This window comes from Lithobates pipiens, unplaced genomic scaffold (genome assembly GCF_037356315.1).
Source record: "Lithobates pipiens isolate NorthernLeopardFrog02 unplaced genomic scaffold, aLitPip1_a1.2 Scaffold_28, whole genome shotgun sequence".
Classification (NCBI taxonomy): Eukaryota; Metazoa; Chordata; class Amphibia; order Anura; family Ranidae; genus Lithobates; species Lithobates pipiens.
Window position 1 is genome coordinate 229,263,471 of NW_027507789.1, and position 71,648 is coordinate 229,335,118.

At 50.8% G+C, this 71,648-nt stretch overlaps 1 protein-coding gene across 1 annotated transcript; it reads left to right on the forward strand.

Moving 5' to 3' along the window:
* The first annotated feature begins 2,129 nt into the window (after nt 1-2,129).
* GNA13 (G protein subunit alpha 13) lies at nt 2,130-50,385 on the forward strand. Its single transcript, XM_077460669.1, has 4 exons — nt 2,130-2,440; nt 14,509-14,735; nt 38,931-38,981; nt 45,794-50,385. The coding sequence occupies exons 1-4, from the start codon at nt 2,158-2,160 to the stop codon at nt 46,364-46,366; spliced, it is 1,134 nt and encodes a 377-aa protein (XP_077316795.1). The 5' UTR covers nt 2,130-2,157; the 3' UTR covers nt 46,367-50,385.
* Nucleotides 50,386-71,648: the final 21,263 nt, after the last annotated feature.

Below are 71,648 nucleotides of genomic sequence, written 5' to 3' on the forward strand. Positions count from 1 at the left end.
GTTTGTGTTATAAAAGGGCCAGTGGCCCCTGAATATCACTTCTATGAGGGGGTTTGTGTTATAAAAGGGCCCGTGGCCCCTGAATATAACTTCTATGAGGGGGTTTGCATTATAAAAGGGCCCGTGGCCCCTGAATATCACTTCTATGAGGGGGTTTGTGTTATAAAAGGGCCCGTGGCCCCTGAATATCACTTCTATGAGGGGGTTTGTGTTATAAAAGGGCCCGTGGCCCCTGAATATAACTTCTATGAGGGGGTTTGCATTATAAAAGGGCCTGTGGCCCCTGAGTATCACTTCTATGAGGGGGTTTGTGTTATAAATGGGCCCGTGCCCCCTGAATATCACTTCTATGAGGGCGTTTGCATTATAAAAGGGCCTGTGGCCCCTGAGTATCACTTCTATGAGGGGGTTTGCATTATAAAAGGGCCCGTGGCCCCTGAATATCACTTCTATGAGGGGGTTTGTGTTATAAAAGGGCCTGTGGCCCCTGAGTATCACTTCTATGAGGGGGTTTTCATCATAAAAAGGCCTGTGGCCCCTGCGTATCACTTCTATGAGGGGGTTTGTGTTATAAATGGGCTCGTGACCCCTGAATATCACTTCTATGACAGGGTTTGCATTATAAAAGGGCCCGTGGCCCCTGAATATCACTTCTATGAGGGGGTTTGTGTTATAAAAGGGCCTGTGGCCCCTGAGTATCACTTCTATGAGGGGGTTTGCATTATAAAAGGGCCTGTGGCCCCTGAGTATCACTTCTATGAGGGGGTTTGCATTATAAAAGGGACTGTGGCCCCTGAGTATCACTTCTATGAGGGGGTTTGCATTATAAAAGGGCCCGTGGCCCCTGAATATCACTTCTATGAGGGGGTTTGTGTTATAAAAGGGCCCGTGGCCCCTGAATATAACTTCTATGAGGGGGTTTGCATTATAAAAGGGCCTGTGGCCCCTGAGTATCACTTCTATGAGGGGGTTTGCATTATAAAAGGGCCTGTGGCCCCTGAGTATCACTTCTATGAGGGGGTTTGCATTATAAAAGGGCCCGTGGCCCCTGAATATCACTTCTATGAGGGGGTTTGTGTTATAAAAGGGCCCGTGGCCCTTGAATATAACTTCTATGAGGGGGTTTGCATTATAAAAGGGCCTGTGGCCCCTGAGTATCACTTCTATGAGGGGGGTTTCATCATAAAAGGGCCTGTGGCCCCTGAGTATCACTTCTATGAGGGGGTTTGTGTTATAAATGGGCTCGTGGCCCCTGAATATCACTTCTATGACAGGGTTTGCATTATAAAAGGGCCTGTGGCCACTGAGTATCACTTCTATGAGGGGGTTTGCATTATAAAAGGGCCTGTGGCCCCTGAGTATCACTTCTATGAGGGGGTTTGCATTATAAAAGGGCCTGTGGCCCCTGAGTATCACTTCTATGAGGGGGTTTGCATTATAAAATGGCCTGTGGCCCCTGAGTATCACTTCTATGAAGGGGTTTGTGTTAGAAAAGGGCCTGTGACCCCAGAGTATCACTTCTATGTGGTGATTTGTTAGAAAATGGCCTGTGGCCCCTGAGTACCACTTCTATGAAAGGGGTTTGTGCAATAAAAGGGCCTGTCACCCCTGAGTATCACTTCTATGAAAGGGTTTGTGCAATAAAAGGGCCTGTGGCCCCTGAGTATCACTTCTATGTGGTGATTTGTGTTATAACAGAGCCTGTGGCCCCCTGAGTTTCACTTCTGTGAGGGGGGGGGTTGTGTTATTAAGAGCCTGTGGCCCCTGTGTATCACTTCCATGGCGGTTAGTGTTGTAAAAGCCTGTGGCCCCTGTGTATCACTTCCATGGCGGTTAGTGTTATAAAAGCCTGTGGCCCCTGAATCACAGGCCGCCATTCCCTTTGCTCGCCCTCCCTCAGCTAGGTTTTATAGACCCGGTGACGTCAGAGCTTCCTACGTCCGTCGCGCCGCGCTCAGTGTCTCCATTCAGCGGCCATATTGATGTGGTCGGCTCTATTACCGCTGGTTGGATTTGGTCCCCGACAAGATGGCGCCAGACGGGGACAGTTTCACACTCAGCATACGGGAACGTGCCGGGCGGGGCTGCGCGCTCTTCTGTGCTCGGGGCCGCGCACGCAGTCAGACAGCCTCCTCCCTGGGCTCGGTAGAGAGGAAGATGGCGGACTTCCTGCCGTCCCGCTCCGTGCTGTCCGTCTGTTTCCCGAACTGTGTGCTGAACACCCGGGAGGCCGAGCAGCAGAGGAAGTCCAAGGAGATAGACCGGACCATTTCCCGGGAGAAGACGTATGTCAAGCGGCTGGTGAAGATCCTCCTCCTCGGGGCCGGGGAGAGCGGCAAGAGCACCTTCCTCAAACAGATGAGGATCATCCATGGCCAGGACTTCGACCTGAGGGCCAAGGAGGAGTTCAGGGCCACCATCTACAGCAACGTCATCAAAGGTGAGACACAGGGGCCCCTGGGGGCCACACCCCATGTGTGTTTATATAGCCCACTCCCAACTCGGGCCCTGTCTACACCCCCCAATAGTGGCCACACCCCCTGTGTACATGGACCACCCTCAACTCAGGAGCCCCTATATAGACCCCCCAATGGTGGCCACACCCCCAGTGTATATACTCAGGAGCCCCTATACATCCATATAGACCCCCCCCCCCCCAATAGTGGCCACACTCCCTGTGTATATAGACCCCTCCCCCAATACTGGGGGATCACACCCCTATGTGTCTATATAGAGCCCCCCAATGGTGGCTACAGCCCCAGTGTATATAGACCACCCCAACTCAGGAGCCCCTATACATCTATATAGACCTCCTCCTCCAATACTGGGGGAATCACACCCCTATGTGTGTCTATAGACCCCCCAATGGTGGCCACACCCCCAGTGTATATAGACCACCCCAACTCAGGAGCCCCTATACATCTATATAGACCCCCCCAATGGTGGCCACACCCCCAGTGTATATAGACCACCCCAACTCAGGAGCCCCTATACATCTATATAGACCCCCCCAATGGTGGCCACACCCCCAGTGTATATAGACCACCCCAACTCAGGAGCCCCTATACATCTATATAGACCCCCCCAATAGTGGCCACACTCCCTGTGTATATAGACCACCCCAACTCAGGAGCCCCTATACATCTATATAGACCACCCCCAACTCAGGAGCCCCTATACATCTATATAGACCGCCTCCTCCAATACTGGGGGAATCACACCCCTATGTGTGTCTATAGACCCCCCAATGGTGGCCACACCCCCAGTGTATATAGACCACCCCAACTCAGGAGCCCCTATACATCTATATAGACCCCCCAATGGTGGCCACACCCCCAGTGTATATAGACCACCCCAACTCAGGAGCCCCTATACATCTATATAGACCCCCCCAATAGTGGCCACACTCCCTGTGTATATAGACCACCCCAACTCAGGAGCCCCTATACATCTATATAGACCCCCCAATAGTGGCCACACTCCCTGTGTATATAGACCACCTCAACTCAGGAGCCCCTATACATCTATATAGACCCCCTCCCCCAATACTCGGGGGTTCACACCCCTATGTGTTTATATGGACAACCCCCAACTCAGGCCCTGTCTGGACCACCCCCAACTCAGGAGCACCTATATGGACCCCCTCCCCAATACCGGGGGGGTCACACCCCTATGGTGTCTATATAGACCACCTCCTCAATACTGGGGGGTCACACCCCTATGTATCTAGACCACCCCCAACTCAGGAGCACCTGTATAGACCCCCAATATTGGGGGTCACACCCCTATGTGTCTATATAGATCCCCCAATACTCACACACCCTGTATGTTTACATAGACCACCCCTAAACTCTGGCCCTATCTGTCTACACCACCCCCTGTGTATATGGACCATCCCCAACTCAGGAGCTCCTATATAGACCCCCTCCCCAATACTGGGGGGTCACACCCCTATGTATCTATACAGACCCCCCAATATTGGGGGTCACACCCCTATGTATCTAGACCCCCCCAATACCGGGAGTCACACCCCATATGTGTTTATATAGACCACCCCCAACTCTGGGCCTTATCTGCCTACACCACCCCCCAATAGTGGCCACACTCCCTGTGTATATAGACCACCCCAACTCAGGAGCCCCTATACATCTATATACACCCCCCCAATAGTGGCCACACTCCCTGTGTATATAGACCACCCCAACTCAGGAGCCCCTATACATCTATATACACCCCCCCCCAATAGTGGCCACACTCCCTGTGTATATAGACCACCCCAACTCAGGAGCCCCTATACATCTATATACACCCCCCCCCCAATAGTGGCCACACTCCCTGTGTATATAGACCACCCCAACTCGGGAGCCCCTATACATCTATATAGACAACCTCCCCCAATACTGGGGGATCACACCCCTATCTGTCTATATAGACCCCCCAATGGTGGCCACACCCCCCGTGTATATAGACTACCCCCAACTCAGGAGCCCCTATACATCTATATAGACCCCCAATGGTGGCCACACCCCCCGTGTATAGAGACCACCCCAACTCAGGAGCCCCTATACATCTATATAGACCCCCTCCCCCAATACTGGGGGGTCACACCCCTATGTCTATATAGACCCCCTCCCCCAATACTCGGGGGTCACACCCCTATGTGTTTATATGGACAACCCCCAACTCAGGCCCTGTCTGGACCACCCCCAACTCAGGAGCACCTATATGGACCCCCCTCCCCAATACCGGGGGGGTCACACCCCTATGTATCTAGACCACCCCCAACTCAGGAGCACCTGTATAGACCCCCAATACTGGGGGGTCACACCCCTATGTGTCTATATAGATCCCCAATACTCGCACACCCGGTATGTGTTTACATAGACCACCCCTAAACTCGGGCCCTATCTGTCTACACCACCCCCTGTGTATATGGACCATCCCCAACTCAGGAGCTCCTATAAAGACCCCCCCCCAATACTGGGGGGTCACACCCCTATGTATCTATACAGACCCACCAATATTGGGGGGTCACACCCCTATGTATCTATACAGACCCACCAATATTGGGGGGTCACACCCCTATGTATCTAGACCCCCCCAATACTGGGAGTCGCACCCCATATGTGTTTATATAGACCACCCCCAACTCTGGGCCTTATCTGCCTACACCACCCCCCCAATAGTGGCCATGCCCCCATGTATATGGATCACCCCCAACAAGGAGCATCTATATAGACCCCCCTCCTCCCCAATACTGGGGGGTCACACCCCTATGTGTCTATATAGACCCCCCTCCCCAATACTGGGGGTCACACCCCTGTCTTTATAGACCCCCCTCCTCCCCAACACCACTGTGTCTATATAGACCCCCCTCCCCAATACTGGGGGGTCACACCCCTGTCTTTATAGACCCCCCTCCTCCCCAACACCACTGTGTCTATATAGACCCCCCTCCCCAATACTGAGGGTCACACCCCTATGTGTCTATATAGACCTCCCCAATACTGGGGGGTCACACCCCTATGTGTCTATATAGACCTCCCCAATACTGGGGGGTCACACCCCTGTGTCTATATAGACCTCCCCAATACTGGGGGGTCACACCCCTATGTGTTTATATAGACCCCCCAATACTGGGGGTGACACCCCTATGTGTCTATATAGACCATCCCTCAACTCAGGAGCCCCTATACATCTATATAGACCCTCTCCCCAATACTGAGGGGGGTCACACCCCAATGTGTATACAGACCCTCCTCCCCAATACGGGGGGGGGGGGGTCACACCGCTATGTGTCTATATAGACCCCCTCCCCAGTACTGGGGGTCACACCCCTGTTTATATAGACTAACCCCTCCCCAATACTGGGGGTCACACCACTATGCATCTATATAGACCCCCTCCCCAATACTGGGGGTCACACCCCTATGTGTCTGTATACACCACCCCAACTTGGACCCTATCTATCTAGACCACCCCCTAATAGTGGCCACACCCCTGTGTATATTGACCACCACCGACTCTGGAGCCCCTATGTAGACCACCCTCCCCAATATTGGGGGGGGGGGGTCTCACGCCTATTTGTCTATATAGACCACCCCAACTCAGGAGCCCCTATACATCTATAGACCCCCTCCCCAATACTGGGGGTCACACCCCTATGCATCTATATAGACCCCCCCTCCCCGATACTGGGGGGTCACACCCTTATGCGTCTATATATACCCCCTCCCTGATACGGGGGGGGGGGTCACACCCATATGGACCCGCTCCCCCATACTGGGGGTCACACCCCTATGCATCTATAGGGACCCCCCTCCCTGATACTGGGGTCACACCCCTATGCATCTATAGGGACCCCCCTCCCTGATACTGGGGGTCACACCCCTATGTGTCTATATGGCCCCCCCTGGGGGGTTCACCCCCTATGTGTCTATATAGACCCCCTCCCCGATACTGGGGGGGCGCTGGTGGGGCAGTGGTACGGGGGGGCTGGTTTACTGTGGTACCAAGTATTGCAGGGGGGTTGTCTATATATCTGTATATGACACTTATGACTAATTTTCATAATGACGTCAGATGATTGTAAGGGATATAATGTTATATTTTTAGAAAATAACACACGTGATACTTACCTGCTCTGTAATGGTTTTGCACAGAGCAACTCCCAAACTCCTCTTCTGGGGTCTGCTGCTCATGGCTCCTCCCTGCCGAGTGCCCCATAGAAAGCAACTTGCTCATGCATGTGCTCGCTCCTGAGCCACCTCTGTGTGTCCATAAGACCTATAGAGGACCCCCCAGAGCCTGGCTCAGCCCTGCTCCTTCCTCACTGGCTGTGATTGACAGCAGTGGGAGCCAATGAGGGAGAGCGCCTGCTCTTGTGCACAGTGCTGGATGGAGAGGGGCTCAAAGATGAGATTTAGTGGGGCTGATTTGAGTGTTTTTTTTTTTTTTTTTTCCCCTCCATGTAAAGCCTCCATATATACCCAGTGCAGTGACTGGCCTCAGGGGATGTACAAATCCTCCTACAGAAGTCATACCTCTTTATCTGCAGTTATCTCTACAGCCCTTCAAAGTGCTAAAATGTATACCGCTTGTCTGAGCTTTCAGAAAGCGGAGATGTTGCACTCTGTAGAGCTCAGTGAGAGCTGATTGGAGGGAAGGGACCACACACACACACCCGAGTCCATCCCTCCTCTGAGGTAGGCAGCAGGTGATTGGACGCCTGCTAACAGGCACTGCCATGATGGATCTGAAATGACGGGCGCTCTTTATTAGAGGCCGGCCAGATATTTGGACTTTTTTAAGTAATCGGCATTGGCCGGTTTTTGTGCAAAAATAGGCCGATTACCTCCCTTCCCCCACACCCCGCTGACGGTTTCACGCCCCCCGCGGCTCTGTCCTCAGTGTGTGAAACCGAATGCAGAGAGAGGAGCTGTTCAGAATTCGGTGTGATGTCCGGTGGGTGGGACCCAGATATCCAACACCAGCCAATAGGATCTGGGTGGGCTGTTACGTGTATGTGGCCCCGCCCACTTTCTTAAGCAGCCCAATCATTGACTGATGTTTGATAGCTGCAGGGCCCCGCCCACCCCTGACATCGTGCTGTGAATTCAGCCGTCAATTCTGACAGCTGGTCTCTGCATTCCGTTATATGTAGTGTAACGGAAACTGACAAATCGGCTCAGTCAAGCCTACCAGTGCGGCCTGCCCCTGCCTGCCAGTGCGGCCTGCCCCTGCCTGCCAGTGCGGCCTGCCCCTGCCTGCCAGTGCGGCCTGCCCCTGCCTGCCAGTGCGGCCTGCCCCTGCCTGCCAGTGCGGCCTGCCCCTGCCACCTGCCAAAAAAAGAGAAATTGGCTTAAGTTATCGGCTACGCAAATCGACCATCGGCAGGCCCGATTTCTAAATATTGTTATCGGCAGAGAAGAAAAACATTAGTCGTCCGCTACATTGTTTGCAAATATTATCAGAACTAATTCAGTCATACAGTTTGTAGTGTACATAGAGGAATATTCCTGAACTTTGTTTAATCTCATAGTTACTATAAAATTTTGTGAATTCATCAATGCGGTGCATGTCATCTCAGCTTGGATTCATTGAATGAGTTTACCAAAAATTTAAGTATTGCAGAATACGCATCCTCATTTTACATAACTAAGCTCCAGTTCATGCTGAATAAACCTAATTATTAACCACTTCCTGCCTGCCGGCCATCATACGATGTCCTTTGACTTTGAGTCGGGATATCTGAATGATGGGTGCAGCTACAGGAATCATTCAGAGATGTATATATATATATTTATTTGTGGCAGCGATTCCCTACACCATAAGAATTATTGGGGGGGGTGGTTGGGGCACCCACAGTTCAATCCAGAAGGTTTATAGGAACCCCATGACAGAAAGCAACTTTCAAAAACGCAAGTGCCCAACACCCTCCGTGCCCCCAGAATGTTGGTTTGTCTCCTGAAGGATAGTGTGCTGATATTACGCGAGGCCTGCACAGCTGCACCCCCTAAAATCCAGCCTGGTGTGATGAATGGTCCCCCCGGTGTGGCGCTTGTCCCTGTTGAGCTCCCCCCCCCCCCCCTGGTGTGATGAGTCCCTGGTATGGCTTCGGTGAGGTGTCTCTAACATGTGCAGGGCCTGGGTCTCGCAGGAAGCGGAGATGGGGACGCGGGGCTGTTTGTGTGGTTTGCGTCATTGCTGCGCTCAGCACACAGGATGTGGTCTCTCCTCGCTCTGTATGTCGCTTTCAGTTCTGGCTGTTTGGTGTTTGTTGTGAATCGAGTTGAGTCACCATGTGACGTCAGGAGTCCCTGTGATTGGATGTCAGGCTGGAGACACACTCATTCACATACAGGGGACCTCCTGAGCTTTATGTCCTGTGCGGAGTGGGCTCTGTGTATCCAAGAGGACCTGTCTGTCTGCTGATTTTATCTCGGGTTGGTGGTCGGCACTCCAGTCTGTGGGGCCTGAGACAACCAATCCTGTTCTGTTATGCCTGAGGTGTGTTCAGTGCTGTAGCTGCAGGAGATGGAAGAAATCCCCCAGAGTTATCACCGATGGAAATAGTTCCCCTTCCCCTCTATGAATCACTGAATGTTAAAGAGGAAATGCAATCCAGAGCACACTGACAGCATGTGAGACCAACATGACACCGGCAGCTTTGTACCGCCTCTCCACCATTTCTCCTCCCCCCTTATTTACATCAAATGTTTAATTGTCTCCTGAATTTACATCCAGAGGGCATGATTAATCTCCTCCCCCCTCGGCGTGCGGTGGTGTGGGGGTCGGTCTCCTCCTACCCCCCTCCCAGGGCTCGGTAGTGTGGGGGTCGGTCTCCTCCTACCCCCCTCCCAGGGCTCGGTGGTGTGGGGGTCGGTCTCCTCCTACCCCCCTCCCAGGGCTCGGTGGTGTGGGGGTCGGTCTCCTCCTACCCCCCTCCCAGGGCTCGGTGGTGTGGGGGTCGGTCTCCTCCTACCCCCCTCCCAGGGCTCGGTGGTGTGGGGGTCGGTCTCCTCCTGCTCCCTCGGTGTCCAGTGGTGTGGGGTCGGTGTCCCTCCTCCTCCCGTCCCCTCGGTGTCCAGTGGTGTGGGGTTGGTGTCCCCCCCCCCCCCTCCTCCTGTCCAGTGGTGTGGGGGTTGGTCTCCTCCTGTTCCTGTCCAGTGGTGTGGGGTCGGTGTCCCCCCCCCCCCCTCCTCCTGTCCAGTGGTGTGGGGTCGGTGTCCCCCCCCCCCCCTCCTCCTGTCCAGTGGTGTGGGGTCGGTGTCCCCCCCCCCCCCTCCTCCTGTCCAGTGGTGTGGGGTCGGTGTCCCCCCCCCCCCCTCCTCCTGTCCAGTGGTGTGGGGTCGGTGTCCCCCCCCCCCCTCCTCCTGTCCAGTGGTGTGGGGTCGGTGTCCCCCCCCCCCCTCCTCCTGTCCAGTGGTGTGGGGTCGGTGTCCCCCCCCCCCCTCCTCCTGTCCAGTGGTGTGGGGTCGGTGTCCCCCCCCCCCCCCCTCCTCCTGTCCAGTGGTGTGGGGTCGGTGTCCCCCCCCCCCCCTCCTCCTGTCCAGTGGTGTGGGGTCGGTGTCCCCCCCCCCCCTCCTCCTGTCCAGTGGTGTGGGGTCGGTGTCCCCCCCCCCCTCCTCCTGTCCAGTGGTGTGGGGTCGGTGTCCCCCCCTCCTCCTCCTGTCCAGTGGTGTGGGGTCGGTGTCCCCCCCTCCTCCTCCTGTCCAGTGGTGTGGGGTCGGTGTTCCCCCCCCCCCCCCTCCTGTCCAGTGGTGTGGGGTCGGTGTCCCCCCCCCCCCCCCCTCCTGTCCAGTGGTGTGGGGTCGGTGTCCCCCCCCCCCCCCCTCCTGTCCAGTGGTGTGGGGTCGGTGTCCCCCCCCCCCCCCCCCCTCCTGTCCAGTGGTGTGGGGTCGGTGTCCCCCCCCCCCCCTCCTGTCCAGTGGTGTGGGGTCGGTGTCCCCCCCCCCCCCCCCTCCTGTCCAGTGGTGTGGGGTCGGTGTCCCCCCCCCCCCCCCCTCCTGTCCAGTGGTGTGGGGTCGGTGTCCCCCCCCCCCCTCCTGTCCAGTGGTGTGGGGTCGGTGTCCCCCCCCCCCCTCCTGTCCAGTGGTGTGGGGTCGGTGTCCCCCCCCCCCCCTCCTCCTGTCCAGTGGTGTGGGGTCGGTGTCCCCCCCCCCCCCCCTCCTCCTGTCCAGTGGTGTGGGGTCGGTGTCCCCCCCCCCCTCCTCCTGTCCAGTGGTGTGGGGTCGGTGTCCCCCCCCCCTCCTCCTGTCCAGTGGTGTGGGGTCGGTGTCCCCCCCCCCCCCCCTCCTCCTGTCCAGTGGTGTGGGGTCGGTGTCCCCCCCCCCCCCCCCCTCCTCCTGTCCAGTGGTGTGGGGTCGGTGTCCCCCCCTCCTCCTGTCCAGTGGTGTGGGGTCGGTCTCCTATCCCTGCCATATTCTCCCCCCCACCCCCCATAATTCTGTCTCTCTAAGAGAATGTGTTGAGAAATAGACTTGTATGTGGATTGTCCGGAATTGGCCAATAACTGATCTCCTGAGCGCGCTCTTCGCTGACTTGGTTGGATTTTGTATTTGTTAGCCTGGGACTGTCTTTTGGTCCTGCCAGTTCTTCTCGGGTCTCATTCAGAATTTATAAAGCTTCTGTGTGTAGGAGGCGGGTGGCATTCTGGGAGTCTGGGTGTCTCGCCATGCCCGGAGTAATCGACTTGTATCTGTGAGGTCACTGCAGGCGTCCCTGAGATCTGCCGTCTATAGTCCCCACAACAGATTACCCTGTGCAGTGTTCCCTCTACCTGTATGTGCTGGGGGTCCTCTGCCTGACTTCACCCCGCCCCCTCCTGTGCCCTGGGGGTCCGCCCCTCCTGTGCCCAGCACCCTGTACTGCAGCCATCAAGGCCCCTCCCCCTGCGCCCTGTCCTGTGCTCTGCTGGCTCTCTTCAGTTGGGTTGCTATCTGTGTTCTCATCAGACATTCTCTAAATGCTTTAACAGTTGAGCATGTAGAGGGTTAATGGTGCAGCCACCCCCGCTCTTTTAATCAGGTCTGAGTGTTTACAAGAGAGCGGCAATCAAATACCGATTACAAGCAGAGAATGTTTCCTGTCTGAAGTCAGATCACAAAAATAGTTCCTGGTGGAGGGAAGACAGCGCAGCGCATCTCTGCTGATCTCCCCACCATGGAGAGTGTGTGTTTACCCCCCCCCCCCCCCCCCCCCCTTCCATATGTACCAATATACCATTCATCTACCCCTTTTGTTGCAGGAATTAAAACCTTTGTATCCTACACAGCCCTTCCCTCGGTGTCCAGCTTGTTGTGTAAAAACACTTCTCCATTACTTCCTGGATGGACTGTGTGAAGTGAAAACTGTTAAGGACACGGAGGAGTTCACCAGCTTACCTGATTAGCACACACGCTTCCCCCCCCCCTCCAGGAGATCACTCCCACACACCTCTGCAGGTGCACTTTTTTTCCAATGCAATCTGTGATTACCATTCTCACTAAATGCACAACCACAGATCGTTCATTTGGCAGAGTGTGCAGGAGCTGAGCGATATGGATGGAGATGTAGTATTGAAGTGTCCTGGGTTCTCTAAAGCTCACCATACAATCTGATTGCACAATGTAGTGCAAGGGCCTGCCTGATTTGGTGCAGAGTGATTGGATAGATTGTGTGTGTGTGTCCTCCTATTGTATAGTCTTGGTAAAGGAGATTGTGTATTCGGATTGTAGACTGTATGGCCACCGTTTTATACAGCTAAAAGTTAACTAGTTGTACTTTTGGTGCCATTAACGGCATAACTAACTCTGAACCAAATGCATGTTTTTCCATGTGGAATGAATGAGCGACAAACGCAGCAGAATGCACAGTGCAACCCCGCAGCGCACCAAAATGTCTCATGAGTTACTTTGCCATGTGTAGGGCAGCCGTTTGAAATGAATAGGCTGATCTATGTGTGTCGCAGGAAAAACGAGCCAAAAAAGTGTGCTGCCAGTACTCTAGGAGTGATGGAGGCCTGAAAGTGAAATTGGTGTATTTTACACAAGAACAATGAGGCTCTGTTAACATCTGTGCGTTTCCAAATGCATGGCAAACTACACGGCAAATGCGCGCTTTGCTTGTTTCAGAAGCATGCTGCAAATGCAACAAAAGAGCACAGAAAAAAAAAAGCCACACTCCGCTCTAGAAAAAAGTTCTGGAGTGTCTTTGGGGTGATTGCGTGTAGGGAAGCCCATTCAGGCATACGGCCTGCCTTATATGCATGGCAAGTGCTCCAAAAAAAGCATGCGGGAATGTGACAGCTGAGTCCCTCCTGAGCTGACCCTCAGTTCAGGTGGCTATACATTGCTTTGGTAAATCTCAAGGAGAGATTGGATAGATAGGTGGGCCTTCCCATTACATTGTACAATCAGGCAGGCCCTTGTATTACATAGATGATGGATGTAAAAGATTGTACAATCAGATTGTTTACAGAACCCAGGACATACTTGTGTTTTTCAATACTATAGCTCTATCCACACAGGCTCTTATCTGATCGCTCAGCTCCTGCACACTCTGCCAAATGATCTATCCTGTGTCTTAACTCCTTCCTGTGTCTTAACATTTTCACATCCAGGAAAACAGTATATTTTTGTTTATATAAAACGAGCTGGATGCTTTGGTAAGGGCTGTTTAGGATAAATAGAAAGGTGTGTGTGTTTTTTTTTTTTTTTTTTTTTATTTTCTCTATAAAAGTACATTCCTTAAAGCATGTTATAAAGCACAGTGCTAATTTGTGTAATTTGGCCCCCTGTAACGCCTAAAATACCTGGCTATGCCCCCCCCCCCCGTAAACTGACCACAGTATATCATGGCTGCTGAGCCCTGACACCATGGTCAGTTTGTGCCTCCGTCATCCGCAGCTCTCCTGTCACTCCTCTGTGCCTGCCCCCTTCCCCCTCTTGCTGCTGAAGTTTCAGTTAGGCCCCTTTCACACATGCGGACAGTAAGTCCGTATTTCATCCATCCGTTTGCTGATGAAATGCGGACATACATGCATCCCTATGGGACAGCGGGTGTGTGCGGATAAACATCCGCAGATACCCGCTATTGTCCGATTCTGCAGACGGAGGAAAATCCTATTTTTCTATCTGTCTGCAGAGCGGATCGGATGAACACGGACAGACGGTCTGTGCTCATACGATCCCCCCATAGATGAGAGCTGACAGGGCGGTCCCTGCACAGTGTGCGGAGATCGCCCTGTCCGCAGCCGGCTCAGCGGGGACAACGGAGCGATCCCCACTGAGCGAGCGGATCATTACTGATCCACCCCGTGTGAAAGGGGCCTTAATGTTTTATACCATTGTACCTGTTTAATACTATGTGCCCCTGTGTCTGTGTTTTATAAAAATAAGCCATGCTCGGTGCGCTGCTCACGTGACCCACCGGTCTCCCTGTATACATTTCAATAAAGCAGTTTGAGGGAGGAGAAGAGGCTGTCGGCTGCTTTATTGAAATGTATACAGGGAAATCTGTGATTGTAACTCCTCCCCAGTGCCGCACCGATCATCCCTGACTGTCCAGGTATCGGATTAAGCATCAGAGCATTTACCTGAATACAAGTACTCGGGAAAATGCTCCGTATCGGCACTGATACTAATGTCTGTATCAGGACAACCCTAGTGGTGATTGTATATTAATACGTAGGGGAGCTGGAATTTAGATTTAAAAAGTAAACTTATTGTTTCACCACTTCAATACTGTAATACAGGGCACTCCCCCATTGCTGTGCTCTGTGCATTGTTGGATGGGGGGTGTTCCCACCCCCATTGCTGTGCTCTGTGCATTGTTGGATGGGGGGTGTTCCCACCCCCATTGCTGTGCTATGTGCATTGTTGGATGCTCTGTGCATTGTTGGATGGGGGGTGTTCCCATCCCCATCGCTGTGCTGAAACAAATATTTTATGAGGGGACACAAGTGGACTTGTCATTTGGTGTATCGGAAGTACTGACCCCCCCCCCCACCCCCTTCTGTCTTTTCAGGTATCCGAGTGCTGGTGGACGCCCGTGAAAAGCTGCACATCCCCTGGGGGAACTTGTCCAATCAGAAACATGGAGAAGTGATGATGGCGTTTGACACGCGCTCAGCCATGGTAGTTCAGGGAATGGTGGAGACGCACATTTTCCTCACACACTTGTCGTGTATAAAGGCATTATGGGCGGATAGCGGCATTCAGCATGCATACGACCGACGCCGAGAATTCCAGCTGGTAAGAAGGTGGTTCTTAACACAGAATTGTGGGGTATTGGTTGGTGTGATCACATGTAGCCCCTGTTGTGTGAATGTGAAGCTTGCACTACAAGAATGCAACTTCATCTCAGGAGGTTCAACCCCCAAATGTTTTAAGAGTTTGTTCATCAATAAGTGAGCTAATGCACTGTGCCCCTCCCCCCCCCCCCCCCCCCCCTCTACATGCAGCTAATGTGATACCCCTCTTTGTCCAGCACTTCAAACCTGCACTACACAGTGCCTGAGGCTGTATAACCGCATAATGTGAGCAAGGGTGAGCCCTCCTGGTCAGCACTGACCACAACGAGAAGTTCTTCCATGAGAGTTCCTAAAAAAGTAATGCCACGAGGATTCTCATTGGTCAGTGGAGTCAGGTGACTCATATTGCACTGTTGCACAGCTTCTGGCACTATGCAATGCCCATTAATCTGGCTGGAGAGGGAGGTGGGAGATGGCTGGTGGAAGGTGCAATGCAGCAGTGAGGATGTGTGAGTTCCATCTTTACAATATTTTGGGAAAAGGTGAACCTGCCCTTTAATGCGCCTGAGTGACCATTTCACCCTGCCCATTGATAATCACCGATTGTAGAGTGTGGAATTGGCTATACGATCTCCCCCCTCCCGTCCGTCCTCATGCTCTGGATTAGGGGAGCCTGTGGTGTTGGTATTGTTATGCATCTCCTGGCACCAGAAGAGTGCGAGATTTTTCGATCCAGAGTTTAGCATCAGGAGGAGGGCTAATCGGTGTCTACTGTGGCACCTGAAGGTGGCATTGTGCCTGGTAAGCACTTTGTGCATAGACCTGTCTGATGGAGGTTGTGCGTTTCTCATTGTGAAGGGATGACCTCCACTCTGAAACATCTTTTGTGACGCTCCAGTGAACTCTCATTGGATGTGCTGAATTATATGTGCGGGCTCTGCGTGGGTGTGTCTTCTGGTGGGCTCTGCCTGGGTGTGTGCGCGTGCGTGGGGGGTGTCCTCCCATGTGTATTTGGAGTTGGGGTTCGCTTGTTCTGGTGATGGATGAATGGGGATGATTTAAGCCTCATCCACACAATGAGATTTTCGGACGGCCGTTGGTCCGTGGTTTTGTGGCATGCTGTTTTCATGTGGAAAGTGAAAGTTACTCACAATAGAATTCTCGTACGACAGAATACAACTTCAGAAGTGACGTCGTGTTGAATAGTTTTTTTGTATCTATTCTTTCGTTTTATGGTGATGCGTAGTCTTGTCGTACAAACGGACATTGCGTTCTCATGTGACACATTTTATAGTCTGCACATCCAGCTTTTGTTGGGCGAAAAAACCCCATAATTGGCTGTTGAAAGCACCGTACTAACGATCCGATAATCAGCGGATTGTCTGTGTACTAGGGGTGCAACGGATCGTTCCTCGGATCAGAGTCACGGATTGGATTATTTTTCGGATCAGCAAATAATTGAATTTGCAAAAACCTGTGAAAATTCCACCACCATATAGTCCCCACTGTAATATCCACAATCTTCCCCCACTGTAATATCCACAATCTCCCCCACTGTAATATTGGCTGAGCATGGCTGGGTATTACCGGGGATGGCTGTGACTGCAATTGTCACAGAGCACCACTGTGGGCACTACAGATGCAGCCCACAGCGCTGCTTCAATCTGATCTCTCCCCTCCACTGTACATATCTGTACACAGAGGGGAGAGGAACCGGCGTCGTCATGAGACCAGTTTGTTTACAAATGATCACTCCATCATTTGACGGAGCAATCGCATTGTAAACGCCGACGGGTGCACCAAGATGGTCGCTGCTTGGAAAGGCCGCGGCTTCGTTCGAAGGCCGAGATCGCAGCGTGTGCCGATCCGAGCGAGGGTGACCCATTCAGATCACGGTGATGATCCATTGCACCCCTAGTGTGTACGGCCTGTAGGCTCTGTACACATATATGCAAATTGGATGCATTTTGAACCACATGACAGGTTTCTTTCTTTCTTTTCTTTCTTTCTTTCTTTCTTTCTTTCTTTCTTTCTTTCTTTTTTCTCTTTCTTTCTTTCTTTCTTTCTTTCTTTCTTTCTTTCTTTCTTTCTTTCTTTCTTTCTTTCTTTCTTTCTTTTCTTTCTTTCTTTCTTTCTTTCTTTCTTTCTTTCTTTCTTTCTTTCTTTTTCGACCCTGCATCTCTCCTCCAGGCTGGAAAGCATGAGATCGCAGGGAAAAAACTATTTACCGATCTCTTACAGCCACGATTTGTGGAGTTATGTCACGTCCGACTGTCATAGAGATGACTGGTCACCGCAAATCTCTATCGTCCTCATCTGGCACGGGCCGATTCTTTCTTCGGGGCCCCGATGGCACGGGAGAACCCGGAGAAGCACCAGAACTGCCGATATGATCGTTCTTATCGCGCACAGAATCGCTGCAAAGAATATCTGAAGCCTCTAGCTGCAGGCATCATTCAGATGTTCCCCCCCCCAAGTCAAGGATGTCCTTTTACTATGGCCGGGTATTGAGGTGGTTTAATGACGGGCCCTTTGTCACTTTAACTGACAATTGCGTGGCACATCACGCTGTACCCCAAAAAAATTTGTTTTTTTTTTTGTTTTTTTCCCCACAAATTGAGCTTTCTTTAGGTTTGTTTTTTTGCTCTTTGAAAGAATTCCCACCCAAAAGAATAAAAAAATAAAAAATCTCCATCAGTTTAGGGTCATTATGTATTCTAGAACATATTTTTTGAAAAAAAATCGCAGTAAGCGCGTATTGGTTTGTGCAAAAGTAATGGCGTCTACAAAATAGGGGATAGATTTATTACATTTTGTACACCGATCGCAGGTCGCCAGCGGACATCGAGTTAGCGGGCACCCTCCCGCCCGCTAGCCTCCCCGCAGGCATGTGCAGGAGAGCCAACCTGCCGAAGTATGTCAGCAAGAGGTTAAAGTAACGCGGTGCTGAATGGCAAAATAATGGCCTGTTATGGGAGGGGGTCCGGAGATGAAGTAGTTAAAGGATAAGTTCACCTTTGGAACATATTACATGTCCCAGGTCCTACCCTCCTCTCCCCCTTCCCGGTGACAGTGGGCGGGGCACTTCGGTGACAGTGGGCGGGGAATCTTCTTCCCACACTTGCTGTCAAAATTTAAAAATAGCATGGCGATATGGGACGCCGTCCACATGGAGATGTTGTGAACTGCAAGACTGATGTACGGCAGACGGTGTGCTGAGTCTGCAGGATCCTGGCATTGCACTCTGCTGATCGCGGGTGCAATGCTTTACAGGCTGCAGAGAAAACAATCAATGTGCAAGTTCCCCTCCCCCCCCCCCCCCCCCCACCATCTACTATAAAAGGTTGTTAATAATAATACAATTATGGCTTTATATAGCGCCAACAGTTTGTGCAGCACTTTAGAAATCAATACAGGAGGGATCAGAGGGCCCTGATCATTAAAGCTTACAATCTAGAAGGGAGGGTCAGGTGGGGACAAAAGGTAATAACTGTGGGGGATGAACTGATAAAATGAAAGTACAGTTGTTAGGTGGGGGTGGGGTAGGCTTCTCCTGAAGAGAAGGGTTTTCAGGGATTGTCTAAAAGCTAATGGAGTAGGAGATAAGCGGAGAGATTAGAGGCAAGCATGGGAGGTGGTGACGAGGGAGCTCGAGAGCAGACGGTCTTGATATTAAAAGGTGAACTTCGCCTTTAACCGCTCCGGACCGCCCACCTTCATTATACATCGGTAGTTGGAAGGAGGCTATTGTCGTTATGGCAGCAGGTAGCTCCCCCAGTATCCTTTTTTCAGTAGGCAGTCCAGTTTAAGATAAGTGGTCTCTGCGGAGGATTCGCCGCAAGATCACTTTTATCAGCGGCAGGAGAGGGCTCCCACCGCGATCCTGTGCCCGCCGCCGCTTACTGGAGCAGTCGGCGGGGGCGATCGCGCCTCACTTGCTGGTTATGGAGACGAGTGAGGGGAAGATGGGGCCCCAGCCGTCTCCATATCATTGTAGGGCGGAAGAGACGTCAAAACGTCACCCCCCACCCACAGCTCTTAAAGGGCCTTTTTTATTTAATTTTTTCCATTAAATTACACTTTTTTTTTTTTTTGTGTATATGAGATGTGAAGTCTTTTTGATCTCATATATGAGGACCTGTCATGCTTTTTTTTCTATTACAAGGGATGTTTACATTCCTTTTAATAGGACTAAAAGTGACTTTTATTTGTGTAAAGGGGGGGGGGGTAAAATATGAAGGCAGAAGCGAAAGCATACGTGACTAGCGCCGCATATGAAAACGTTCAAACCACACATGCAACCTGTAGAAATATTTTAATTTATTTTTTAAATGTATGGAGATTTTTAACCGGTTACCGACTAACGCATGCCGATGTACGTTGGCAGAATGACACGGCCGGCACCTCCATAAGTCGGGTTGCGGCTCCTGCAGACTCTATCGCTGTGGGGACACCTGCCATCGCCTCACGGAGAGGAAGAACGGGGAGATGCCGATACAAACAAGAATCTCCCTGTTCTGCCTAATGACACTGAGCTCTGCTCCCTATGATCGGGGAGCTGAGATCAGTGATGTCACACGTAGCCACGCCCCCCCACTGTTAGAATCACTCCCCAGGACATAACCACTACACTGCCCCCTAGTGGTTAACCCCTTAACTGCCAGTGTCACAGTACACAGGAATCAGTTCATTTGTATAGCACCGATTGCTGCATAAATGACAATGGTTCCAAAAATGTGTTTAAAAAAAACATGTGGCTTGTCCGCCACAATGTCGCAGTCGTGATAAAAATTGATCGCCGCCATTACTAGTAAAGCAAACAAAAAATATTTAAATTCCATAAATCTATCCCCCATTTTGTAAACACTAACTTTTGCGCAAACCAATCAAACGCTTAATGCAATATTTGGGGGGGAAGTATATTATGTATCGGCCTAAACTGAGGAAAGTGTGTGTGTGTGTTTTTTTTTTTTTAAATATATAATCGATCTATCTATCCCCACTAGTGGCCGAAAACGGGTTAAATCCGCCTGCAAAATGCTGCCAGAGTGGCATTTTGCTGGCGGTATCGCAGCGCTGCCCCATTGATTTCAATGGGGAAGCAGCGGTGAGTTCACCGCTCCAAAGAAGCTGCTGGCTGTGAAAGTCCCTGCCCTCGGGCTTTCACACTGCCCTCGGGCTTTCACACTGGAGTGAATGGAGCCACTTTTTTCAGGCGCTATTTTCAGCGCTGTATCGCCTGGAAAAACGCCTACAGTGTGAAAGGCGTCTTAAAGAGAACCTGTCATTTCAGATCCGTCATGGCAGCACCTGTTAGCGGGCGTCCAATCACCTGCTGCCGCCATGTCCCTCACCTTGTTGTGTCACTGATGAAATACCAGCCGTCCACATTAAAGTGAACGGGACTGGGAGGAGGAGGAGGATCGAGTCGATTTAACCACTTCAGCCCCCGGAATGTTTTACCCCCTTTGGTGACCAGGCCATTTTTTGCAGTTCGGCACTGCTTTACTTTTACTGACAATTATACCGACGCTGTACCCAAATAAAATTGATGTCCGTGTTTATTTTATTTTTTTCCCCACAAATAGAGCTTTCTTTTGGTATTTGATCACCTCTGCAGTTTATTTTTTGCACTATAAACAAAAAACTATTTTAAACTTTTTTTTTTTTTTATATTTTTTTTTTTTTTTTTTTATACTCTTAAAGCGGGAGTCCGCCGTTTAAAAAAAAAAAAAAAAAAAGCCAGCAGCTACAAATACTGCAGCTGGTGACTTTTAAAATAATGACACTTACCCGCCCAGCGCGCCCGCGATGTCGGCACCCGAAGCCGATCTCTGGATCGTCTCTCGGGTGCTGCCGCTGCCATCTTGGGTATGGGAATCAGGAAGTGGAGCCTTTCGGCTTCATTTCCCGGTTCCCTATTGCGCATGCGCGAGTCGCACTGCGCAATAAGGATGGTCCCCGCTGTCTCTGGGATCCGTGTGTTTCCCAGCAGACAGCGGGGGACCTACGGAAAGGGGCGTAGATTCTGCAGGAAAGGGGCGTGGCTTCTGCAGAATCTACACCGGAAGTGGGTGCAGATACCTGTACTCTACAGGTACCTGCATCCCCCCCCCCTCCCCCCTGAACAGTGCCAATTGTGGCGCCGGAGGGGGGGAGGGTTCCAATGAGCGGAAGCTCCACTTTAGGGTGGACCTCCGCTTTAAATAATATCCCAATAAAAAAAAAAAAAAACACTTCATCAGTTTAGGCCAATATGTATTCTACATATTTTTGGTAAAAAATAAATTGCAATAAGTGTAATATATATTGATTTGCGTAGGTGTTCTAGCGTCTACAAAATAGGGGATAGATTTTATGGATTTTTTTTTTTTCTACTAGTTGTGGCGGTTATCAGCAACTTTTAGCAGGACCGGGACATTACGGTGGAGCTTACATTGACAGATCCCTGTTCTGGTTCTGTGGCGCAATCGTGGGTGGTCGGTGGACATTGAATTTATTGCACGAAGCGACGGACACCTATAGCAGTTTGCACATTAGAGCTATACGGCGGCTGGCCGGCAAATGGTTAAATCAAGCCTTTTTTTACTATTTATTGAAATAAAGTCCACCCTCCATAAAGAGGACCTGTCACCACCTATTGCTGTCACAGGGGATGTTTACATTCAGTATAGACCCCGGATCTCCCCATAAATAGGACCTGTCACCACCTATTGCTGTCACAGGGGATGTTTACATTCAGTATAGACCCCGGATCTCCCCATAAATAGGACCTGTCACCACCTATTGCTGTCACAGGGGATGTTTACATTCAGTATAGACCCCGGATCTCCCCATAAATAGGACCTGTCACCACCTATTGCTGTCACAGGGGATGTTTACATTTCTTGGGACAGTAATAAAAGTGATCAGAAATGTTTTTTTTTTTATTTATTTTTTTATGACCCCATTTCTTCTCCTCTGTAACTAACGGGTAAACCTTTTAAAATTTTAAAGCTAAATTCCAGTCGTTTCTGTCGGTCAACAGCTACAAAAAATATCTGCTGACTTTAAATACACTCACCTGTCCCATGGCCCCTGCCCCCAAAGCCTCGGTTCTCTCCCCTGGCATCACTAGTGGTGGCACCCAGCTGTGGCAGCTTGTGGCTTCAGTCTGGTGCGAGTCGCGCTGAGCGTTCTGAATGGCTGAGCAATTTTCTGGGACCCGTGACGTATCCCGGCAGATTAGAGGGAGGGGCAGAGGAGAACGTCTGCTCGAGTCGCCTAGGTGGCCTGGCTGGAAGTGGGGTGCTGGGTACCTGTCAAAACCTAGGTACCCCCCAAAATAACATGCCACTTGTGGCATGTCAGGAGTCCTTAAAGCGGAAGTTCCACTTTTGGGTGAAACTACTATAGTTTTGTCACCATTCCATAAATGTGTATAATTTTAATGTGACATGCTGGGTATATATTTACTTGGTGTAACATCCTTCATATTTCCCAAAACAAATTGGGATAATGTGGGAAAAAAAGGTACACACACACACTTATTTTTTTTGGAGGTTCCAAGTCATTTTCTATCACATACTGACTTTAACCGGTAAAGAGGTATCAGAAATAGGCCCGCCCTCTGAAGTGGAGTTCCAGGCCTTTTATGTTTGTTAAAAGTGTAGTTGCTGACTTTTTTTCAATAAACACACTTACCTGTTCCACGGTCCAGCGATGCGGCCGAACGGAGCGTCGCTTCTCTCCGCCGGCACCTCCATTGGCACTCTGGGCAATTGGCCGTGACAGCTTTCGACTTCACGGTTGGGCACGGCGCATGCGCGAGCTGCGCTCCGAGTGGATAGGCGATCTCCTGGGACCGGTCACGTGTCCCAGGGGTTCGCCTAGACCAGGGGTCTCCAAACTCTTATAAACAAAGGGCCAGTTTACAGTCCTTCAGACTTTACGAGGGCCGGACAGCGGTCAGTGAAAAGGTCCCGACGTCACTGGGAAAAAATAATGCCCCGTCGTTTGTTTCATCGGAAGTAATTGGGGCCCCATTGTTGGTGTCATTGAGAGAAACTGCCCCATTTTGGTGACATGGTAACAAAATTGTCCCCCATTGTTGGTGTCATTGTGAGGAATTTTACCTCAATGTTAGTATCGGTTGATGAAATGGTGTCCCGAGGGCCGGATAAAAGCAAGCAAAGGGCCACATCTGGCCTCCGGGCCGCAGTTTGGAGACCACTGGCCTAGAGGGAGGGGCCGCCTAAGGCGAAAGGAGGAGTCTCCTTGGTCCCTGGGCGGAAGTGGGAAAGGAAGCCCTCCTCCAAAAAAAAAAAAAAATGACATGCCAAATGTGGCATGTAAGGGGGTAAGGAGTGCTTAAAGCAAAAGTTCATTTTTTGGGTGGAACTCCGCTTTAAGCAGTGTTTTTGTTGCTCGGGCGCAGCATAGCGGCACTTTTTAAAGCCGTAGTAAACTGCAAAAAAAAAAAACCTCCCTGCAAATGTCGTCATGCACTTCTGCATCGCATAATGAAAGTTACCTGAAAACGAAGCCCTCCAGTGGGGCGCTGACAGGCCTTCCGTCTTCACCCAGCCTTCCTTCTGGGTTCGCAGGCAGCTGCTGTTTGATTGGCGGAGCCATGATGACATCACTCCCAAACATGTGCGGGGAGGTTGAAAAAAGCCACAAGTCCAACCTATGTGTGTGATTATATGTCAGTATTATTGTATATCTCTGTATGTTTTGGTCATTCAGGTGATTATTTAATATTTCTGTGGAAGGGAATTCACATCCTTGCTGCTCTTACAGTAAAGAACCCTCCAAGCTTAAAGGATAACTAAAGTGTTTAAAAAGGTCGTACTTGTCTCCTCCTGTGCAGTTGGTTTTGCACAAAGTGGCCCCGGTCCTCCTCTTCTGGGGTCCCTCAGTGTCACTCCTGGCCCCTCCTCTTAAGTGCCCCATTAAAGAGCCACTCTCCCTCGGGGGCACACTTGCGGGCACGCTCTGTTCTGCTGCATCTATTGCCACAGGCAGCAGGACTCGGCCCCGCCCCCTGGCTCCCGCTTCGTTGGAATTCATGGCAGCGCAGCAATTGGCTCCCACTGCTATCAATCTATCCAATCAGGACCCGAGACGCTGTCTGGAGCTGCTGTGCTCGTCGCTGGAAAGACCGGGTTCAGGTAAGTGGGGGGGGGGGGGGGGTTGTTTGGTATTATATCTAAATATGTGATGTGTGATCACACCAATATGCTGGGAAGCCAGCAGTCAATCGGCGAGGGGGGGGGGTTCCTCACCACACAATGGCATGGCGGGGGAGGGGATAGCTGTACTGACATCTCTTGGGTTAGTGTTGTGATCTCTTGCTGGGGTGATGGAAAATAACCATAGTGTGCAGCCAGGCTTGGTGATCCATCCCATAATTTGATGATAGTGGTTGCCGTGTCATCACTGTCCTGATCTCTGATTGGGCGGCGGTCCAGTGTGTCATGTCACATGTCTGCAGACAATAGGCACACTGTTCATATACAGAAGGCTGAGTGTACACCTGTCCTCCCCATCCTCCGCAATAAAGGGAACCTGTCATGACAGCTGCACCCCCCCCCCCCCCCCCAATTATCTGTCTCCAGGGAACAGCCATAACACCCCTCCAAGGACAATGTCTTCTTCATTGCCAACGGCATCCTCGGGGTGCCCAGCAGACATAAATGCCACCATCTGGGCATCCACTTCAAGCTGAACTCCCCACATACACAGGAGCTGATTTCCTGGCAAAGGATTTGTATTTCTGTCCATCCAGACCTGAGATTTATACAGCTCTGCCACACAATGCAGCCCTATCTGGTACGCCTTATTTTTCTCTGCAGTACTTCAGTAACAGGTCTTCCCTGCCTGTCATCGGACACCGAAAGGAGTTGCAGCAGGTACACCGCTCTGTTATAATCTGCCTGCAGTGTGACTGGTGGGGGGGCCTGGTCTGTCATTTGTACGGGAGATACTGGAAGGTGGGAGGGGCCTGGTCTGTCATTTGTACGCGAGATACTGGAAGGAGGGAGGGGCCTGGTCTGTCATTTGTGCGGGAGATACTGGAAGGTGGGAGGGGCCTGGTCTGTCATTTGTACGGCAGATACTGGAAGGTGGGAGGGGCCTGGTCTGTCATTTGTACGGCAGATACTGGAAGGAGGGAGGGGCCTGGTCTGTCATTTGTACGGGAGATACTGGAAGGAGGGAGGGGCCTGGTCTGTCATTTGTACGGGAGATACTGGAAGGAGGGAGGGGCCTGGTCTGTCATTTGTACGGGAGATACTGGAAGGTGGGAGGGGCCTGGTCTGTCATTTGTGCGGGAGATACTGGAAGGTGGGAGGGGCCTGGTCTGTCATTTGTACGCGAGATACTGGAAGGAGGGAGGGGCCTGGTCTGTCATTTGTACGCGAGATACTGGAAGGAGGGAGGGGCCTGGTCTGTCATTTGTGCGGGAGATACTGGAAGGTGGGAGGGGCCTGGTCTGTCATTTGTACGGCAGATACTGGAAGGTGGGAGGGGCCTGGTCTGTCATTTGTACGGCAGATACTGGAAGGAGGGAGGGGCCTGGTCTGTCATTTGTACGGGAGATACTGGAAGGAGGGAGGGGCCTGGTCTGTCATTTGTACGGGAGATACTGGAAGGAGGGAGGGGCCTGGTCTGTCATTTGTACGGGAGATACTGGAAGGTGGGAGGGGCCTGGTCTGTCATTTGTGCGGGAGATACTGGAAGGTGGGAGGGGCCTGGTCTGTCATTTGTGCGGGAGATACTGGAAGGTGGGAGGGGCCTGGTCTGTCATTTGTGCGGGAGATACTGGAAGGTGGGAGGGGCCTGGTCTGTCATTTGTGCGGGAGATACTGGAAGGTGGGAGGGGCCTGGTCTGTAATTTGTACGGGAGATACTGGAAGGAGGGAGGGGCCTGGTCTGTCATTTGTACGGGAGATACTGGAAGGTGGGAGGGGCCTGGTCTGTCATTTGTACGGGAGATACTGGAAGGTGGGAGGGGCCTGGTCTGTCATTTGTACGGGAGATACTGGAAGGTGGGAGGGGCCTGGTCTGTCATTTGTACGGGAGATACTGGAAGGTGGGAGGGGCCTGGTCTGTCATTTCTTTGTATTGGAGACATTATCCTTTCCCTCTCCTCCTCCTGATCTGGAACCCCCCCCCCCCCCCCAAGCTTTATGTACCATCAGTCCTTTGTGATGTTTGTGTGAACATTGGAGGTGATGTCAATCGCTGTGCTCCTGTCCACTGTTATATAAAAAAACGCATCCTTGGTGTCCCTTTAGATGTGCATGCTCCTCCCTACTAACCCCGCCTGCTCATTACTGACTTGGTTAGTCTCTTAGACTGACAGGCAGAATACAGCTAAAAGCAAGGAGGAGCGTGCTTGTCTAAAGGAAGGGTGGGGGTTGGGGTGCTCTTATTTTTTTCATATAGGAATCAAGAAAAGGGTCCTGTGATCAGGAAATGCACAGCTTTCATTGGGTCTCCAAAAGGGCATTTTATTTATTTTTGGGGTGGATTGGAAGCTGTTCTGTGTACATTACACTTCAGGATCTTTAGCTGTATTTGTAAGTCCAACTCTCCCCACCCCCGAGCTCTATTGTCTGTTTCTACATTGTGCCCTGTGATAAGATGCTGATAAATGTTTGACAAACAATCACCTGACCTCTCAGTCCAGGGACCCCGTGTGTGGCAGAGCTTCAGGGACCCGGCATGTGGTGTCCAGAACATGTGACACTTCTCTGTCACTTCCTGTATATACTAGAGCTTTTTTTTTTTTTTATAATTCTCGATCCAAGATTCGACTCAAGTGTTTGTGTTTTTTTGATGGACCCCATACTAGTCCTGAAGTGCTGTGGACAGGAGTTTTTAGGGGGGGGCCACAGCTTCGATGTCGGCGCAGGTCCTGGTGAAAAAATAAATCTAAAAATAAATTGATTCACTGAAATTTTGCATTGATTTTACCTCTCATGGTGCCCATTATGAGGGGTTCCCACCATCCCTGTGCTGAGTTCCCGGGTCTGTACATCCGCTGTGCCCATTATGAGGGGTTCCCACCATCCCTGTGCTGAGTTCCCGGGTCTGTACACCCGCTGTGCCCATTATGAGGGGTTCCCACCATCCCTGTGCTGAGTTCCCGGGTCTGTACACCCGCTGTGCCCATTATGAGGGGTTCCCACCATCCCTGTGCTGAGTTCCCGGGTCTGTACACCCGCTGTGCCCATTATGAGGGGTTCCCACCATCCCTGTGCTGAGTTCCCGGGTCTGTACACCCGCTGTGCCCATTATGAGGGGTTCCCACCATCAGTGTCCTGAGTTCCCAGGTCTGTACACCTGCTGTGCCCATTATGAGGGGTTCCCACCATCCCTGTGCTGAGTTCCCGGGTCTGTACACCCGCTGTGCCCATTATGAGGGGTTCCCACCATCCCTGTGCTGAGTTCCCGGGTCTGTACACCCGCTGTGCCCATTATGAGGGGTTCCCACCATCAGTGTCCTGAGTTCCCAGGTCTGTACACCCGCTGTGCCCATTATGAAGGGTTCCCACCATCCCTGTGCTGAGTTCCCAGGTCTGTACACCCGCTGTGCCCATTATGAGGGGTTCCCACCATCCCTGTGCTGAGTTCCCAGGTCTGTACACCCGCTGTGCCCATTATGAGGGGTTCCCACCATCCCTGTGCTGAGTTCCCGGGTCTGTACACCCGCTGTGCCCATTATGAGGGGTTCCCACCATCAGTGTCCTGAGTTCCCAGGTCTGTACACCCGCTGTGCCCATTATGAAGGGTTCCCACCATCCCTGTGCTGAGTTCCCAGGTCTGTACACCCGCTGTGCCCATTATGAAGGGTTCCCACCATCCCTGTGCTGAGTTCCCGGGTCTGTACACCCGCTGTGCCCATTATGAGGGGTTCCCACCATCAGTGTCCTGAGTTCCCAGGTCTGTACACCCGCTGTGCCCATTATGAAGGGTTCCCACCATCCCTGTGCTGAGTTCCCGGGTCTGTACACCCGCTGTGCCCATTATGAGGGGTTCTCACCATCCCTGTGCTGAGTTCCTGGGTCTGTACACCCGCTGTGCCCATTATGAGGGGTTCCCACCATCCCTGTGCTGAGTTCCCGGGTCTGTACACCCGCTGTGCCCATTATGAGGGGTTCCCACCATCCCTGTGCTGAGTTCCCGGGTCTGTACACCCGCTGTGCCCATTATGAGGGGTTCCCACCATCCCTGTGCTGAGTTCCCGGGTCTGTACACCCGCTGTGCCCATTATGAGGGGTTCCCACCATCCGTGTCCTGAGTTCCCGGGTCTGTACACCCGCTGTGCCCATTATGAGGGGTTCCCACCATCCCTGTGCTGAGTTCCCGGGTCTGTACACCCGCTGTGCCCATTATGAGGGGTTCCCACCATCCCTGTGCTGAGTTCCTGGGTCTGTACACCCGCTGTGCCCATTATGAAGGGTTCCCACCATCCCTGTGCTGAGTTCCCGGGTCTGTACACCCGCTGTGCCCATTATGAGGGGTTCCCACCATCCCTGTGCTGAGTTCCCGGGTCTGTACACCCGCTGTGCCCATTATGAGGGGTTCCCACCATCCGTGTCCTGAGTTCCCGGGTCTGTACACCCGCTGTGCCCATTATGAGGGGTTCCCACCATCCCTGTGCTGAGTTCCCAGGTCTGTACACCCGCTGTGCCCATTATGAGGGGTTCCCACCATCCGTGTCCTGAGTTCCCGGGTCTGTACACCCGCTGTGCCCATTATGAGGGGGTCCCACCATCCTTGAGACCTTCTTTTATGGACAGTGTAGAATATAGATCAGTATTTTCTTGGAAGTGACAGTTCCGTGTTTGTCCTGTGTAGTGAGGGGTGGGGGAGGGGATTGCATAATCCTCCAGGCACGTCTCCAGTGTGAGAACGGTCGGGACTCGGCTCCTCTCCGTCCTCCCAGCTCCATAAAAGGTCGGTGAGCAGAAAGTGTCTCTTGTTCTAATGAAAGCTCTATTAATAACTCGGTGCTGTCTGTGGGGAAGACGTTCTCCTGCACACAGCTGACTTCCTGTCCTCTGTACACTCAGGACTGTGGTGGCCCCGTGTCGCGGAATTGATGGTCTCATTTATTATCCTCGGACAGGCGGCGTGTGCCAGACTTCCTGCTATTGTCTGGGAGAGGAGTTTCCTTTCAGGTGACGAGGACGGCACGCTGCCCCTCCTCCACTCCCAGCCCTGCTGATGTCATCAGAGGAGACTCCCTTTATAATCTGTGAAATGCACATTTTACCCCCTTCACCTCCAAGGTTTTACCCCTCCCCCATGACCAGGGCATGCCACTGCATTACTTTAAAGTGTCTGTAAACCCATTACAACCACCTTAATGTACAGGCAATCCTCATTATAGCTGCACAGTTTAGGAGATATCCCTGTATTTGTGCTGATTTCATGCGGCCCATGCACACTTAAGCCAACTGAAGCAATGGCAGTACGTGCCGTTGTACTGTGCCATTCGCGCCGGCTCCCGTGTGCATGCGCAGGAGTGACATCATCGCGGCTCCAGCCAGTCACAGCGCAGGAACCGTGATACCCGGAAGCAAGCCCCGGGCGACATGTCGGCGACCTGAGGGAGAGCAGAGGATGGCTGCGGGGGATTCATTCTCGGGTAAGTAATAATGAGCTGATATGCTATGCATAGGAACGCATGCCTGGATCTCGCAGGGCGTGTTTATTTATATTTGTGCCGGAGGGTTTACTTCCTCTAACTGGTGACTGCGCAGTCATGCAACACGCCACCCAAACGTCATTTATATTGTTTTCAGACAAAGCTTGCTTTTGGTGGTATTTGATCACCTCCCTTTTTTTGTGATAAAAAGATTTAGAATCCTTTTTTTTTTTTTTTTTTTTTTTTTTTTTTTTTCTAATAAAACGAAATCTCATCATAAATTTGAAGCCAAAATATATTCTACTCCATGTCTTTGGTAAAATGTGAAAGCCGTGTACCCAGTAGAGGGCAGCGAGGTGTGGGCCGCACTACATGGCAGGCTGTCCTAGTAGTTGCAGAAGTCTGGGGGGGGGGGGGGGGGATTTGATTTTAACCACTTCAGCCCCCCGGACCATTATTTTGCTGGTCAAAGACCAGACCACTTTTTGCGATTCGGCACTGCGTCGCTTTAACTGACAATTGCGCGGTCGTGCGACGTGGCTCCCAAACAAAATGGATGTCCTTTTTTTTTTTTTTTTCCCACAAATAGAACTTTCTTTTGGTGGTATTTGATCACCTCTGCGGTTTTTATTTTTTGCGCTATAAACAAAAATAGAGCGACAATTTTGAAAAAAACACATAATTTTTTACTTTTTGTTATAATATCCCCCAAAAATATATAAAAAAAAAAAAAAACTTTTTTTCCCCTCAGTTTAGGCCAAAACGTATTCTTCTACATATTTTTGGTAAAAAAAAAATCGCAATAAGCGATTGGTTTGTGCAAAAGTTATAGCGTTTACAAAATAGGGGATAGTTTTATGGCATTTTTATAAATAATTTTTTTTTTTTACTAGTAATGGCGGCGATCAGTGATTTTTTTTTATTTTTTTTTCTATTGTGACTGCGACATTGTGGCGAACACATCGGATATTTTTCACACATTTTTGGGACCATTGTCATTTATACCGCAATCATTGCTATATAAATGCAGTGATTCCTGTGTAAATGGCAGTGTAGGGGTTGAGTGTTCCTAGGGGTGTGTTACTAACTGTGGGGGGCTGGGCTTTATTTTAGTGAACACTGATCTCTGCTCCAATCACAGGGAGCAGAGATCAGCATCGCTAGTTGCTAGGCAGAATGGAGAAATGCTGTTTACAATGGCATTTCTCTGCTCAGCCATCCTGTGAGACTATCGCGGGTATGCCCGCAGCGATCCGCGGGACCCACGGCCGGACTCACGGGGGTCCCGGCCGGCAGCGCGCTCGTGATGGCAGGGCGGCAAATTTAAAGGGACGTACAGGTACGCCCATTTGCCTGCCCGTGCCATTCTGCCGATGTACATCGACGTGCGCCGGTCGGGAACCGGTTGAGTCTCTAGTAAAAAAAAAAAAAAAAGGCTTGATTTAACCACTTCAGCCCCAGAAGATTTTACCCCCTGACCAGAACACTTTTTGTGATTCTGCACTGCGTCCCTTTAACTGACAATTGCGCGGTCGTGCGACACGGTTCCCAAACAAAATTTACACACAGCTCTCTTTTGGTATTTGATCACCTTTGCGGGTTTTTTTTTTTTTTTTTTCCCCCGCTATAAACAAAAAAGCAGTATTTTTTACTTTTTGCAATAATATCCCTTAAAAGTGTGTGTGTGTGTGTGTGTGTGTGTATGTATAAATTTTTTTCCTCAGTTTATGCCGATACGTATTCTTCTTCTACATATTTTTTGTAAAAAAAAATTTTGCAATAAGCGTTTGGTTTGCACGAAAGTTATAGCGTCTACAAAATAGGGGATATATTTATGGCATTTTTATTATCAATATTTTTTTATTAGTAATGGCAGCGATCTGCTATTTTTATTGTAAGTACGACTTTACGGCGGACACATCAGACACTTTTGATGCTATTTTGGGACCATTGTCATTTATACAGCGATCAGTGCTATCACAATGCGCCAATTACTGTGTAAATGACGCTAGCAGGGAAGGGGTTAAACACTACGGGCCGATCAAAGGGTTAAGTGTGTCCTAGGGAGTGATTCTAACTGGGGGTGGGCTACACCTCACATGATGGCGATCACTGCTCCCAATGACGGAGCAGTAGATCTGTAATGGGGATCTCCAAACTACGGCCCTCCAGCTGTTGCGGAACTACAAGTCCCATGAGGCATTGTAAAACTCGGACATGACCAGGCATCTCCCCCCATTCTGTGTGTCGGGACAACGGCGGACACGCACTTGCTACCCCCGCAAATTAAAGGGGACGTACGAGTACGCCTATTTACCCACCACTGCCATTTTGCTGACGTATATCGGCGTGCAGCAGTCTGCAAGTGGTTCAACTTGATTTTAGATCAAAACTTTTAGAGTGACTGTCCTCTTTTCTGCAGAGGCGGCTCCTCTAGGTTGGCTGACGGTCCCATTCACTTTAGTGGGACGGCTGGTGATGCGGCAGTGCCACAGCAGGTGATTAGATAACCGCTAACAGGTGCTGCCATGACAGGTGCTCTTTAAAGCTCACACTGCCACATGGAGGGGGTCACAGCAGGGGGTCCGGTACATCCCCCGTTCACCGTTTTTCAGGTCCAATTTCAGCCTGAATTTTGTGCTGAATTTGGCCCTGAAACGGACCAGAAGACGCACAGGATTCCTGTACCTTTGCAGCGGAGCCGCTCCGGAGATGTGGACCGGCTCCATAGAGATCCGAACACTCTCCTGACATGTGAATTGGATGCGGGGAAACCCTCTTCCCATCCGCAATAGTGTGAACCCGGTGTCCTGTCGGATAGTGTCCACTGTGTAGTGCGCATGCACAGTACACAGGACAAGCAGATTCCGAAAATAGCCGAAGATGAACGGTGCCTGCGATGTGAGTCCAGGTTCTATCCCCACCATCCAAGTGGACATAGAATAAAAAGAGCCGAGCGAAGCAACCACGCAAGGGGCCCTCTAATATTTGCAGCCCTATGTCCACTTGGATGGTGGGGTTTTGCACCTCGACTCATGGCGCAGGCGCCGTTCATCTTCAGAGATTTTCTGAATCTCCTCCTGCTCTGTACTGCTTGGATTCATTGAATGAGTTTTCCAAAAATGTAAATATTACAGAATATACAGCCTCATGCTACATAACTAAGCTCCTCCATTTCTTGCTGAATAAACATTATTAACCACTTCAATACCGGGGGACACTTATACACCTTCCTGCCCAGACCAATTTTGAGCTTTCAGCGCTGTCGCACTTTGATTGCCGATTGCACGGTCATGCTACACGACCCAAACTAAATTTTTATCATTTTGTTCCCACAAATAGACCTCTCTTTTGGTGGTATTTGATCGCCTCTGACCGAAAATCTTGGAAAAAAAAAAAAGTTTTTGTTTCAGTTACAAAACTTGGTAAATACGTTTTCTCCTTCACTGATGGGCACTGACGGGGCTGCAGTGACTGACACTGGTGGGCGGCATTGTAATTTAAAGTTTTGTAGGGATAGATGCCAATCAGTGCCAAACAATAACGCATACCAATCAGTGATGCCCATTGTGGGCACTGGCATCCATTATGGGCACTGGCTGGCATCCCTGGTGGTCTAGAGGCCATACCTGGTGCTGGGTATCTCCTGGTGGCGTCCCTGGTGGTCTAGTGTGGGCATCCTAGGGGGAGGGGCGGCCTGTGCTGATAATTCCAAACCCCCCCCCCTGCCAGAGGAGCAGCCGATCAGCTCTCCTCTACTCACATCTGACAGACGTGAGTGAGGAAAAGCCGATTACTGGCTCTTTCTATTTACACTGATCAGCTGTGATTGGACACGGCTGATCACATGGTAAAGAGACTCTTTACCGAGATCATAGTTGCGGTGTGTCAGACTGACACACCGCAACGACGATCGACGCAATGCGTGCCCCCGGGAGCGCGCAGCGGCTTAATATCCTGACCAGACGTCATATGACGTGATCAGGATATTAAAACCACTTTGCCACCATCATTTTGCTATATGGCGGGCGGCAAGTGGTTAAAGAGGAAGTAAACCCTGATGGGTGTTACTTCCTCTTTGATTCCCTGCAAAGCATAATTGACTACTGTGCATCGCATCGCATCGCATAGTAGTCCATTATGTGTCACTTACCTGACACAGGAGCCAGCGAAGTCACCGCTGTCCCCTGTAGCTCTGAGCGTCCATCTTCATGGTGGGTCTCGCTGCTCCGGCGCTGTGATTCGCCGGAGCATCGATGACGTTACTCCCGCGCATGCGCACGGGAGCCGACACTTGCGGCATTTCGCCGCGATCTGCGGCTTACCCAGTGCACCTGCGCGCCGCTGTCTACGGCGCTGTCTTCAGGTAAATATCTCCTAAACCGTGTAGGTTTAGGAGATATTGCTTGGACCTATAGGTAAGCCTTAATCTAGGCTCACCTGTAGGTCAAAGTGGTTTGTAAGGGTTTACAACCACTTAAATGTATCTTAAAAAGAAAACTATCTTTAGATTTTTACTCCAAAGTAATTGTATTGAACTAAATTTGAAGAGGAGGTCCACTAAAAACAAAAAAAAATAAAAAATTATTAAAAGCCAGCAGCTGCTGACTTTTTATTTATTTATTTTTTTATCAATGGACATTTACCTGTCCCGGGGTCCAGCAATGCCGAAGCTCGGCTCTTGGTGGCTGCCGCCTCCATCCACAGTGAGGGAATCGGGAAGTGAAATGTTGCGGCTTCACTTCCCAGTTCCCTACTGCACATGCACAAGTCGCGCTGCGCGTCCCAACTGGTCCCCGCTATCTCCTGGGACCCGTGTGTGTCCCTGCAGACAGCGCAGGGGGACTGAAAGAGGCCTAGACTCCCTTGGGGGTTTATGCCCAGAAGTGTGAGCAAATACCGGTCTTGGACAAGTATCTGCACCCCCTGAAAAGCGGAGGTTCAATTTTTGTGTGAAACTTTTGCTTTAAATCAAATCTTGCCCATTTATTCCCCCCAACCCTGATTGGGACTATAAAACTTTGGGACAGACCCCCATTCTGACATGAAGGGGGCTCCCCATACGTTGTAGAGTTTATGGGGGGTGGGGCGGTTATGCATTCTAGATCGCACATATCTCTCCCAGAACAGGCGGTACTATACACACCCCCCCCCCCCACTGGACAGATGTTGGGGACCTCTCCTCGGCTCCTGTCGTCTCTCCTGGTGAAGTTGCAGAGCATCCCATCTGTGAATCAGCGCCCTGCCCAGCCTGTCTTTCCTGTCCCTCTCTGTAATTAGAGAGGAGTGGCGGATGGATGGCGTGGCGGCGTCCTCACATCTGGAACACAGACACCTCCGGGGAGAAGTCACAATGCACGCCGCCCCCCATTATGGGGAATAAAGGACTCCTTATTGGAACATTGCATATGGCCGGTGTGGGGGGGGGGTCACATAACATGGGAATACATCTGACAACACGGCTCTCTTCTGAGGATGTTGTATTCCTAAAGTGATTCGTTTTTTAGTTTTTCACACGTTTTTCTCATTTTCTATTTACACAAGTTGCACTTGCAGCACATAGAAGACGTATTCCCATACACCTTTGTATTTTTATTAGTACATAGCTCAGATTCTTCCTCTAGATCAGTGATGGGGAACTTCGGCACCTACATTTCCCATGATGCTCTTGCACTCTGCAGTGTAGTGGAGCATCATGGGAAATGTAGTTCCAAAACATCCGGGGTGCCGAGGTTCATCATCACTGCTCTAGGACAAATCGTATAACCCTAGTTAAGGGGGGGGGGGGACTCCATATAGTTGAGTATTTTTTTACCTATTCTTTGATAATGACTGCTTTATGCTATGGAGTGATCCTCATAGGCAGATATCTGCCCCATAGAGAAGAAAAGAGGAATGATTTGATTTTTATGGAATCTGTATACAAAAATATCACCCGAGCTAAAATGCACTTTTATTATATTATCCAAACCTCATAAACAAGTGATTAAATATTCAGGATCGTTCATAGTGCGTGTGCTGGGGGCTGTACATCGATTGTCCTCACTGTATAGACGTTCTTGTCTACACACATCGGGAGAGAACGCCTCTACATGTGCTTCAGGGATGAGCATGGAGAATGGGGGACTTCATTGGGGCTGATGGGGGTAAGATAAGTGTTAATGGGAACAAATTTGTTTTAAAAAAAATGTAAAACCTGCAATCTGATCAGAATAGTGAAGAGTTCATCACATCAGATGAAAGCGCCTTCTTTTGGTTTGTAGATGAGTGAAGACAAATGTCTCTCCATCTCTTCTCTGATGTTTATATACAATGTTACTTTGTATATTTCTCCCATCTGATCAAAGTAACATTGTTTATAAACATTGATCAGACGGGAGATGGTGTCATGGGATTGCCCTGCTTTCCCAGCACCAGCTTTGCCACCTTGTCCCTACAGCCCTCAAGTTCTCCAGGCTGCCCACACAGCCCAACAAGTGTCTGTGCTACACGGGCCCCATGGAGCTGCCCCCCTGCAGAGGACCCCACCCCATTGTTCTCCCAGTCGGGCAGTCCGTTCCCTTGCTGGGCCGGCATGTGGATTACCCACATGCAGGCTACAAGCCCGTCTCCGCACGCTCTTCCCTGTCCCGGTGGGCACTGCGCTTCCCTGCTGTGCCCACTTTAGACAAAGGCTGCACCTTTTTAGGCTGGACTTGGGGCAGAGGGGGCGGAGCTCGTTGCTGGGAAAACCCAATGCCGTGCCTTGGGTTGCCTAGAAACCGGACCGACAATAAATGCCCATTCACACTACCGCAACTTGTCAGGCGACTTAGCCGCCTGACAAGTCGCACTCCGTTCTGTACTATGGAACCGTTCTAATAGGAGCGACTCAAGTCACTCCGACTTAGAAAAAAGGTTCCTGTACTATTTTTGGGGCGACTTCAGGCGACTTGCATTGACTTCTATACAGAAGTAGTTTTGCAAGTCGCTGCTGAAGTCGTGTGCAGGTCCACTTTGAGATGACTCTTCCGTAGAGGAGGGGATTTGTCTGTCTGTTATTGGTGTAGGATGGAGTTGGATATGAGGGGTCACTATAAAGGTCTCTTGTGGAGCCATCCGGGGTATTTATAGAGACCGGGGCCCATCTTTCCTCCTCGCTGTCCTCTATTTCCTGTATATATGAGAGGAATGTTCCTGGTGGATTGAGCTCCTCCTTATAATATTATTATTGTTTTATATGGTGCCTACAGTTTACAGTTTTTGTTTTTTTCCAGCACAGCCCGTATGATTACAATACAGATCATTACAGGGGTAATAGGAGCCCTGGTCATTACAGCTTACAATCTAATATTAGAGGGTGATTTTTTCTATTGGCTCCCTCTGGGAAGTCTCCGGTATCTGTGATGGGATCCTTCTTCCAGAATACTATTAGTACATAGGATATAGGGATATGTGGTGATCGGCAACACACTAACTGGGACGATCCCTTTGTAGTTGGTAATGCTTTCTGTGGTCTGGGGATGAGGACATTGTGTATTCTGGAGTCACATCTAGTCAAGTCTATTGTATGGCAGGTGGGTGAATGAAGAGTCCAGGAAACGGTCAGTCCTTGAATTCTGGCTATCTGTACCACATCCTGGACTCAGTGTCTGGCAGGGGTCTTCAGTTCTGTGTCACTACGGCCTGAGTTGTGTTCATATGACCTCTTTATACAGCTACAGAATGAATGAAGTCTTCCCTCACCTCTGTGTTCAGTTATTGGGGGGGGATTATCACACGCGGTCAGTCTGTACCTGTGGTACCCTCTGCATAGTACCACAGAGCCCAGACAGTCCCAGGATAGATGGGTGTTGGCACTGGCCGCCTCCACCCAAAATCCTGGGACTTGCTGAGTTCCAGCAGAGGTGCCTTGTCCACACCTTGAATACTGTGCTGGTGTTGGCTTCTGAGAGCCGGGGATGATGGGAGTGGTGTCTATGGTCCTGTGTGCTCCCTCCTATGTCTGATAGGGGGCAGTGTTCCGGCCGGGTATGATGGTATTGGTGCCCATGGATAGGGGGCAGTCTTCAGGCCGGGTATGATGTGATTGGTGTCCATGGCTAGGGGGCAGTCTTCAGGCCGGGTATGATGGGATTGGTGTCCATGGATAGGGGGCAGTCTTCAGGCCGGGTATGATGGGATTGGTGTCCATGGCTAGGGGGCAGTCTTCAGGCCGGGTATGATGGGATTGGTGCCCATGGCTAGGGGGCAGTGTTCGGGCCGGGTATGATGGTATTGGTGTCCATGGATAGGGGGCAGTCTTCAGGCCGGGTATGATGGGATTGGTGCCCATGGCTAGGGGGCAGTGTTCGGGCCGGGTATGATGGTATTGGTGTCCATGGATAGGGGGCAGTCTTCAGGCCGGGTATGATGGATTGGTGTCCATGGATAGGGGGCAGTCTTCAGGCCGGGTATGATGGGATTGGTGTCCATGGATAGGGGGCAGTCTTCAGGCCGGGTATGATGGGATTGGTGCCCATGGATAGGGGGCAGTCTTCAGGCCTGGTATAATGGGATTGGTGTCCATGGATAGGGGGCAGTCTTCAGGCCTGGTATAATGGGATTGGTGTCCATGGATAGGGGGCAGTCTTCAGGCCGGGTATGATGGGATTGGTGCTCATGGATAGGGGGCAGTCTTCAGGCTGGGTATGATGGGATTGGTGCCCATGGATAGGGGGCAGTCTTCAGGCTGGGTATGATGGGATTGGTGTCCATGGCTAGGGGGCAGGCTTCAGGCCGGGTATGATGGGATTGGTGTCCATGGCTAGGGGGCAGTCTTCAGGCCGGGTATGATGTGATTGGTGTCCATGGATAGGGGGCAGTGTTCGGGCCGGGTATGATGTGATTGGTGTCCATGGATAGGGGGCAGTCTTCAGGCCTGGTATAATGGGATTGGTGCCCATGGATAGGGGGCAGTCTTCAGGCTGGGTATGATGGGATTGGTGTCCATGGATAGGGGGCAGTCTTCAGGCTGGGTATGATGGGATTGGTGCCCATGGCTAGGGGGCAGTCTTCAGGCCGGGTATGATGGGATTGGTGTCCATGGATAGGGGGCAGTCTTCAGGCCGGGTATGATGGGATTGGTGTCCATGGATAGGGGGCAGTCTTCAGGCCGGGTATGATGGGATTGGTGCCCATGGATAGGGGGCAGTCTTCAGGCTGGGTATGATGGGATTGGTGTCCATGGATAGGGGGCAGTCTTCAGGCTGGGTATGATGGGATTGGTGTCCATGGCTAGGGGGCAGTCTTCAGGCCGGGTATGATGGGATTGGTGCCCATGGCTAGGGGGCAGTCTTCAGGCCGGGTATGATGGGATTGGTGTCCATGGATAGGGGGCAGTCTTCAGGCCGGGTATGATGGGATTGGTGCCCATGGATAGGGGGAAGTCTTCAGGCCGGGTATAATGGGATTGGTGTCCATGGTCCTGTGCTCTCCCTCCTATGTCTGATAGGGGGCAGTCTTCTGTGATATTATGGGATATGCTGTGACAGGTGCTCTTCGATTTGCAATGACCGATTTTTCTGTCTCTTGCAGGGGGAATCTGTAAAATATTTCCTGGATAATTTGGACAAGCTTGGACAAAAGGTAAGTGGGGTGTGTTGTGCCTAATGGCTCTGACATGGTCAGTAGTGCAGTGAGGAAGTACAGGAAATCCTAGCGGGGGAGGGGATTGAGCTGTATGATTCCAGAATAGACCCAGTCATATGACGATGAGCCCTGGAAATGAAGGCTCAGTGTAAAGAAAGTTGCTTTATAGCGGTGTTTCTCGGCTCCAGTCCGAGGCGTCCCGACATGTCATGTTTTCAGGATTTCCCTCAGTTGAAAAGGCTGTGGTAATTACTAAGGCAGTAAAACTGATCAAATGGCCTTTAAACATGACATGCTGGGGGCGCCGTGAGGCCCTACAGTTGTTGCAGAACTACAATTCCCATCATGCCCAGTCATGTCAGTGAAGGTCCGAGGTTTACCACGCCCCATGGGACGTGTAGTCCTGCAACAGCTGGAGAGCCGTAGTTTGGAGATCCTTGCTAGTGGGTGAAGGTGTAAGGGCTGTTTATAAAAGGGGCGACTTAGACCTGAAATGTCCAAACGATAAGGCTTCCGAGTCCTTGGTGTCAGTATGTGCAGCCCGCTGACGGGGAGGAAGGGAGACGCGGCGGCGGCGATCATCAGAGCGTAATAAGGCCCATCAGTTATTACAATAAAAAGTGGCCAATCACAAAAGTAGATTATGTTTAGGCAAATCACAATACAGTGCCTTGGAAAAGTATTCATACCCCTTAATTTCCCACATTTTGTTCAACCAAAACCATAAATGTATTTTATTGGGATTTTATGTGATGGACCAACACAAAGTGTCACATAATTGTGAAGTGGAAGGAAAATGTTTTTTCTTATTTGTATTAAAAAAAAAAAAAAAAAAAAAAAAAAAGAGTGATGTGGAAAATTTTCAAGGGGTATGAATACTTTTTCTAGGCACTGTAGGTACCGATCGGTATAATCCTTGTCCAGATTGCGGAGGGTGTGGGCGGTGCTGATGGCGGCTCGCCCCGCTCTGGTGGGTTCCAGGGCTCAGTCGCCCCCCTCGTTGGCGGTGATGTCAGCGGGCGCGGGGTACGGAGAGGGACCGTCGGGTGTGTGTTCGGAGAGTGTGTGCTTCAGGCTGTGATTATGCCATGGTGATGACGAGGGGCTGTATTTATATCCCTCACATAGGAGTGTGTACTACATTACCCAGCATGCTATGCAATCAGAATCCTGTGTGGTGAACAAAATGACAATTTATTAAAATAAAATAAATGGCTGTGAAGGATAAATGTAAACAAAGGGGGGGGGGGGATGAATTTGTCATTTAATTCCTCAATTATAGGTGTGATGTATCTGTAGACTGACGATAACCATTTCTGAAGAGCACATCTAATCTCCAATCACTCACACCTATAATCATTGAGGAATTAGAGGAGTTCTGACCCCTCCCCCACCACCACCGAAAGATTTAAGTTGGAAGCTACAAATCCGGTACAAATACTGTAGCTCCGGACTCTTGGGACACTTACCTGTCCTGGGATCCTGCAATATCGGCACCCCAGCTGATTCTCCGATCACTTGTGGTGAGGGGGGAAAAACCGGCAGTGACGCCTTTCAGACTTCACAGCGGTTTTGCTACTGCGCTTTCTTACGGGCGCGGTGGAGGAAGGAGGAGGGGGAATTCCAAGGAATATTTCCACGGCAAGATGTCCCGGCGGTGGGACGGGTGCCTGTCATCAAAACGGGTTACTGCGCCCCCCACACTAAAAAGGTGCCCAATGGGGCCCTGGAGGGGGGGGGGGGTGGGGAGAGGAAGCCAACAAGTGAGCTTCCATTTTTGGGTGGAGCTCCACTTTAGATTAGGCATATGAGTTCTATATAACATGAAGGGACAGGTTCTCCAATGCAAATAAAACTAGAGGTCGACCGATATGGGTTTTTCTCTGGCCGATGCCGATGCCGATATTTAGAAATCATGGCGGCCGATAGCCGATATATGATGCCGATTTTTTTGGGCCGATATGTTAGGCCGATTTTATTTTTAATCCCCCTTGATCTAACACACCTTTCCCACTGGGGCGTTTTTTAAGGCGCTTTTGGGCTAAAAATAGCGCCTGTAAAGTGCCTGCAAAATGGCTCCCCTGCAGTCTGTGTGAAAGACAGAGTGCTTTCACACTGAGGCGATGCGCTGGCAGGATCTTAAAAAAAAAAAAAAAGTCCTGCAAGCAGCACGTTTGGAGTGGTGTATACCGCTCCTCCACCACTCCTGCCCATTGATATGAATGGGCACCACTGCTGAAGCGCATGCAATGCGATTTGGCAGCGGTGCTTCATGGGCGCATTTAACCTCTTCCTTGGCCGCTAGCTGGGTTATATGTGCCCCACTAGCAGCCAAATAGCACCGCTAAAATGATGGTAAAGAGCCGCTAAAACTTGCGTTTTACCATCAACGTCTGCCCACTCCAGTGTGAAAGCAGTCTTCATAAGTGATACAGAAAATTTCTTACACTTAAAGCGGAGGTCCACCCTAAAATGGACCTTCCGCTCATCGGAACCCTCCCCCCCTCCGGCGCCACAATTGGCACCTTTCAGGGGGGAGGGGGGTGCAGTTACCTGGATAATCCAGGTAACTGCACCCACTTCCGGGCTAGCTCTCTGCGGAAAGGGGCGTACATTACGCCCCTTTCCGCAAGTGCCCGCCCCCTTCCGCAAGTGCCCCGCTGCCTGCTGGGAAACGCAGATCCCAGAGGCAGCGGGGACCGTCCCCATTGCGCAGCGCGGCTCACGCATGCGCAGTAGGGAACCAGGAAATTAAGCCGAAAGGCTCCATTTCCTGATTCCCATACCCAAGATGGCGGCGGCGGCAGCACTCGAGTGTCGATCTAGAGATCGGCTTCGGGTGCCGACATCGCGGGCGCGCTGGGCGGGTAAGTGTCATTATTTTAAAAGTCAGCAGCTGCAGTATTTGTAGCTGCTGGCTTTAAAAAAAAAAAAAAAAAAAACGAGCAGTCCCGGCGGACTCCCGCTTTAAACATTTATTAAACAAAACAAACCTCCAATCAGTTTACTTGTATGTATGATCTAGATTAAAAAAAAAACAAAAAACCTATGTATTAAATAAAAACAGGTAGTCAAAACTTTTGGACAAAAAAAAAAAATGGGCTAACTTTACTGTTTTTATTTTATTTTTATTTTTTAAATGGTGTATTTTTTTCCCAAAAAAATGCATTTGAAAGACCTCTGTGCAAATGCCGTGTGACATAAAATATTGCAACAACCGCTATTTTATTCCCTAGGATCTCTGCTAAAAAAATATATATATTTTTTGGGGGGTCTAAGTGATTTTCTGGCAGAAAATACAGGATTTTTACTTGTAAGCAACAAGTGTCAGAAAAGATTTAGTCTTTAAATGGTTAAACTGAGAACTTCTACACAGAGATGATTTCATTCAGAAGTGTAAACATTGTATCATTTAGTTCTTTTCTTGGCAGTCTGCCCAGAGTGGAGGAAAGGGTTGCTATGACGACTCAGACAACTCACACTGACTTCTTACAGAAGTCATTTCAAAGTCCCGCTGTAGAATCGGCTTTTTATTAACACAATCGGCCGATGCCGATTATTTAAAGAACGGCAAATATCGGCCGATATATCGGCCGGCCGATATATCGGTCGACCTCTAAATAAAACTTTACTGAATCTTCTGGTCATCAGTTATCATATACATCAATAACCGCTACTGCATACAGTGCTCTTAGGCTGTAGGGCTTAGAGGGCTTTCACACTGTGCTGCCCATCGCGTCGGCGGTAAAATGCTGCTATTTTTAGCGGCGTTTTACAGTCTGATTTGGGGTGCATTTTGGATGCTAGCGGGGCGCTTGTACCTCCCGCTAGCAGCCAAGAAAGGGTTAAAACCGCCTGCAATACACCACAATGGTGATATTGCAGCGCTGCCCCGTTGATTCCAATGGGGAGTGGTAAACTCACACCGCTCCTTCACCGATCCAAAGAAGCTGCTCTCAGGACTTTTCCTGACGTCCTGCCAGCGCACCGCTCCGGTGTGAAAGCCCAATGGTGCAGCAGTTTGAGGGCGGAGTGCAGGCGCTATTTCTAACGCTATAGCGCCTGCAAAGCGCCCTCGGTGTGAAAGTGGTCTGAGGTGTGAGCGTTCTATAAACACCTCCCTCTTTTACATGGGCGGATGTTATCGCACAGGTGTGTCCCGTGCTTCCAAAATAGAAAGCGCATGGAGAGACTTAACCCCCATATCTCTCATCTACTTTTTTATATAAATATTTTTGCTTCTCAGCCATTGTTTTGTTTTCATGAATTGTTCACTACATAGGATTTTGATTGCATAGCATGCTGGGTAATGTAGTTCAAGCTTCCATGCGAGCGATTTATAAATACAGCCCGCGTCACCATGGCAAAAACCAGCCTATAGAAGGAGCACGCCTGACGGCCCTCCGTACCCCACGCCTGCTGATGTCTCCGCTGACTAGGGGGCGACTGTCTGAGCCCTGGAATTCACCGGAGCAGCCGAGTCGCCATCAGCGCCACACGCCGGCAATCTGGAGCAGGAATACACGGAGAGGCCGCCTATGTGACGTGCCAATCTACACTTGTGAGTTATCGCATTTTATTTTATGAACTGATTCACCTTCATTCATGGATGAGCGCTGATATCCCGGCCGCTGTGCATACATTGGATGAACTTTCTTCTCATTGGTTCTTTATACATCGCACTTTATAACGTCACCACATGGGGCGGAGTTTAGGGCTGCAACTAACAATTATTTTCATAATCTATTGATTGGCCGATTTATTGTTTCGGCTAATAACCTTAAAAAAAAATAAAAATAAAATAAAGCGTGGTGTATAATTTAGTTAATATGTAAAGTTTTAAAAACCATTTATTCTTAAATATCTCTATGCAGTAGTAAATATAAATAACCAACTATATGGTTGGGGTGCAAAATATCTAATCCACTCTGAGAATAACAGACAGAAGAGATATACTATTAGAGGAGAGAGATACTGTATATACCAGACCAGTACTATTAGAAGAGATATAATGTATATAATAGAGGCTATATACTATTAGAGGGGAGATATAATGTATATACTATTAGAAGAGAGATATAATGTATATACTGTATATACCATTAGAGGAGAGATATAATGTGTATATACTATTAGATGCTATATACTGTATATACCATTAGAGGAGAGATATAATGTGTATATACTATTAGATGCTATATACTGTATATACCATTAGAGGAGAGATGTAATGTATATACTATTAGATGCTATATACTGTATATACCATTAGAGGAGAGATGTAATGTATATACTATTAGATGCTATATACTGTATATACCATTAGAGGAGAGATGTAATGTATATACTATTAGATGCTATATACTGTATATACCATTAGAGGAGAGATGTAATGTATATACTATTAGATGCTATATACTGTATATACCATTAGAGGAGAGATGTAATGTATATACTATTAGATGCTATATACTGTATATACCATTAGAGGAGAGATGTAATGTATATACCGTACTATTAGATGCTATATACTGTATATACCATTAGAGGGGAGATGTAATGTATATACTATTAGAGGGGAGATATACTGTATATACTATTAGAGGAGAGATATACTGTATATACTATTAGAGGAGAGATATACTGTATATACTATTGGAGGAGAGCTATACTATTAAAAGATCAATCTAGTAAATATCACTCATTAACTTTAACCCCATTTTGTTACTGGACAATTAATCAATTTATGAAAATAGTAATCGATTAATTTCATAATCGATTAGTTGTTTCAGCCCTAGTGGAGTTCACCTTTTTACATCGCCCCTTTAGTCCCTGTTCTAGTTTTATTGATGTTTAGATCTGAGGGGGGCGCTGTATGACATGTGGAAGCCTCCTGTCACCCAGGATTATGTCCGCAATAGTAATGAGTATATAGAGTATATAGAGTATATAGAGTATATAGAGTATATAGAGTATATAGAGTATATAGAGTATATAGAGTATATAGAGTATATAGAGTATATAGAGTATATAGAGTATATAGAGTATATAGAGTATATAGAGTATATAGAGTATACTCAGACTTCCTGTCTGGAGGGGGATTGACCCTTTATCACCAGTACAATGGTGATCACAATCCGTGAGCACTGGTCTGGTGTCACATGGGCGCCCTCTGCTGCATGCTGCTGGAATGGACAACAGAAATGTGCATTTCTACAAACCAGAAATGCTGGTGATCGGTGACAGGGGAGCACAGATTGATGGGAATTTTAGTACATTGATGACAGGGGAGCGCAGCTTGGAGATTGTAGTACCTTGGTGACGGGAGCAGAGATTGCTGGGGCTTGTAGTATATTGGTGGGGATTGTAGTACATGGATTACAGAGGAGCACAGCTTGATGGAGATTGTAGTACCTTGGTGACGGGAGCAGAGATTGCTGGGGATTGTGGTAGAACATTGGTAACAAGGGAGCACAATTTGCTGGAGATTGTAGTACATTGATGGGGGATTATAGTACTACATTGATATGGGAGCACAGATTGGGATTGTAGTAATACATTGATGACAGGGGAGCACAGCTTGATGGAGATTGTAGTACCTTGGTGACGGGAGCAGAGATTGCTGGGGCTTGTAGTATATTGGTGGGGATTGTAGTACATGGATTAGAGGAGCACAGCTTGATGGAGATTGTAGTACATTGCTGGGGCTTGTAGTACATCGGAGGTTGGAGGGGGAGCAGATCTCTGCTGTAAATGTCTCCTGATGATGAATTTGGTGTCAGTGAGTGTCTCTGCTTTTCCCCCTTCAGGACTACCTCCCTTCCCAGCAGGACATATTGCTGGCCCGTCGTCCCACCAAAGGAATCCATGAGTATGACTTCGAAATCAAAAATGTGCCTTTTAAAATGGTGGACGTTGGGGGTCAGCGGTCGGAGCGGAAACGCTGGTTTGAATGTTTTGACAGCGTCACCTCCATCCTGTTCTTGGTGTCTTCCAGCGAGTATGACCAGGTGCTCATGGAGGACCGGCAGACCAACCGCCTGACCGAGTCCCTCAACATCTTCGAGACGATAGTCAACAACCGCGTGTTCAGCAACGTCTCCATCATCCTCTTCCTCAACAAGACAGACTTGCTGGAGGAGAAGGTGAAAATTGTCAGCATAAAGGACTACTTTCCTGAGTTTGAGGGGGAACCCCATTGCCTCTCCGACGTCCAAAAGTACCTGGTAGATTGTTTCCGCAACAAGCGCCGAGACCAGCAGCAGAAGCCGCTCTACCACCACTTCACCACGGCCATCAACACCGAGAACATCCGCCTGGTCTTCCGCGACGTCAAAGATACAATCCTCCATGACAACCTCAAGCAGCTGATGCTGCAGTGATCACCGAACTTGAACTCTTTTATCTTGTTTTTATCAGATTTTATGTTTTTTTTTTTTTTTTTTTTTTTTTTTTGAGGTTTGTAAGAGGAAGAGAGACGATTGTCAGCTCTTGGACTTCTGCTGATCTTCCAATTTTTGGATAGTTGCCATAAATCTTCGCCAATTGAAGCCTTCTCCTTTTTTGCCGGAGCCTTGCTGGAGCATTCCACCGGGGCGGCCTGGCAGACTTGTGTTGTACGCGGCTCTGCCCTCGCCTTACCCGGAGGATCCCGACGCTTCTGCCGCAGTAGCGCGTTTGCTGCCGATGCAGATTCCCACTGTGAGGACATAGGATCGCTTGCTGCGACTTCTACTTTTTTTTTTTAACTAGCAACGCAGGAAAGAAGCACAATTTTTTGTTTTTTTTTTTGTTTTGTTTTTTGTTTAAGTTTCCCCCCCCCCCCATTGTAGGAGGAGCAGCAACTTTTTACACTTTGTTTTTATATTACAGAAGGTATAGTAGAGGTTCCCAGGGGAGCACCTTCTCTAGTTTTTATACTAACACCACCAATGGCTTCAGAACTTCAGGCCTTTTTAAAAAAAAAAAAAAAAAATTAAATTGTAGTGAGATGACGTTGGCTGTGAGTTCCTTAGAACGCTAATGTCTAATTGGCTCCAGAATACTGTGGGCGGCGTCATGGGAACTGACGGTTGATGTCACCGATAGGAAGGCCGATGATGATTTATCAGATGCAGTATGTTTTTATTTAATTAAAGCCTTTTATAACTTCTCACCGTTGCCTGCTGGTAGGAGCCTCCTTCATAGTGCTGAACCCGGACCAACCTGGACTTTGTATCCAGACATCACCAGATTAAAGTTCAACTCCAGCCAGACGTTTGGTGTCAGCAGTGCAAAGGGGATTTGTGTTTTCACTGAGGAAGCCTTTTGTTTATGAATTAAGAGTTAATAATTTCCATGTGACTGTTCTCTTGCCATTGTACTTTCCCCCAGAGTAATTCTATGGAGGACCTGGGCTGCTCCCGGACTCCTGGTCTGACCCCGCCCACTGCATATGATTGACAGAGCAGACGTCTCCCAGGTCTGTCCCGCCCACCACGAGGTCAGGAGATGCCGTGACTTCACACTGATGGGCAAGCCTATAATCCCCCCCCCCCCCCCCACGCTCACTCATGGAGTACACCCATTGCATGATGGGAATTGTAGCCCACATTCACACCAGTACAACTTGTCATTTGGAAATGTCAAATCGCATGACGAGTCACTGATGTCAGCAATGGAACGGTTCATATCGCCAGGATTATGAAAGGTTCCTGCACTACTTGCTGACTTTCGCTGCGACTTGCATAGGCTTCTGTTAAGTTACGGTAAAATCGGCAGTGCTAATCGCACCGATGTGTGTGTGTGCGGCTTTGAAATTGCGCTGAAGTATCACGATTTCAAAGCCGCACTGGCGTTAACCAGGGCTTACTCTGAAAGACTGGCTATGAACAGTAAGGGGTCGACTCGCTAAGATCTGGTTCACGCACAAGATTCCCTGCGTTTCTCAGTATCTTTGCTGAGTACTTTGCTGTTGCACGGCGTCCTTGCGATCCGTGGCTGTCAATATTAGATTGATACTCAGATTGTAACACTCCATACAATTGCTCGAATCACATTGTTTGAATGTGACATCCATGCGATTAAGGTGCGGAAAACAAAGGGTCCTGCGCCATTTTGGTGTGGATGCCATTTTAGCCATTCATAAGCTATACACATAAATTGCATGTGATTCCTGTGGGAGTCGCAGGTAGTGATGCACAAGTGTGAATCCGGGCTAAAACACGAGAGCTAAATCCGGTGCAGCTGTGCATGGTAGCCCATCTGCTTCCAGGTTTTATTGTCAAAGCTGATATTGGCATCTGATTGGCTGCCATGCAGACCTGCACCACATTTTACTCGCTTCAGTTTTAGTAAATGAACTCGCTAAGATTAGGTCCAGACTTGTACAGGTGGTTGCAGGACTGCGCCTGTTCCCAAAACAAGCTGCAGTTTAGAAGATGCATGGAGGTGGCATTAGTCCTAATGGCACTGCACTTTACGGTTTTCAGAAGCGGTGCAGAGACCTCTTCACCGTGTTTTCAGGAGGCCCACAGAACACGTCTTTCAGAGCCGCACAGGGGTGAGCCGACCCCAGGACTTGTACATAGAGGTGTGACCGGTCATAGATGCCTTTCATCATATGTCACGTGTAAGGCGGCAGTCATTTCATGTCAGTAGGATGCTAGAAACGCAGAGAAGTCTTCCCCGACTGCACCAGGCCGGTTGGTGCTCATGAAAATGATGGCACATCTGGTGAAGAGTAGTGCATTTCTGTGCCTGCGATGTTGCATGTGTTCCCAACATGCATTGACGTGAACCTTAACGAAGTGGAAGTCGGCGCTTCACAGTGATGTCACTGACTTTAAGGCCCTTTTCATACGGGGTGGACGCTGAGCAGAGCGGGCGGGTGACGGGTCCACTTGGTTTATGCAGAGCAGACACAGCCTCAGTCTGCTTTATGGAGCAATGGGTATAAACTGACAGCGCAGTCCATGGACTCCCTCCAGGCCATAGAGCAGAGTGGGTTTTGTTCTCAACTCCTGTCCTCAGGACCCACTAACAGGCCAGGTTTTAAGTATAACCTTGGGGCAGATGCAGACTAGAATACTGCAATCACTGAGCAGCGGATCCCATCACCTGTGATGTGTTTCAGTTATCTTGCAAACCTATCCTGAGGAGAGGAGTTTGAGCACCGCTGGTCTAGGGGTGTCAAACGGGTGGCCCCCCCAGCTGTTGTGGAATTACAAGTCCCATTATGCCTGTGGGAGTCATGCTTGTAACTAATCCTTGCAAGGCCTCGTGGGATGTGTAGTTCTGCAACAGCTGGAGGGGCGACAGGTTGAGCACCCATGGCCTAGACAGAGGACACCCAATCCCCTTCTTTAAATTTTTTTTTTTTTTTTTTTTGGTGGAGCTTTTACAACTGCCAGTCCATAGAGGTGATCCGGTCTGCCTGAGCCACACACGATCAGACCCTTGGTATGAAAGGGACCTTAAAAGGTCAGTTAAAAGACACAAGTATGGAAGGAATAACAAACTATACAAGAGGATGATAAATATTGGGAAGGGTATTATAGCATGCCGGAGTTCAGCTTTAAATTCCATGTTATGGGCGTGTCATCAGTGAAGGATGAATTGTAGGGGAATGTTCATTGGATGGAGCCGCCCCTTTCCCCTTCTGTCTGCAATCTTTAGGTCTGTGGCTGATAAACCTCTTCACCGTGTTCTTGGCTCAGTAACAGAGGAAGAGCCTGCGAGTACCAAGCGTGGCGGGTGGGGGGTCTTGTAGCTGTTGTGGTTATGTATTGTCTGAGGACATCTCTGGCCTGTCGTCTTCTCTGAACCCAGCCTAGGGCCACATCTCTGGCCCGTCTTCTTCTCTGATCCCAGCCTAGGGCCACATCTCAGGCCCGTCGTCTTCTCTGATCCCAGCCTAGGGCCACATCTCTGGCCCGTCTTCTTCTCTGATCCCAGCCTAGGGCCACATCTCTGGCCCGTCTTCTTCTCTGATCCCAGCCTAGGGCCACATGCTCAGCATTGTCAGCTGACGGTTTAATAGATTATCCTGCGAGTATCGGGGTCTTATGTTGGACCCGGCCATTACTAGTGCCTTATCACGCACGCTGTCCTTCTCGAAGAACACTTGACTACCTACCTCTCCTCCTCCTGCTACCTGAGCCGACCTTCTTCCCTGCCAAAGATCTGCCTTCATCTGACCCGTCTACCATACAAATCCATAAGCTGAACCACAACAAACTTTATTGATGCCAGATTAGGCCGGACAAACCACCTCCCCCATATCAGACATTGAGCCCTTCATAGGAAGTCCTATATACTGATACTCCTCGTTTAATGACCACTCTAAAGACCCCCCACTATACATCATTGTACAGTGTAGATCTTCTGTACTTATGCCAAATAAAACAATGTTATTGAGCAATGTTTTTGTGTTTTTTAGACTTTTTTTTTTTTTTTTTCTTCTTCACAATACAGTAGTTAATGCTTATTGCTTTACTTGTGGCTCCTCGTTTAATGACCTGGTTGTTGGAACAGAACCTGGTAGTTAAGTGAGGAGAGCCTGTATACTGCTGTTCTATAGGCGCTGACCCTCCTTCACTCACCTCCCCAGGGGTCAGCCCATTGCTTTGACACTTTTCACCCAAATTTGAAGGCCGAACTGACCTGGTATCATCAAAGCTTGTGTGTGGGGTTTTTTTTTTTTTTTTTAAATAAAGCTTATTCAATTTTCAGAAGAACAGACATAAAAACAAAGGATACAGAATATTCACAGACAGAAATTTGGTATCGAGAATGTAAACATTGCAGGTACAAAGTATAGACAGTAAATGTAAGAGTCGAGTAGTCCGGTACTCTTTAATGGGTATAGCAAGAACCAAAAGAACAGTGCTGTATGGGCGCACACTAACCTCTTATCTAAGCCCGTTCCCTATTGAGTAGGGTGAGGGTTAAAGTAGACTTGGGGAGAGCAGGCGCCATTAGGGGGAAGGGAGGCCCCGAGGCGTTATTCAAGGGTCAGATGTTTTTTGCTTCACCCAAACTTCACCAAATTTCTTTGGAGCGTTTCCCCCCTCGGTATGTTGGCTTATAGAGTGGAAGGACGACATTGACTAAAGAGTGCCAAGCTTTGTCTGGTAGGCGGGTGAACCTGGCTCCAATGGAGGGGTATTACCTTTCTAGCACATAGTGACAGGTAGAAAACAAACCGTTTTTTTTTCCCCCCTCTGAGGGGCCTTTAGGAGTTTGTGTGTTTTTATATGCCTTGGAGGATCATGGAAAGCCTGTGCACCCTTCCAACACCTCTTGGACCTGGTCTCCTCCTGAGCACTGTGGTTCCTCACACCAGCCTCCTGTACTATGATGTACATAGGGGGGGACACACCCGCCTGTCCTGAGTGCAGGAGACTCTTCTGGCAGTGGTAGTTCTACAGCAGAGTGTCCTGACGAGGATTACCTCTAGATCAGGGGTGCTCAACCTGTGGCTCTCCAGCTGTTGCGGAACTACAAGTCCCATGAGGCATAGTAAGACTCCGACAGCCACAAGCCTGACACCCAGAGGCAGAGGCATGATGGGACTTGTAGTTTTGCAACAGCTGGAGAGCCACAGGTTGAGCGCCCCTGCTCTAGATCCAGGCAGGACATACAAAGCAATGTATGTAACACACTGAGGATTGTCGGGACTCTTTCACACGGGTGGACCAATTGGACTGTGCGTGGGGAGGTTGAATATAAAGGGTCATGTGTCCGTTCACAAATTCCGCTGCCCAATCACATGGATGGGGGATCTGTTCCCTGTCCGTCTGGCGGATCGGACGGCTGTTGGATGTAAATGGACAGGCAGTCTGTTTATATCCGAATGTCCCATAGAGGAGAGCAGGCCCTGTAGATGGCCAAGGCTAGGCATCTGGTTTATGGTTGCACACCTGAGCTGTAGGATGGATATGGAGGTATGTGTTTCTTTTGTCACCTAAGTTGTCCATAGATTGTTCGAATCTCAGCCAGTCCCTGCTAAACCATCAAAGATTCAAACAATCTATGAGCAGGCTGATTGTACCCAAATTGATCCATCAATCAACTTTGGTAAAACCAGCATGTCGGGTTCTTGCCAGCAGCTCCAGGCACTAGGATTAATAATTGTGTTCTGGTAGGGACGGCTCCCCCTGCTGGGACAACACAATAGCTCCATGGGAGGGATTCCTCTGTCAACACTGACCCCTGGTTGCAGGAATGAAGATGGAGATCCTCCAGCCTGGTAGAGATGGTGAAGCCAAACCCGACAGTAGTGACTTCTCTGTTTTAATCACTCAGCCTGCAGATCTCAGAATCCCCTAACTGGATCCAAAATCCAAACAAGCCCATCCCAGCCCCCCCCCTGTAACCAGTCATTGGGATCAGCTCATCCAGTCTCTGAGCAACCAGTCACCCCAAATCACCAGCATCATATAAAAGTGCCAATTCAGTCCCCAATCTGCCGCTATTCATCCGAGTCCCGGTCCGGTCAGCGGTAGCCTGTCCTTGTGTATATACTGTACATTCTCTACCCCTTCCCGGGCAGATCACAGACCCCCATGTCTGATTTCAGGGACTATTGCCAGTCTCTGTACTATGACTGGCTGTGAGACGTCACTCTTGACAAGTTTTGCAGTTTTTCCTCACTTTGTGTATTTTTTATGTCTTTGGATGAAATGTGAATCTTCTGTAGGATCCGGTTTAGTCGCACAGTCGAGGTTCTTTTTATTTTTTTGTATAGGGTTTGTATCTGTTGTGCCATGTGCTTCACGGACTGTTGGGTGGGTGTTTGTGGTGATTGCTTCTTCTTCTTCTTCTTGTCTCGTATACAAGAGTGCAAAATCTGGTGCAGCTGCATAAAAACCAAATCGGCTTTCAGGTTTTATTGTCAAAGCTGCATTGAAGAAGCCGATTGGTTTCCAGATTTTGCACTTTCCAGTTGTAGTAAATCGGCCCCGTGGTGTCTGGAGAGTCTGCCGCTTGCTTCACTCGCCCCGTCCAGAAGAGGGCGCAGAGCTCTTGTGTTCTCCTGCCTGGCTTTTCTATCTTCTAATCCTCCTGTCTTGGCTTCTGTTCTTTGCGGTCCGTTTAGATTTAGGAGTTCCTCCTATGAAGCTCTGCAGGTTCTGCCCTGATCCAGGTTCTGCCCTGATCCAGGTTCTGCCCTGATCCAGGTTCTGCCCTGATCCAGGTTCTGCCCTGATCCAGGTCACCCCGTTGAATTCTGTGTAGTTTGAACATTTCCACATTCCTGTGGCTTTTCGTATATCTGAGCGGCTCTTTGCCCCCGTCGTCTGCCACTTTCTACATTTCAGTCGAGGGGGGAAAAAGGCGAGTGGGAGGAGATCAGTGTTCTGTGCAGACCCCTTGTAGGGGATAGCGTGGGGGGGGGTCTGCTCTTTGTATATTAAATCTCCCTCCAGTAATCTCTGTCAGGCGCCACCAGCGTGAGGTGGTTTATCTTGCGCAGTGTTTATGGTGGATGCGGTGATATGATCTGCTCGACCCGAATTCTTCATACTGAAGACACTGTGCGTGCGCATGCATGTGTCTTATAAGCCAGAGGCCTCCAAACATAGGGCCACTATACTGTCTTTCAGACCCTAAGGCTGGATTCACACCTGTGCTTTTTTGCAGATTTGCACTACAGTCCATTTACCATTGTTTCCTATAGAACAGGTTCTGTAGAGCAAATATGCAGTAAAAATGCATAGGTGTAAAACCAGCCTAAGGGGGCAGGATTGTGGTCAGTGGGGGGGGGGGGGGGGTAGGAATGTCCTGGGCCAGCATCAGGGAGAATAAACATGGCCTCAGGGTTTGATGGTCAGTAGGAGGTGGAGCAGCGCTTGTTCTTTGTATTAGTAGAGGAAATGGTGCCCTATTGTTGAAGTCAATAGGAGGAATAGTGCCCCAAGGGCCCGATTAAAGGCTAGCAAAGGGCCACGTCCTAGTTTGGAGACCTCTACTATAGGCCATAGGCTATGTGCTTGTAGTAACCTGTCAGTGCTTAGCAGATGGGATTCCATCAGAATGCATGGCATTCATCACATGTAACTCTGTCATCCCAAGAAGAGTTCAGGGGACACCAGCACTTACTTTGAAATACAATGTAAACACTTGGACAGAGCAGAGAACCTTACAATCTGGTTGTTCTATGTATGTGTAGCTTTAGGGTATGGCAGGGAAAGCATTTCTTACACCCCCCACCCCCCCCGGCAAACAAAAGACTTGCCCTATACCTGAGGCACTATACCAGCCTCTGTCCAGAAAAGCCACCGCGTCACTGCGCTCCATCTTCTGCGGGTGATATACCTCCTCCGCTCCGCGCAGTGGTTTGTCCGGCCATTGTGCACTTCATATAGCGAGGAGGAGCGGGCGCATATACCAACCGGGATCTGAGGAATACCTGCTGGGGCAGTGCAGCGGTGGCATTTCAAGATGTGAATTGCTGGACAGGTAAGTTTAGTGCTTCTGTGATAGGGCTGGTCCCTCTTTTCTTTTTTTTGTGACAGGTTCACTTCAAGCCTAGGGGTGCATCTCATTTCTGTTGTACCTCCTGTGTGCCAAAATGATATAATGATGGTTATGAGACAATGGAGTAAAGACCGCTCGTGGTCTCCCCAATCTTCCCAGGGTTTGATGTCAGGGTGGTGGCAGCAGAACACGGCGCTCTGACATAAAACCCATTCCTGTATTTAGGTGTTCATATAATCATTGAATTCATGGCTTCCAGGATCCAGCCCAGCCCAGCCCCCGTCCTCCACCTCCATCCAGCTACTTGGTCTTTACCTCCTGTCCAATGAGTGTCCGCCTCCTGCTGCCCCCTCTCTGTCTCATGTCTGCTTCTACAGCGTTTTCCAGTAGCTTTCAGGATCTTTCTAGATCAGGTTATTAATGTAGAAGCTCATCCACCAGCTGGCCAATTTCAGGAACCCCCCCCAAAAAAAGCAACCTTGTCAGTGTGCGTCTCCCATCGGAGAGGAAAGGGCTCTACAGGCATTGCATACGACAAGGTGAAGGTATATCCAGGTGCTGCGGAGATGAGTCGGGGGGGGGGGGGGGCTACAGCAGTGATTCTCAACCCTGTCCTCAAGTACCGCCCAACAGGCCAGGTTTTGGGAATTTCTCTAAGGCCGCGGACACACGGGCAGAAGGCCGCGGACACACGGGCAGAAGGCCGCGGACACACGGGCAGAAGGCCGCGGACACACGGGCGGAACTTCCAACAACAAATGTTCGATGTGAGATTGTTGGAAGTTCTGATTGTGTGTAGGCTTCATCGGAAATTTTGTTGTTGGAATTTCCGACAAAAAATAAAAAATTTGAGAACTGGATGCTGACGCACCGCAGAGTCTGACGTCACCCGATGCCATGACGGATGGAAAAGTAGGGCTTTCACACTTTTTCGCAGCGTCTTGGATGTTAGCGGACTTGTCACCGCCGACATCCGACACTCCATAGAGGTCTATGGAGCATCCGTTCAGGTCTGCCTGAAAGATAAAGGAAAATCTGCAAACATAGCCTGTTAAAGGGGGGTATTGAGGACAAGGTTGATAACCTTTTAGTGTACAACAGGGATATGCAATTAGTGAACCTCCAGCTGTTGCAGAACTACAAGTCCCATGAGGCATAACAAGACTCTTGACAGCCACAAGCATGACCCCCAGAGGCATGATGGGAGTTGTAGTTTTGCAACACCTGGAGGTCCGCTTTTTGCATATCCCTGGTCTGCAGCCTGGTGTAAGGAATGGATGGAAGGAGTCTTCTCCATCAGAAGACATTGGAGAGGAATTATTTTTAACATTTTGGTAGTGACCTTGGCACCCCTTCTTACCTGCTGAATCGCACACTTGCTGCCTTAATCCATTCAATGCCGGAGGCGTCTCAGGAAAACGCTCCGTTCACATTACTGCGTCTCCAAAGTCGCACCATTTCTAGTGTGACTTTGATCGGACTTTACTCTCCATGGATGTACGGTGCCCCAAAGTTGCTGCAACTGAAAGATGGTGCCATGGAATGCGACTTGACAAGTGCGAATGGAGCCTAAAGACCTGGACCCCGGTGCTGAAGAGGTTCACGTAAAGGGGTGCTCCACCCAAACTGAAAAGCCTGCTTCTCTGCGAAGGATCCATTTGTTATGCTGGATGTTCTTTTGCTACAAACGATTTTTACATTCTGACTTGTGGGCTCCAATGAAGTTCATCGAGTGCCCGTGCGATTCCACTCTTCTCATGGGAACTGTAGACACACACCAGTGCCTGCTGATAAAGCCACTCTCTGTAGGTTCCTCATTGCCACTCTCTTCAACTCAAAAGAGCTTAAGACTATCCAAATTTTTTTAAATTTTTTATAGAGAACAATGAATTCCCGCTTTAAGGCGGAGCTTTGTTCGGCCTTTTCTAGGTGCCTTCCCCCCCGCCCCTGCCGCCCAGCGTCCAATAAAGGATGGTGTGGTTGCCAATTGTTGCCCACAATGGCATTACTGCTGGGCGGAGTTGGGGGCTCGTCCGGGACCCCGCACCCTCCGGTAGGCATTACACCCGGGCTTTGTGGTTAACGATTTATTTTTATAAGAAAAGAAGCGACACGTTTGTATAATATCCCGTCTTTTCTGAAATCCTTTTGAAGATATATATATATTTTGTAACACCCTCCGTATCTCTCGCTAACAAAAGCCGTTTTGTATTCACTTTGTATCATATCGGACTCTTTCCAGCCTTCTACCTTTCTACAACCAAGTCCGAAAATATCACCTTTTTATTTTTGTTTCTCCTTTTTTGTGTTGTACATTTTAATTTTTGATCCATCAGTAGCAATAAGTTATTTCTAAGAATTGAACCTTTTGGTAGAAAACAATCATTCTGCTTACTCTGTATTGTTAGAAAACTAATACGAAAAAAAAGAAAAAAAAAAAAAGCTTTTTGTAACTTGGCTGTACATTATGTACATATAGTTTTTGTTTTCTTGTGTTCGTTTTTTTTTGTTTTTTTTTTTTGCTTTTCAATTATTTTGCCATGTAAAAATCCAAAAGTTACTGACCTTAAATAAACCTGTTTAAAGTCTTCTGTGTGTTGTCTGTTTCCTCACCACCTTCTCATAGATGGAAGGGCTGATCGGCCATAGAATGGGGGGCGGTAATGAAGCGGATCGTAAAGCAGAACATTGGCTGCACATTGTCCTTAAAATAAATAAAAGCCACTTTATTAGGTCCCCCTTCCTAGTCCCGGGTTGGACCCCCTTTGGCCTTCATTCTTGGTGGCGGAGATACAACAAGGTGTTGGAAACGTTCCTCAGAGATTTTCCTCCATAGTGACCTGATGACATCACACAGTCACTGCAGATTTATCGGCTGCACATCAATGATGGGAATCTCCCGTTCCACCACATCCCAAAGGTGCTCTATTGGATGAGATGTGGTGAGTGTGGAGGCCATTGGAGGACAGGGACCTCATTGTCCAGTGGTGAGATGATTGGAGCTTTGTGATATGGGGCAATATCCTGCTGGGAGGAGCCATCAGAAGATGGGGACACCCCATCCCCCACACCATTACACCCCCACCACCAGCCTGAACCGGTGATGCCCCATCCCCCACACCATTACACCCCCACCACCAGCCTGAACCGGTGATATCCCATCCCCCACACCATTACACCCCCACCACCAGCCTGAACCGGTGATACCCCATCCCCCACACCATTACACCCCCCACCACCAGCCTGAACCGGTGATATCCCATCCCCCACACCATTACACCCCCCACCACCAGCCTGAACCGGTGATATCCCATCCCCCACACCATTACACCCCCCACCACCAGCCTGAACCGGTGATACCCCATCCCCCACACCATTACACCCCACCACCACCAGCCTGAACCGGTGATATCCCATCCCCCACACCATTACACCCCCCACCACCAGCCTGAACCGGTGATATCCCATCCCCCACACCATTACACCCCCACCACCAGCCTGAACCGGTGATACCCCACCCCCCCCACCATTACACCCCCACCACCAGCCTGAACCGGTGATACCCCATCCCCCACACCATTACACCCCCACCACCAGCCTGAACCGGTGATATCCCATCCCCCACACCATTACACCCCCCACCACCAGCCTGAACCGGTGATATCCCATCCCCCACACCATTACACCCCCCACCACCAGCCTGAACCGGTGATACCCCATCCCCCACACCATTACACCCCCACCACCAGCCTGAACCGGTGATATCTCATCCCCCCCACACCATTACACCCCCACCACCAGCCTGAACCCAGGATACCCCATCCCCCACACCATTACACCCCCCACCACCAGCCTGAACCGGTGATACTCCATCCCCCACACCATTACACCCCCCACCACTAGCCTGAACCCGTGATACCCCATCCCCCCACACCATTACACCCCCAGCACCAGCCTAAACCTGTGATACCCCATCCCCCACACCATTACACCCCCACCACCAGCCTGAACCGGTGATATCCCATCCCCCACACCATTACACCCCCCACCACCAGCCTGAACCGGTGATACCCCATCCCCCACACCATTACACCCCCACCACCAGCGATACAAGGCAGGATGGATCCATGTGCCAAATTCTGACCCCACCATCTGAATGTCGGAGGTGAAATCCAGACTCATCAGACCCGGCAAAGTTTTTCCAATCTTCTATTGTCCAATGTTGGTGATCCTGTGCCAATTGTAGCCTCAGTTTCCTGTTCTTAGCTGACAAGAGTGGCACCCGGTGTGGTCTTCTGCTGTGTTCAGAGATGGTATTCTCCATACCTTGGGTGTAACGAGAGGTTATTGGAGGTAGACATGGGCCCTGTCAATAAATTTGTTTCGTTCTGTTCCGTTACGGTTCGTATTACAATTAATTCGTATTTCGTATCCAAAATTCCGTTTAGTTTCGTACGAAATACGAATTGTCGTTAGGTTCGTTAATTTGTACGACATTCGTTAGGAGGAATTTAAAGGAAAAAATATACCTCAATATGACAGAATTTCCTCTCCGAAATACGAAGTTTCATTAGATGAGAAAGAGAGAAGCGGATTGTCTGCCAGGCACCGCTGGTCCAGTTTGCGCCTGCTCCTCCTGGGGCTGCTTATTATGAGGGGCTCCCACCATCCCTGTGCTGTGCTGACATCCTCCTGGGGCTGCTTATTATTAGGGGCTCCCACCATCCCTGTGCTGTGCTGACATCCTCCTGGGGCTGCTTATTATGAGGGGCTCCCACCATCCCTGTGCTATGCTGACTTCCTCCTGGGGCTGCTTATTATGAGGGGCTCCCACCATCCCTGTGCTATGCTGACTTCCTCCTGGGGCTGCTTATTATGAGGGGCTCCCACCAGCCCTGTGCTATGCTGACTTCCTCCTGGGGCTGTACCTCTGCTGTGCTCATTATGAGGGGTTTCCACCATTCCTGTGCTGTACTGACATACTGAGCACAGCAGAGGTACAACCCCAGGAGGAAGTCAGCATAGCACAGGGATGGTGGGAGCCCCTCATAATATGCACAGCAGAGGTACAGCCCCAGGAGGAAGTCAGCACAGCACAGGGATGGTGGGAGCCCCTCATAATATGCACAGCAGAGGTACAGCCTCAGGAGGAAGTCAGCATAGCACAGGGATGGTGGGAGCCCCTCATAATGAGCATAGCACAGGGATGGTGGGAGCCCCTCATAATATGCACAGCAGAGGTACAGCCCCAGGAGGAAGTCGGCACAGCACAGGGATGGTGGGTGCCCCTCATAATAAGCAGCCCCAGGAGGAAGTCAGCATAGCGCAGGGATGGTGGGAGCCCCTCATAATAAGCAGCCCCAGGAGGAAGTCAGCATAGCGCAGGGATGGTGGGAGCCCCTCATAATAAGCAGCCCCAGGAGGAAGTCGGCATAGCACAGGGATGGTGGGAGCCCCTCACAATAAGCATAATGACTGAGTCGTCGATGCGACGACAACTGATCTGAAATTCGTAAACAAAAATTCGTATTGCGTACAGAATTCGGACGCATGGCAATTCGTATTTCGGATCCTCCCGAACGTACGAATTTTGGGAAATTCGTACGAATTTGAGATTCGTACGAAACGAATCGCACATGTCTAATTGGAGGTCCTGTTGTCTTTCTATCACCTGGAACCAGTCCGCCCCATTCTCCTCTGACCCCAATAAGGCATTTTCCTCTACACAACTGCCACTCACTGGATAGTTTCTCTTTTTCTCACCATTCTCTGTAATCCCGAGAGATGGTTGTGTGTGAAAATCCCAGCCACCAACAACCATGCCACATTCAAAGTTACTGAGATCCCCTTTCTTCCTCAGTCTGATGCAGCAAGTTGTCTTCACCACGTCTAGATGACTAAATGCATTGAGGTTCTGCCATGTGATTGGCTGATTAGCAATTTTTGTTACCGAGCAATTGAACAGATGTACCTAATAAAGGTATATATATATATATATATATATATATATACACACACACACATACAGTATCTGACAAAAGTAAGTACACCCCTCAGTGACATTCCTCCTCTCTTTTCATGTGACAACACTGAAGAAATGACACTTGTCTACAATGTAAAGTAGTGAGTGTACAGCTTGTATAACAGTGTAAATTTCCTGTCCCCTCAAAATAACTCAACACACAGCCATTAATGTCTAAACCGCTAGCAACAAAAGTCAGTACACCCCTAAGTGAAAATGTCCAGATTGGGCCCAATTAGCCATTTTCCCTCCCAGGGTCATGTGACTCGTTAGTGTTACAAGGTCACAGGTGTGAATGAAGAGCGGGTGTGTTAAATTTGGTGTTATCGCTCTCACTCTCTCATACTGGTCACTAGAAGTTCAACATGGCACCTCATGACAAAGAACTCTCTGAGGATCTGAAATAAAGAATTGTCGCTCTACATAAAGATGGCCTAGGCCAGTGATGGCGAACCTTGGCAACCCAGATGTTTTGGAACTACATTTCCCATGATGCTCATGCACTCTGCAGTGTAGATGAGCATCATGGGAAATGTAGTTCCAAAACATCTGGGGTGCCGAGGTTCACCATCACTGGTCTAGGCTATAAGAAGATTTCCAAGACTCTGAAGCTGATCTGCAGCACGGTGGCCAAGGCCATACAGCGGTATAACAGGACAGGTTCCCCTCAGAACAGGCCTCGCCATGGTCCACCAAAGAAGTTGAGGTCACGTGCTCAGCGTCATATCCAGAGGTTGTCTTTGGGAAATAGGAGGAGGACAAAGACAAGTGTGTCTTGTCTACAGTCAGGCATGGTGGTGGGGGTGTCATGGTCTGGGGCTGCATGAGTGCTGCCGGCACTGGGGGGCTACAGATCATTGAGGGGACCATGAATGCCAACATGTACTGTGACATACTGAAGCAGAGCATGATCCCCTCCCTTCAGAGACTGGACCGCAGGGCAGTATTCCAACATGATAACCACCCCAAACACACCTCCAACACCACCACTGCCTTGCTAAAGAAGCTGAGGGGAAAGGTGATGGACTGGCCAAGCATGTCTCCAGACCTAAACCCTATTGATCAGCTGTGGGACATCCTCAAATGGAAGGTGGAGGAGTGGAAGGTCTCCAACATCCACCAGCTCCGCAATGTCATCATGGGGGAGGGGAAGAGGACTCCAGTGGTGACCTGTGAAGCTCTGAGGACCTCCATGCCCAAGAGGGTGAAGGCAGTGCTGGAAAATAATGGCGGCCACACAAAATATTGACACTTTGAGCCCAATTTGGACATTTTCACTTAGGGGTGTACTGACTTTTGTTTCCAGCGGTTTAGACATTAAAGCGGGAGTCCACCGGGACTCCGCGTTTTTTTTTTTTTTTTTAAAAGCCAGCAGCTACCAATACTGCAGCTGCTGACTTTTAAAATAAGGACACTAACCTGTCCAGCGCACCCGCGATGTCGGCACCCGAAGCCGATCGCTAGGTCGTCTGTCGGGTCCTGCCGCCGCCATCTTGGGTATGGGAATCAGGAAATGGAGCCTTTCGGCTTCATTTCCCGGTTCCCTACTGCGCATGCGCGAATTGCACTGCGCAATAAGGACGCTCCCCGCTGCCTCTGGGAGCTGTGTGTTTCCCAGCAGGCAGCGGGGCACTTGCGGGAAGTGGTGGGCACTTGCGGAAAGGGGCGTAAGTTACGCCCCTTTCCGCTGAGAGCTGTCCCGGAAGTGGGTGCAGTTACCTGGATTATCCAGGTAACTGCACCCCCCTCCCTCCTGAAAGGTGCCGATTGTGGCACCGGAGGGGGGGAGGGTTCCGATGAGCGGAAGGTCCACTTTAGGGTGGACCTGCGCTTTAATGGCTGTGTGTTGAGTTATTTTGAGGGGACAGGAAATGTACACTGTTATACAAGCTGTACACTCACTACTTTACATTGTAGACAAGTGTCATTTCTTCAGTGTTGTCACATGAAAAGAGAGAAGAAAAGATTCACAAATAACCCCCCCCCCCCCCACCCCCCATGACTTCCTTGCTTGCTGGCCGGGTGAGGTCTCGGGTCCTCTATTTTCCGGCGGTGGTGAAGGGTAGTCCTCCCTCCCGCACTCCTGTAATGACAGCTGAGGTCTCGGGTCCTCTATTTTCCTGTGGTGGTGAAGGGTAGTCCTCCCTCCCGCACTCCTGTAATGACAGGTGAGGTCTCGGGTCCTCTATTTTCCGGTGGTGGTGAAGGGTAGTCCTCCCTCCCGCACTCCTGTAATGACAGGTGAGGTCTCGGGTCCTCTATTTTCCGGCGGTGGTGAAGGGTAGTCCTCCCTCCCGCACTCCTGTAATGACAGGTGAGGTCTCGGGTCCTCTATTTTCCGGTGGTGGTGAAGGGTAGTCCTCCCTCCCGCACTCCTGTAATGACAGGTGAGGTCTCGGGTCCTCTATTTTCCGGCGGTGGTGAAGGGTAGTCCTCCCTCCCGCACTCCTGTAATGACAGGGGAGGTCTCGGGTCCTCTATTTTCCAGCGGTGGTGAAGGGTAGTCCTCCCTCCCGCACTCCTGTAATGACAGGGGAGGTCTCGGGTCTTCTATTTTCCGGTGGTGGTGAAGGGTAGTCCTCCCTCCCGCACTCCTGTAATGACAGGGGAGGTCTCGGGTCCTCTATTTTCCGGTGGTGGTGAAGGGTAGTCCTCCCTCCCGCACTCCTGTAATGACAGGTGAGGTCTCGGGTCCTCTATTTTCCGGCGGTGGTGAAGGGTAGTCCTCCCTCCTGCACTCCTGTAATGACAGGTGAGGTCTCGGGTCCTCTATTTTCCAGCGGTGGTGAAGGGTAGTCCTCCCTCCTGCACTCCTGTAATGACAGGGGAGGTCTCGGGTCCTCTATTTTCCAGCAGTGGTGAAGGGTAGTCCTCCCTCCCGCCCCCCTGTGATGACAGGTGAGGTCTCGGGTCCTCTATTTTCCGGTGGTGGTGAAGGGTAGTCCTCCCTCCCGCACTCCTGTAATGACAGGTGAGGTCTCGGGTCCTCTATTTTCCGGCGGTGGTGAAGGGTAGTCCTCCCTCCCGCCCCCCTGTGATGACAGGTGAGGTCTCGGGTCCTCTATTTTCCGGCGGTGGTGAAGGGTAGTCCTCCCTCCCGCACTCCTGTAATGACAGGTGAGGTCTCGGGTCCTCTATTTTCCGGTGGTGGTGAAGGGTAGTCCTCCCTCCCGCACTCCTGTAATGACAGGTGAGGTCTCGGGTCCTCTATTTTCCGGTGGTGGTGAAGGGTAGTCCTCCCTCCCGCACTCCTGTAATGACAGGTGAGGTCTCGGGTCCTCTATTTTCCTGTGGTGGTGAAGGGTAGTCCTCCCTCCCGCACTCCTGTAATGACAGGTGAGGTCTCGGGTCCTCTATTTTCCGGTGGTGGTGAAGGGTAGTCCTCCCTCCCGCCCCCCTGTAATGACAGGTGAGGTCTCGGGTCCTCTATTTTCCGGTGGTGGTGAAGGGTAGTCCTCCCTCCCACACTCCTGTAATGACAGGTGAGGTCTCGGGTCCTCTATTTTCCGGTGGTGGTGAAGGGTAGTCCTCCCTCCCGCACTCCTGTAATGACAGGTGAGGTCTCGGGTCCTCTATTTTCCGGCGGTGGTGAAGGGTAGTCCTCCCTCCCGCACTTCTGTAATGACAGGTGAGGTCTCGGGTCCTCTATTTTCCTGTGGTGGTGAAGGGTAGTCCTCCCTCCCGCACTCCTGTAATGACAGGTGAGGTCTCGGGTCCTCTATTTTCCTGTGGTGGTGAAGGGTAGTCCTCCCTCCCGCACTTCTGTAATGACAGGTGAGGTCTCGGGTCCTCTATTTTCCTGTGGTGGTGAAGGGTAGTCCTCCCTCCCGCACTCCTGTAATGACAGGGGAGGTCTCGGGTCCTCTATTTTCCAGCAGTGGTGAAGGGTAGTCCTCCCTCCCGCCCCCCTGTGATGACAGGTGAGGTCTCGGGTCCTCTATTTTCCGGTGGTGGTGAAGGGTAGTCCTCCCTCCCGCACTCCTGTAATGACAGGTGAGGTCTCGGGTCCTCTATTTTCCGGTGGTGGTGAAGGGTAGTCCTCCCTCCCGCACTCCTGTAATGACAGGTGAGGTCTCGGGTCCTCTATTTTCCGGTGGTGGTGAAGGGTAGTCCTCCCTCCCGCACTCCTGTAATGACAGGTGAGGTCTCGGGTCCTCTATTTTCCTGTGGTGGTGAAGGGTAGTCCTCCCTCCCGCACTCCTGTAATGACAGGTGAGGTCTCGGGTCCTCTATTTTCCGGTGGTGGTGAAGGGTAGTCCTCCCTCCCGCCCCCCTGTAATGACAGGTGAGGTCTCGGGTCCTCTATTTTCCGGTGGTGGTGAAGGGTAGTCCTCCCTCCCACACTCCTGTAATGACAGGTGAGGTCTCGGGTCCTCTATTTTCCGGTGGTGGTGAAGGGTAGTCCTCCCTCCCGCACTCCTGTAATGACAGGTGAGGTCTCGGGTCCTCTATTTTCCGGCGGTGGTGAAGGGTAGTCCTCCCTCCCGCACTTCTGTAATGACAGGTGAGGTCTCGGGTCCTCTATTTTCCTGTGGTGGTGAAGGGTAGTCCTCCCTCCCGCACTCCTGTAATGACAGGTGAGGTCTCGGGTCCTCTATTTTCCTGTGGTGGTGAAGGGTAGTCCTCCCTCCCGCACTCCTGTAATGACAGGGGAGGTCTCGGGTCCTCTATTTTCCGGCGGTGGTGAAGGGTAGTCCTCCCTCCCGCACTCCTGTAATGACAGGTGAGGTCTCGGGTCCTCTATTTTCCTGTGGTGGTGAAGGGTAGTCCTCCCTCCCGCACTCCTGTAATGACAGGTGAGGTCTCGGGTCCTCTATTTTCCTGTGGTGGTGAGGGGTAGTCCTCCCTCCCGCACTCCTGTAATGACAGGTGAGGTCTCGGGTCCTCTATTTTCCGGCGGTGGTGAAGGGTAGTCCTCCCTCCCGCACTCCTGTAATGACAGGTGAGGTCTCGGGTCCTCTATTTTCCGGTGGTGGTGAAGGGTAGTCCTCCCTCCCGCACTCCTGTAATGACAGGGGAGGTCTCGGGTCCTCTATTTTCCGGTGGTGGTGTAGGGTAGTCCTCCCTCCCGCACTCCTGTAATGACAGGTGAGGTCTCGGGTCCTCTATTTTCCAGCGGTGGTGAAGGGTAGTCCTCCCTCCTGCACTCCTGTAATGACAGGGGAGGTCTCGGGTCCTCTATTTTCCAGCAGTGGTGAAGGGTAGTCCTCCCTCCCGCACTCCTGTAATGACAGGTGAGGTCTCGGGTCCTCTATTTTCCGGTGGTGGTGAAGGGTAGTCCTCCCTCCCGCACTCCTGTAATGACAGGGGAGGTCTCGGGTCCTCTATTTTCCGGTGGTGGTGTAGGGTAGTCCTCCCTCCCGCACTCCTGTAATGACAGGTGAGGTCTCGGGTCCTCTATTTTCCTGTGGTGGTGAAGGGTAGTCCTCCCTCCCGCACTCCTGTAATGACAGGTGAGGTCTCGGGTCCTCTATTTTCCGGTGGTGGTGAAGGGTAGTCCTCCCTCCCGCCCCCCTGTAATGACAGGTGAGGTCTCGGGTCCTCTATTTTCCGGTGGTGGTGAAGGGTAGTCCTCCCTCCCGCCCCCCTGTAATGACAGGGGAGGTCTCGGGTCCTCTATTTTCCGGTGGTGGTGAAGGGTAGTCCTCCCTCCCGCACTCCTGTAATGACAGGTGAGGTCTCGGGTCCTCTATTTTCCTGTGGTGGTGAAGGGTAGTCCTCCCTCCCGCACTCCTGTAATGACAGGGGAGGTCTCGGGTCCTCTATTTTCCAGCAGTGGTGAAGGGTAGTCCTCCCTCCCGCCCCCCTGTGATGACAGGTGAGGTCTCGGGTCCTCTATTTTCCGGTGGTGGTGAAGGGTAGTCCTCCCTCCCGCACTCCTGTAATGACAGGTGAGGTCTCGGGTCCTCTATTTTCCGGTGGTGGTGAAGGGTAGTCCTCCCTCCCGCACTCCTGTAATGACAGGTGAGGTCTCGGGTCCTCTATTTTCCGGTGGTGGTGAAGGGTAGTCCTCCCTCCCGCACTCCTGTAATGACAGGTGAGGTCTCGGGTCCTCTATTTTCCTGTGGTGGTGAAGGGTAGTCCTCCCTCCCGCACTCCTGTAATGACAGGTGAGGTCTCGGGTCCTCTATTTTCCGGTGGTGGTGAAGGGTAGTCCTCCCTCCCGCCCCCCTGTAATGACAGGTGAGGTCTCGGGTCCTCTATTTTCCGGTGGTGGTGAAGGGTAGTCCTCCCTCCCACACTCCTGTAATGACAGGTGAGGTCTCGGGTCCTCTATTTTCCGGTGGTGGTGAAGGGTAGTCCTCCCTCCCGCACTCCTGTAATGACAGGTGAGGTCTCGGGTCCTCTATTTTCCGGCGGTGGTGAAGGGTAGTCCTCCCTCCCGCACTTCTGTAATGACAGGTGAGGTCTCGGGTCCTCTATTTTCCTGTGGTGGTGAAGGGTAGTCCTCCCTCCCGCACTCCTGTAATGACAGGTGAGGTCTCGGGTCCTCTATTTTCCTGTGGTGGTGAAGGGTAGTCCTCCCTCCCGCACTCCTGTAATGACAGGGGAGGTCTCGGGTCCTCTATTTTCCGGCGGTGGTGAAGGGTAGTCCTCCCTCCCGCACTCCTGTAATGACAGGTGAGGTCTCGGGTCCTCTATTTTCCTGTGGTGGTGAAGGGTAGTCCTCCCTCCCGCACTCCTGTAATGACAGGTGAGGTCTCGGGTCCTCTATTTTCCTGTGGTGGTGAGGGGTAGTCCTCCCTCCCGCACTCCTGTAATGACAGGTGAGGTCTCGGGTCCTCTATTTTCCGGCGGTGGTGAAGGGTAGTCCTCCCTCCCGCACTCCTGTAATGACAGGTGAGGTCTCGGGTCCTCTATTTTCCGGTGGTGGTGAAGGGTAGTCCTCCCTCCCGCACTCCTGTAATGACAGGGGAGGTCTCGGGTCCTCTATTTTCCGGTGGTGGTGTAGGGTAGTCCTCCCTCCCGCACTCCTGTAATGACAGGTGAGGTCTCGGGTCCTCTATTTTCCAGCGGTGGTGAAGGGTAGTCCTCCCTCCTGCACTCCTGTAATGACAGGGGAGGTCTCGGGTCCTCTATTTTCCAGCAGTGGTGAAGGGTAGTCCTCCCTCCCGCACTCCTGTAATGACAGGTGAGGTCTCGGGTCCTCTATTTTCCGGTGGTGGTGAAGGGTAGTCCTCCCTCCCGCACTCCTGTAATGACAGGGGAGGTCTCGGGTCCTCTATTTTCCGGTGGTGGTGTAGGGTAGTCCTCCCTCCCGCACTCCTGTAATGACAGGTGAGGTCTCGGGTCCTCTATTTTCCTGTGGTGGTGAAGGGTAGTCCTCCCTCCCGCACTCCTGTAATGACAGGTGAGGTCTCGGGTCCTCTATTTTCCGGTGGTGGTGAAGGGTAGTCCTCCCTCCCGCCCCCCTGTAATGACAGGTGAGGTCTCGGGTCCTCTATTTTCCGGTGGTGGTGAAGGGTAGTCCTCCCTCCCGCCCCCCTGTAATGACAGGGGAGGTCTCGGGTCCTCTATTTTCCGGTGGTGGTGAAGGGTAGTCCTCCCTCCCGCACTCCTGTAATGACAGGTGAGGTCTCGGGTCCTCTATTTTCCGGTGGTGGTGAAGGGTAGTCCTCCCTCCCGCACTCCTGTAATGACAGGGGAGGTCTCGGGTCCTCTATTTTCCGGTGGTGGTGTAGGGTAGTCCTCCCTCCCGCACTCCTGTAATGACAGGTGAGGTCTCGGGTCCTCTATTTTCCAGCGGTGGTGAAGGGTAGTCCTCCCTCCTGCACTCCTGTAATGACAGGGGAGGTCTCGGGTCCTCTATTTTCCAGCAGTGGTGAAGGGTAGTCCTCCCTCCCGCACTCCTGTAATGACAGGTGAGGTCTCGGGTCCTCTATTTTCCGGTGGTGGTGAAGGGTAGTCCTCCCTCCCGCACTCCTGTAATGACAGGGGAGGTCTCGGGTCCTCTATTTTCCGGTGGTGGTGTAGGGTAGTCCTCCCTCCCGCACTCCTGTAATGACAGGTGAGGTCTCGGGTCCTCTATTTTCCTGTGGTGGTGAAGGGTAGTCCTCCCTCCCGCACTCCTGTAATGACAGGTGAGGTCTCGGGTCCTCTATTTTCCGGTGGTGGTGAAGGGTAGTCCTCCCTCCCGCCCCCCTGTAATGACAGGGGAGGTCTCGGGTCCTCTATTTTCCGGTGGTGGTGTAGGGTAGTCCTCCCTCCCACACTCCTGTAATGACAGGTGAGGTCTCGGGTCCTCTATTTTCCGGCGGTGGTGAAGGGTAGTCCTCCCTCCCGCACTCCTGTAATGACAGGTGAGGTCTCGGGTCCTCTATTTTCCGGCGGTGGTGAAGGGTAGTCCTCCCTCCCGCACTTCTGTAATGACAGGTGAGGTCTCGGGTCCTCTATTTTCCTGTGGTGGTGAAGGGTAGTCCTCCCTCCCGCACTCCTGTAATGACAGGTGAGGTCTTGGGTCCTCTATTTTCCTGTGGTGGTGAAGGGTAGTCCTCCCTCCCGCACTCCTGTAATGACAGGGGAGGTCTCGGGTCCTCTATTTTCCGGCGGTGGTGAAGGGTAGTCCTCCCTCCCGCACTCCTGTAATGACAGGTGAGGTCTCGGGTCCTCTATTTTCCTGTGGTGGTGAAGGGTAGTCCTCCCTCCCGCACTCCTGTAATGACAGGTGAGGTCTCGGGTCCTCTATTTTCCTGTGGTGGTGAGGGGTAGTCCTCCCTCCCGCACTCCTGTAATGACAGGTGAGGTCTCGGGTCCTCTATTTTCCGGCGGTGGTGAAGGGTAGTCCTCCCTCCCGCACTCCTGTAATGACAGGTGAGGTCTCGGGTCCTCTATTTTCCGGTGGTGGTGAAGGGTAGTCCTCCCTCCCGCACTCCTGTAATGACAGGGGAGGTCTCGGGTCCTCTATTTTCCAGCGGTGGTGAAGGGTAGTCCTCCCTCCTGCACTCCTGTAATGACAGGGGAGGTCTCGGGTCCTCTATTTTCCAGCAGTGGTGAAGGGTAGTCCTCCCTCCCGCACTCCTGTAATGACAGGTGAGGTCTCGGGTCCTCTATTTTCCGGTGGTGGTGAAGGGTAGTCCTCCCTCCCGCACTCCTGTAATGACAGGGGAGGTCTCGGGTCCTCTATTTTCCGGTGGTGGTGAAGGGTAGTCCTCCCTCCCGCACTCCTGTAATGACAGGTGAGGTCTCGGGTCCTCTATTTTCCGGCGGTGGTGAAGGGTAGTCCTCCCTCCCGCACTCCTGTAATGACAGGTGAGGTCTCGGGTCCTCTATTTTCCGGCGGTGGTGAAGGGTAGTCCTCCCTCCCGCACTCCTGTAATGACAGGTGAGGTCTCGGGTCCTCTATTTTCCGGTGGTGGTGAAGGGTAGTCCTCCCTCCCGCACTCCTGTAATGACAGGTGAGGTCTCGGGTCCTCTATTTTCCGGTGGTGGTGAAGGGTAGTCCTCCCTCCCGCACTCCTGTAATGACAGGTGAGGTCTCGGGTCCTCTATTTTCCGGCGGTGGGGAAGGGTAGTCCTCCCTCCCGCACTGTAATGACAGGTGAGGTCTCGGGTCCTCTATTTTCCGGTGGTGGTGAAGGGTAGTCCTCCCTCCCGCACTCCTGTAATGACAGGTGAGGTCTCGGGTCCTCTATTTTCCGGCGGTGGTGAAGGGTAGTCCTCCCTCCCGCACTCCTGTAATGACAGATGAGGTCTCGGGTCCTCTATTTTCCGGTGGTGGTGAAGGGTAGTCCTCCCTCCCGCACTCCTGTAATGACAGGTGAGGTCTCGGGTCCTCTATTTTCCGGTGGTGGTGAAGGGTAGTCCTCCCTCCCGCACTCCTGTAATGACAGGTGAGGTCTCGGGTCCTCTATTTTCCGGTGGTGGTGAAGGGTAGTTCTCCCTCCCGCACTCCTGTAATGACAGGTGAGGTCTCGGGTCCTCTATTTTCCGGTGGTGGTGAAGGGTAGTCCTCCCTCCCGCACTCCTGTAATGACAGGGGAGGTCTCGGGTCCTCTATTGTCCGGTGGTGGTGAAGGGTAGTCCTCCCTCCCGCACTCCTGTAATGACAGGTGAGGTCTCGGGTCCTCTATTTTCCGGCGGTGGTGAAGGGTAGTCCTCCCTCCCGCCCCACTGTAATGACAGGGGAGGTCTCGGGTCCTCTATTGTCCGGTAGTGGTGAAGGGTAGTCCTCCCTCCCGCCCCACTGTAATGACAGGGGAGGTCTCGGGTCCTCTATTTTCCGGTGGTGGTGAAGGGTAGTCCTCCCTCCCGCCCCACTGTAATGACAGGTGAGTTCTCGGGTCCTCTATTTTCCGGTGGTGGTGAAGGGTAGTCCTCCCTCCCGCCCCACTGTAATGACAGGGGAGGTCTCGGGTCCTCTATTTTCCGGTGGTGGGGAAGGGTAGTCCTCCCTCCCGCACTGTAATGACAGGGGAGGTCTCGGGTCCTCTATTTTCCGGTGGTGGTGAAGGGTAGTCCTCCCTCCCGCACTCCTGTAATGACAGGTGAGGTCTCGGGTCCTCTACTTTCCGGTGGTGGTGAAGGGTAGTCCTCCCTCCCGCACTCCTGTAATGACAGGTGAGGTCTCGGGTCCTCTATTTTCCGGCGGTGGTGAAGGGTAGTCCTCCCTCCCGCACTGTAATGACAGGGGAGGTCTCGGGTCCTCTATTTTCTGGTGGTGGTGAAGGGTAGTCCTCCCTCCCGCCCCCCTGTGATGACAGGTGAGGTCTTGGGTCCTCTATTTTCCGGTGGTGGTGAAGGGTAGTCCTCCCTCCCGCCCCACTGTAATGACAGGGGAGGTCTCGGGTCCTCTATTTTCCGGTGGTGGGGAAGGGTAGTCCTCCCTCCCGCACTCCTGTAATGACAGGTGAGGTCTCGGGTCCTCTATTTTCCGGTGGTGGTGAAGGGTAGTCCTCCCTCCCGCACTCCTGTAATGACAGGGGAGGTCTCGGGTCCTCTATTTTCCGGCGGTGGGGAAGGGTAGTCCTCCCTCCCGCACTGTAATGACAGGTGAGGTTTCGGGTCCTCTATTTTCTGGTGGTGGTGAAGGGTAGTCCTCCCTCCCGCACTCCTGTAATGACAGGTGAGGTCTCGGGTCCTCTATTTTCCGGTGGTGGTGAAGGGTAGTCCTCCCTCCCGCACTCCTGTAATGACAGGGGAGGTCTCGGGTCCTCTATTTTCCGGTGGTGGTGAAGGGTAGT

Excerpts from the sequence above, each read along its gene's own strand:
- GNA13 (XM_077460669.1), top strand. The coding sequence starts at position 2,158 with ATGGCGGACTTCCTGCCGTCCCGCTCCGTGCTGTCCGTCTGTTTCCCG. Across the intron at positions 2,441-14,508 it reads CTACAGCAACGTCATCAAAG|GTATCCGAGTGCTGGTGGAC; the intron begins GTGAGACACAGG and ends CTGTCTTTTCAG. Across the intron at positions 14,736-38,930 it reads GACGCCGAGAATTCCAGCTG|GGGGAATCTGTAAAATATTT; the intron begins GTAAGAAGGTGG and ends TGTCTCTTGCAG.